The sequence below is a fragment of the Juglans microcarpa x Juglans regia genome, chromosome 4D (assembly GCF_004785595.1).
Source record: "Juglans microcarpa x Juglans regia isolate MS1-56 chromosome 4D, Jm3101_v1.0, whole genome shotgun sequence".
In the NCBI taxonomy this organism is placed as follows: Eukaryota; Viridiplantae; Streptophyta; class Magnoliopsida; order Fagales; family Juglandaceae; genus Juglans; species Juglans microcarpa x Juglans regia.
In genome coordinates, this window is record NC_054600.1 from 33377341 (window position 1) to 33435355 (window position 58015).

The following is a 58015-nucleotide window of genomic DNA, read 5'->3' on the forward strand; positions in this document are numbered from 1 at the left end:
CTAAAAAAAAATCATAATAATATTTTTATTTTATAATAATTTTATTATTATTTTTTTATTTCATAAAATATATTAACTCAAATTATTTTATTATTATTCACAAACTAAATCCTAAAAAAAAAATCATAATAATATTTTAATTTTATAATAATTTTATTATTTTTTAAAAAAATTTCATAAAATATATTAACTCAAATTATTTTACTATTATTCACAAACTATCTCACTACTATTTACTGATTTTGTATTTAATAAAATTATAAAAAAAAAAGTAATTTGTAACTTATTTCATCATCAAATACTAAATAAATAGAGAGTAGTTTTATAAAACTAAAATTCATTTTATAACGAAGTAATATAATTATAGAATAGCTGTAAATGAATTTGAGTATCAGTCAAAACAATACGATATCGTCAGAGACAGTTTGTGAAAACATTGAGTTATGACATTTTTTACAACTTAATTTTAAAGGAAGAATTTATTTTAGATGCAAATGGGAGAGGCTTATAAATTGGGAGATTTCTAGATGATGATCTGTTTTATACAATCCTTATAGGGGTTAGGTCAAATTCAACTTTGCTGTATAATAAATAATAATGTGATGGTCTCGTTCTCGAGGGGAAAATAAATATGTGATAGACTGGTAGTATCAGTTGACTTTATCAGACAGACAAGGCATAAAGTTATTGAAACATCGTTCTCTTTCAATTCTACTTGTTAAAAATATTCCAAGCAAGGAATCAAATCCAAGCGTGTATCAATACACTACTAAAATAATCTGTCGCGACCTTTTTAAGTATCATTGATCTGATCTTAAACGATAATAAAAAATTGCTAGAATACAATGATTGAACGTTCAAATTGACTTAATTGGTAATCTAATGTGCAAATTGAATAAATATAATGTCTCGTTTGTTTTCGTAGATGAGATGAGTTGAGATTAACGTTAAAAGTTTGATAAAATATTATTAAAATATATAATTTTAATATTATTTTTATTTTGAGATTTAAAAAAGTTGAATTGTTTATTTTATTTTGTGTAAAAATTTAAAAAATTGTAATGATTAGATGAGATGAATTGTGAGAAATTGTAAAAATAAACAAGCCCGAATTTTCACAATTATGATGAGATTAGTTAAAGGAAGCCGAATATAATTTATTTTCCCAATTATGGGATTTTTTAAAATCATGATTAAATAGCTTTGATGCGCACTCACATCCCACAAAACCAAACTAATGTTTTTGACATGCCTAGTGACATTTTATGATATTCTTTATTCCCTCCCAATTATAGTTTATTTTGGTGGAGTCTGACCCCCTAATGATAGCATCTTGCTCTAAGGATATCCAATTGGCTTAGACAGGGTAGTAATGAACGCACATTACTACCATGTCTCTAACATCATAGCAAGTAAAAAACACTCAACAATATTAATGGTTTGGAATGAATATGATTGGACTTCGAAGAAAAAAAAAATCACAAGTTTGCACTTTGCAGTATATTTTGTCTATGTATTTTTTTCATATACTTTGTTTATTTGATTGGCGAATTGATTTAAATAGTCAAATATTGGAAAAAAAAAATGATAAAGATAATGCACATAACGCGAACACAATTAGATAGAATATAACTTATTTAACGGGAATAACATTTTTATTTAAGATATATAGTATTTATGTAATTATAATAGATAACAAGAAAACTCTAAGGCTCTGTTTGGATTCAGAGTTGATATTCACTCATCTCATCTAATTATTATAATTTTTTTAAATTTTTGTATAAAATATAATAAACAATTCAACTTTTTCAAATCTCAAAATAATAATGATATTAAAAAATAATATTTTATTCAATTTTAAACTTTCATCTTATCTCAACTTACTATCCAATCCTCTCAAAGTCAAATAATCAAAATATACCATGTTTTACTATATATAGGTAAATGGAAGGGAGATGTATTCTTCAGTTGCTTCAAAGTTCAAACTAATTTTCACAAGTGATTAAAGGCACATTTGGATAATAAAAGTGTCATTTTATTTTATAATTTTTTAAAATTTTCACAAAAAATATTATATATAATTTAATTTTTTAAAATTTTAAAATAATAATAATATTAAAAAATAATTTTATAATAATTTTTAATTTTTATCTCAATCCACAGTCTAAAAAGTACTTAAAAATTTCGTGCCACGTGGTAGAAACAAATTGTACCGCTTCGGGGTTGTCGAGAATATTTTAATTGTGACCGTAGATTACATCGGGGGAATCAGACGGTTGAAAAACAAATAATAATAATAATAATAAACAAAGGAAAAAAAAGATTGGCCAACAGTTTACTGATTAAAGAAAACAAATAACACCACGTGATCCCCACTTTGCTCAGCTTTCTTCCTCCAAGCACAGTGTCCACTTACCTTTTTTTTTTTGGCCGTTTTGATCGGCAAATTCTCGTGCGATTATCACTTCGGTTCCCCGTGATGAATTAGGCATATGATTTTTAATTTATTATTATATGATACAAAGCACACTCTTATTTTATTTTATGTAATAAAAATTACTATTATATGATAAAAATATATGTAATAAATAATTATTTAATAATAATAATTATATCACATTATATTTAATGAAATAAAAATAAGATAATAGTATAACACATAAAATTTTATTTCTAAAATAACTCGCTCGATTCCGCCTGTCAAGTTGTAAAACTCCCAAGCGAACTTACTCTTCTTCATAATTTAGGTAACGTACCTCGTTTTACTATAAACGACAAATTAACAATAAATTAGGCTCACAGGGTAATTATTAACTAATAGTTGGATCGTGATTTTGCTGCAGCGGAGGCAAGAGTATATTATGCATATATTAATATATATAGGTGTATATAATAATATACATATAGTTCTAATTAGTTCAAAAGAGTATATTATTATTTTATATTTTTATTAAAAAATATTAATAAAATGACATTATTGTACTAATTGATTATAAAAAATCGTAAGTAGATAATTTTTCTTTTATGAGAAATTGACTTTATTTATTCATCAGATAAAAGTTACATCCATGATTGGATATATTCAGAAAAATTTATAAATCACAAGCCAACAATTGCATTTGGAGTTACACCAGTACACAAATTCATTTGTGACTAATATGATAGTAACTAATGTAGTGGCTGTTTACAGACAAATCGTATAAGAGACAACACTCTGCCTAAAACAGAGACTCATACCAATATTTTAAATACCGTACCGGAAGTTGTACCGATCAATGTACTGGAACGAAATATTTCAATACCAGTACCGTTTCGCGTACTATTTCGAGATAATCGATATATGAATAAATTATATATAAATATATATATATAAATTATAAATAGCCTAATCTGAATTTGAGATAAAAAAAAAATAAGCTTGTAGTTTGAAAAAATGAAAAAAAATAAATTTTGAAGGCCGAAATATCGGCCGGTACGAAACATATACGATACCTGTACCGGCCCAGCGGTCGGTACGATACAAAATTAAAAACACTGACGCATACCCCACCCTCTATAGGTGGAGATGACTTATAATCTCTACGAATAAAACATCTAAGGGATGATTTTTTTTTTTAAACTAAACAAAATGAAACAACAATTAAAGTAAAAATATATATGAAAATGATTTATTATAGTTTAGATCTATTCCAGTAAACTTCAAAATCAATCATAAAAGTTAGATCTGAATAATCTGATCCGGTGATTTGTCATTATCTTTCTAACAATTGGCTTAAGAAACATCTTGTGTTGCTTGTACCTCACAAGAGGTGCTAGAGAACTGTAGATCTATCTTTTCAGTCTTAAAAGAAATAAAATAAATTAAGAAAAGAAGAGAGAAATGAAAGAATAATAGGGAGAAGAAGAGGGAAGGAGCGACGGAGATAGAAGGAAGAGAGAAGGAAAAAAGAAGAGAAAAATGGGATGTAGAAGCTCTCCCCCACCTCCTCCTCCAGCAATTTGGAGGATCTAGGGAGTTTGTGCGAGAGATAATGTCGGCACTGAGATTTCTCCTAAAATCGGAAGTGTAAGGGTGTGTTTGGTTACCAAACTCACCTCAACTCATCTCAACTCATCATTACAACTTTTTCAAATCTCAATACAAAATATAATAAACAATTCAACTTTTTTAAATTTTAAAATAATAATAATATTAAAAAATAATATTCTAACAATATTTTATCATCACAACTCAACTCAACTCAACTCACTTCAATATCCAAACACACCCTAAGTAGATAATTATGGATTGACTTAAAAGGTAAAAAATAAATAAAAATATAAAAAAAAGGGTAAAAATAAAATTTCAATTTAAAGAAAGCAGTTTATTAAGCTTACAGCTTACTTCTTCTAAACGCGTCAACCTTTACTTTTTCTCTCCGCGAAAAGTTAGAAGAGCAATTTATCAACTTGTTAGACCAAAACCCAACTAGCCCTCTCTTTCTTTCTTCTTTTAATATCTATTCAAAGTTTCAAACCTAGGGACCCACCACAAAGCTCTTAAAGGGTCCAACTTCTGTTTGTTTGTTTTGTTTTTTTTTTTTTTTTTTTTTCCCTTACCTTCCATTGAAATCTTCAAACCCATCTCAGCCCTCAGATCACGTACCCACTTTGACTTCCACCTCCCACTTCTTACCCAGGTCATCCGGTCACCCCTCCCACACCATTATATAACCCACCATCTCTCTCTCTATAGCACTCTTCCTCCCAAACTTCCCGTTCGTCTTCTTCCGCTTCAGACTTCAATGACTTGTTGAGTTTCTGGTATTTTTCTCCCTGAAAAGCTTCTCCTTCTTTATCTCTTTTATTTTACTCCATATATAGAGCCTGAAAAATGGCCGTGGAGCTCTTGCACTTCCCCAAGTCAATGGACGACCAGACGGCTATTCAAGAAGCTGCGTCTCAAGGCATCAAGAGCATGGAGCAGCTGATCCGCCTCTTGTCTCACCAGCCAAATCATTCCGACTGCACCGATATCACGGACCGCACCGTTTCCAAGTTCAAAAAAGTCATTTGTCTCCTGAACCGGACCGGTCACGCCCGGTTCAGACGCGGACCCGTTCACACCTCTTCTTCTCCTTCGTCCTCATCCTCGTCTGCCTCTATCTTTGTCCCTCACTCACAGACCCTCACCCTAGCTCCCACTCCGATCACTTCTAAGCCCACCTTGCCTCCGGCGCCGATCGTAACTCCGGTGGCCTTACATCAGGCTCCGATCCTTTCTCAGCCGAACTTCGTTCCCTCTCAGCCTCAGACTGTGACACTTGACTTCACGAAACCTAATGGTTTTTCCTCAAGCTCTAAGGCTACCGAGCTCGAGTTCACGAAGGAGACCTTCAGCGTGTCGTCGAGCTCGTCGTTCATGTCTTCGGCAATCACCGGAGACGGCAGCGTGTCGAACGGGAAGCTAGGGTCCTCGATCTTAGTAGCTCCTGCACCGACAGTTTCCGGTGGTAAGCCGCCGCTCTCGATGGCTCCGTACAAAAAGAGGTGCCACGAGCACTCCGACAATGTCTCCGGCAAGTTATCCGGCTCCGGCTCCGGTAGCAAGTGCCACTGCTCTAAGAGAAGGTACGCCGTGTTCCTCACCATCTGCGCATCTTAGCATAACCTTAGTGGTTCAGCGTTTTTAGTAACACATGAGGCTGATTTAGCTGGGCGAGTGAACCGAGTTTACTCTGTAACTCTTACCGGTCGACCTTGAGTAAAACTTTTTATTGTGATACAGCATTTCTCTTTGCTTTGTTTTTACTAGGAGATAAGAATTAAAATTTAAATAAAATATTATTAAATATATTTTGTAGTATTAATATTATTTTAAATTTTTTTAAAAATTAAATTATTTATTTTATTTTATACAAGAATTTAAAAAAATGTTAATAATTAAATAAAATAAGATGCCTTGTAAAAACGACCTTAATTTTTATTAGGAAGTTATACAACTCGATTGAGATGGAGTTGAATCGCTGGAGTTGTCTGTTGTTGAAGTTGAAAGTCCTAGATCAGGGTCAACCGTCAACCAGAAGTTTCGTAAACAGTGAATCTATTCCTCCGCGCGACACTCACACTATTGTTTAGGGGCGGATATGTTTAGGAAAAAAAGAAAAAAAAAAAAAGAAACCGGTTCCGGACGTTTGAACGTCGTAAACGACACAGTTTTGTCCTTTACATCGCGATTTTAAGCAGAATTTAGCCTCTAGTTTTTATATATAATTATTTTTATTAAATACTTTCAGGAAAAATCGGGTAAAGAAAACAATCAGAGTCCCAGCAATCAGTTCAAAAATCGCCGATATTCCACCAGATGAGTACTCTTGGAGAAAATACGGTCAGAAACCGATCAAGGGATCGCCCTACCCACGGTAACTACTGTATACTCTCGTACCTGACCGTTGATTCTTCTACGAACCAATCTTTTTAACACTTTTTCTCCAATTTGTTTTGTTTCAGTGGATATTACAAGTGCAGCACGATAAGGGGCTGCCCGGCTAGGAAACACGTGGAGAGAGCTCCGGACGATCCGACGATGCTGATCGTAACCTACGAGGGGAGCACCGTCACACTGGTGCACCCGGGGTGCAGGAGAACGTGGGTGCGGGTGTAGGTGTGGGGTTGGTCTTCGAGTCAACGTGAGAAAAAATAAAATAAAAGGCAGGCAGTAAAAGCGAGGTAGACTTTCGTAATTTCGAGGTAGTGGGAGGGGGCTGGATTGTAAAGTGATTCGTTTTTTTTTTCTCTTTTTAATTTTGTCGTTGCTGTATTTTTAAACAAGATAACTTCAGTGGGTGTGGAAATGGAATCTCATCAGTCATCAATCCGTTTAATTAATTAATTAATTTATTTATTTATCAATTGATTACGAACTTAGATCGTCAATTATTAATTAATGTGGTTATGCTTATTAATGTGCCCACTATGGATTAGAAAAGATGGGGGGAACACAAATAGGAAAGAGTCAAAGAGGCGTGATGGGAGGGGAGGTGGGTTGTTGGAGAGTGGGACTAGCAATCAGATAGCTCTGTAGTTGGAGATGGGCCATGGCAGCATCGTCGTCATCCTCATCATCGCGACTTTTAAGATTGGAGAATGGATGAGGTGGACACTACTCATTGGTCAAGTCATTTTTCATCCAAGGGAAGGGGATATTATGTGCAAAATTTATATGGGTCACAATCATGTATGTAACGTGCTATGATTAGGGGAAGGCGTAGTTTGACTAAATATATTTAAAAAATAAAAAAAATACATCAATATATTTAAAATTATTTTCAAAAAAAAATTTAACTAGCGGTTAAATAAATGTGTTAAATTAGAAAAGTAAAATAGACTTTCTCTTAATTAATAATAGATACTGAAATTTTGGGAAGGGGTGAGGATTGGTTAAATAATTGATATAAAAAAGAAGTAAAAATTTAATTATAAAATTGATATAAAAAAGAAGTAAAAATTTAATTATAAATGATTATGCGTCTTGGATCTATTATATTGAATATGATTGGTTATAAAATAAATTTTATTAAAAATAATATTAATTTAAATTTAAAATATTTAAATAATAATATTAATATGTAGATTAATATGTAAATTTATTTGTACAACTCTAAAAAGAATGAGTGGTGATATCCTGAGAGCATAAATGATTATTTTTAATTTTTTTTCCTTTTTAAAGATAAGATGGATTAAAATTAAATTAAAAAGTTATATAAAATATTTAATATTATTTTTATTTTAAAATTTTAAAATATTATAATTATTAGATAAGGTAAATTGAGATAAACTTTAAAAATAAACTAGAGCTTCATTATAGACGAGTCTTCATTATTGGGTTGAAAGGCAACATTTCAACTCGAAACATGTCCCCACCAATAAAGTAGATTTTTCTGGTGGATGTCCCTGTGGACCATACAGGTTTGGGAAAAGGCGGATGGTAAAAACTATGCTTATACATTGACTTGATGGTAATTTCATAAAATTCTTGCCTGGTAAATTTTGTTTTCCCCATTGAATGCTGGTCTCTGAGCCAGCCTTGACCAGGTAGGTAGGTAGGTACTAGGTACCTACAAGTCTACAATACCCTCAATGGTTTGCAGCAGGCTTGCGTGTAGAAAAGTGGGATCGGCCTTAATTGCCAGGCCCTAGAGGCTCAAACCGTACTGGAACGTTAATAGAGAAACGTGTGGCTGTATTTTCACATTATAATATAAAAAAGAATTGTTCTAAACGACGCATGCTTCATGCTTGTCTGATGTAGCTGTTCAAACAAGGGGAAATAAGATCACATGGGCAGCTTGAAAGTTCACGTTGGATCAATTTGTCAACTCTTGTTCCTCTCTACTTTATTCCAAATAATCGCTTCAAATAAGACTTTTCTTTTTCTTGAAAAAAAAAAAAAAAAAAGTATTTGATTCAGTTATATTTAAATGAGTTTAATTTCTAAAATTTGATGATTTTAAAAATATTGACATTAAATTCACTATATACTCAAATATTAAACTTTTAATTGCAGTAAATTTATCTTCTTCTTCAAATTTGAAGATTCAAGGCATTAATTTTATTAGAAAAAATTAAAAATATTATTATTAAAAAAAATAATATTATATTATTAAAAAAATAATATTATATTATTATTTTGATGAATCTAATATAAGATTATGAATAGGAAGGTTTTATATTTATAGAAAATATATACTTTTCATTAAATTTTAAAAATAAATTTAATGAATTCAATGGTAATGCTTTTAAAGCTCTTAAAAGGCTGTGGGCTACTTCTGTATTCGGATGGCGATGTCGATGCCGAAAGATAGATGAAGATGAAGTGCTTCCGCAAGCAAAACTTTGACGAGTTACCTGACTTGGGTGACAAGTGTTATTTGGTCTAGGAGACTAGGAGGAGGTATGCGGTGTTCTTTCCAAATGGCTGCACATCTTAGCATGCGCATATATAACCTAAGCATAATGCAACACATTGATCTGGGTGTGCAAGTCTTATATATATATATATATATATATATATATATATATATATATTTTAATGGACTAGTTTACGTACTGATCAAAAGCTAATTTGCCCGCTATTGATCTTCGTCGATCGGACATATATTTTAGTGGTCGACGATCGAGGAGAAGGTTTCAATCATTAATATATATCAAGGGTTTTAATTATATACACACATATTTAGAGAGATTTGTGCTAATTTTGATTCTACGTCTAATATTTAATAGTAATGTTAGGTACAAATTTTAAATAAATAAGTTTTACGCAAGTTTTTATAAAAAATTAGTCGGACTCTACTTCTTACATTTTTTTCAATGTTTGGTTCATTTTTTTACAAAAGTTTGCATGTGTAAAATTTAATTATTTGAGACTTATATAAATCATTTCTCAATATTTAATTTAAAGAATTATAGGTATTTTGTAAATACCACGGCAAGCAGATGTAAAACATATATATATATATATATATATATTATATTTGAAAAGTTACTGAAGTTTTTATAAAAGCATTTTAGATATTATTTTAGGAGGTTTCGCAAATATATGTATATATATATTATCGTATGATACATGCACCAAAAATATTTTTGATTTAAGATATTTGTTAAAAAAATAAAGAAAAAAACAAATATTAATACTATTTGATAAAAGTGGTTGGGCCGGCCTATTGAAAGAAAGTATAAAAGGAGGATAATTTTCACGATGATAGTAAAAGTTATGAGAGCGATGTGGGGGTGGGCCGAGCAATCAGAGATGACTTTGCGGTTGGACATGGGCAATAGCATCATCACCATCACGACTCTTATATGGGAGATGTTTATTGTGGTCGATCCTGTCATTTTTCACCGAAATATAATCCGGAAATAATATTTGTAGTTATAGAATGCATAAATATTGTGTATTTTTTTTAAATAAATAAATAAATATAAAATTCATAAAAAAATTAATTTTTTAATAATATACCCTCTTTTAAAAAGAATATGCAACACTTGCAAAATTCGTGATTATATTCAACATTATTCTTGCTTTCTGATTGTTAATTCATGGGGAGAAAATAAATTTACTGAAAGGATGTGAAAAAACTTACAGAAAGCTTAAAAAATAATAATATTTTTAAAATTACCCGTGCTCAAAAATTACTTTTATTAAAAGTAAACACATGGGTCGTAGATTTTAGAACTTGGGTCAGGTATAGAAGGAGTACACTAGCCCAATTGCTCGTAATACAAATACGATCAGCTTTGAATTGAATGGTAATCCATATTGGGTTTTCTAGGCGCAGTGGGCCTGCATTGGCCTTGAACTCTAGGCCCTCAAGACTCAAGCCGTGGAATATTGGATGGCAATGATTTGTAATCATGTGATTAATTGAGACACCACGGAAAAACAATAGCAATCATACTCATAATCATACCGCTAAAAAGGTAAAAACACTGATTTTGTTTATGGAAGGTGGCTCGGAACAACCCCAACAAAATAAAAAAAGAATGATTAGGAAAAGAATAAAAAAAAGGAGGCTGCAATCTGCATCTTTGTTTTCTTCAGTCTCAAATTTCCATTTATTTTATTTATCCCTTGTAGAATTGGAGAGGGAAAATGCTTCTCTTCCTTTGCTCCTGTTGAAAGTTACTATTGTGACTTTTTTATTTATTATTATTTTTTTTAATAATTAAGTAAGTATTTTTTAATAATATATGATTTTTTTAAAAATATTTAAAAATATTAAAAAATACATGTAAAAAAAATAAAAAAATAAAAAACTTAAAAAAAACTAATGGGAGCTCTCAGCGGTTGAGAGGAGCACCACCCATTGGAGAGGAGCCAGTATGTTGCGTTTCGTGTGGAAGTGTTTGGAGGCGGAAGAGGGCAGGCAAGCAAGCGAGCTGTCCGTCGCTCAAAGCAGTGAAGAATTTGTTGTAAAGAAAAAATATAATAAATTTCGAGAGAGAAGGGGAGAGGAGGTGCGCGCGCGTGTAGGTAGGTGCCTTACTGTCGTGCACCTGGTCTGGATCGGACTGGAATGTACTGGATTTGTCACATAAAAAGTAAAAAAATTGCAAAAAAACAAAATATAAAATAAAGAAAAAAGAAAAAGAAAAAAAGAGAAGAGGGGAGTACTTGTAAAGAGCATCTCATGGCATCAGCTTTTTGTTGGGGTCTTCTCTTCTCTTGCGAATCCTCTCTGGAGATTCGATCATTCCGATTCAGAATCCATTCTCTCTCTCTCGCTTCTTTCCAGTTCAACTCCCTCCGATTCAACTAGCCGGGTCGACTCGCTCTCCCAATTCCTCACCTCACACTCTCTTCATTTCCAAGTGAGTCTCTCTCTCTCTCTCTCTCTCTCACGCGCCCGTGCATACACATTTTTTCTTGCCCTTTCCACCTGAAAAGAAGAATCATCTCGTATGCTTGGTAGTTGCCGATTAGGTAACATTTCCCGCAACCACTTCTTTGCGTTCGCTTCGGTTATGATTTGGCGAGATTTTGGTGCAGAAACACTTGCAAAACCGTTGATCTGGAACACCTTTTTCGATGATTCCCAGAGAGATTGACGAGATTACCTTTTAGGAAAACTAGCAGCTGATTGTACTAGCTGTCTTCCGAAGCTACTTGCTTTTATCTATTGCGTAAGATTTAGACGTTTAAGCTTCTGTTTTCTTAGGGTTTTGGGGTTTTTGTATTCCGATGGCGTTGTCGGATAAGATCGGTAACTTAATATCTGCTACCAAATCATTGAAACTAAGCTTAGATAAATCAAAGGCCCTGGGGTTAGCTTTAGAGAGATCTGGGCCTAGATTAGAAGAGATTAGCCTAAGATTGCCTTCCCTGGGAGCTGCCGTCCGGCCCATTCGAGCAGAAAAGGAAGCCCTTGTTGCCGTCGGGGGCCACATTAACCGTGCGGTAAGCCCTGCCGCAGCGGTGCTTAAGGTTTTTGATGCTGTTCACGGCCTTGAAAAGTCGTTGTTATCTGATCCCCGGAACGATCTTCCGGGCTACTTGTCAGTGTTGAAACGCCTGCAGGAGGCGTTGAAGTTTCTGGGTGACAATTGTGGGTTGGCAATTCAGTGGCTGGAGGATATAGTAGAGTATCTGGAGGATAATATGGTGGCCGATGATCGGTACCTTTCCAATTTAAAGAGTTCCTTGAAAAATCTCAGAGAATTGCAGAATGATGGGGAGAGGGCTCACCTTGATGGTGGAGTTTTAGATGCCGCTTTGGATAAGTTGGAAAATGAGTTCCGGCAGCTCTTGACTGAACATAGTGTGCCACTTCCGATGTCATCATCATCTGCCCCTGTTGAGCAAGCATGCATTGCACCATCACCTTTACCGGTCTCTATTATTCAGAAGTTGCAAGCAATTCTTGGGAGATTAATTGCTAATAACAGACTCGAGAAGTGCATAGTGATCTACGTTGAAGTTCGTAGTTCAAATGTTAGAGCAAGTTTACAGTCTCTTAATTTGGATTACCTCGAGATCTCAGTATCTGAATTTAATGATGTCCAAAGCATAGAGGGGTATATCTCCCAGTGGGGTAAGCATTTGGAGTTTGCAGTGAAGCATTTGTTTGAGGCGGAGTATAAGCTTTGTATTGATGTTTTTGAGAGGATGGGATTAGATGTGTGGATGGGTTGCTTTGCAAAGATAGCTGCTCAGGCTGGTATTCTCGCATTTCTTCAATTTGGGAAGACTGTTACAGAGAGCAGGAAAGACCCCAATAAGCTGCTAAAGCTGTTGGATATATTTGCATCATTGAACAAATTGAGATTGGATTTTAACCGGTTGTTTGGTGGAGCAGCATGTGTTGAAATCCAAAACTTGACAAGGGATCTCATCAGGAGGGTGATTGATGGGGCAGCAGAGGTGTTCTCGGAGCTTCTGGGTCAGGTTGAGTTGCAGCGACAGACCTCGCCTCCTTCAGATGGGAGTGTACCGAGATTGGTGATCGTCATTATTGATTACTGTAATAAACTACTTGGGGATGACTACAAGTCAATCTTAACCCAGGTTCTGGTCATTCATCGGAGTTGGAAGCATGAGAAATTTCGGGAGAGGCTCCTTATTAGTGAAGTTTTAAACATAATCAAGGCCATTGAGCTGAATTTGGTGGCATGGGAGAAGGCATATGGGGAGGATCTCATCCTATCCAATTTTTTTTCAATGAATACCCACTGTCATTTGTACAAGCACCTGAAGGGAACAAGGGTCGGGGATCTCTTAGGAGACTCTTGGTTAAAAGAACATGAACAGTCCAAGGATTATCATGCAACAGTCTTCTTGAGAGAGAGCTGGGGAAAGCTTCCCAGTCACTTGAGCAGGGAAGGTCTGCTTATGTTCTCAGGTGGACGTGCCACTGCCCGTGACCTTGTCAAGAAAAGATTGAAAGCGTTCAATGAAGCTTTCGATGACATGTACACCAAGCAGTCAAACTGGATTATATTGGACAAGGATCTGAGAGAGAGGACGTGCCAGGTTATAGTGCAGGCAGTTGTGCCTGTTTACCGAAGCTACATGCAGAATTACGGGCCCTTGGTGGAGCAAGATGCAAGTTCCGCTAAGTATGCAAAGTACACAGTGCAAACTTTGGAGAAAATGTTATTTTCTCTTTATCTGCCCAAGCCGGCGAGATATGGAAGTTTCAAAGGCAGGCAGCCAAGTGGGAAATTCAACAATGGCGTAGCAGATCTTCGTCGCACTGCCTCTGCAGTTGTGTGATTGTCTCGCCCGATTTGGCTTGCCCTGGTTAACCCCCACGGCTTACCGTGTTCCTATATTCTCCTCCCATTGTTTGATGGTTCGCCAATTACCTGTGTATATATTGTACTACCAAGAGCCTTGGAACTACTGCACAAATGTTTTCACATATTGGATTTATAGAAGGAAGTTCCTCTGAACGTTACCGTCACATTGCTTGGATTGTCTCCATTAGAAGGAATTTTTGTAGCTTGTCTGACCGTGATGAAAAATTTAGAATTGCCTTCCATCCTGAAGGGTTCAGAAAAGCCATATGAGTGCCAGACATGCCGATAAAAGTTTATACGGCCGTATTGATAAGGTTAGTAGGTAATACTCCCAGCCATAATATACCCCTCCAATTTTTCCCATCTTCACTGTTGGTTTAGTTTCCAGATAAAGGCAGCAGGAAAAAAACAAATATTGTAATCTCTAGAATTCATATACTATTTCTTGATAAAAAGTTCATCTAGAGGTCTAGCTGTGATTGGAATTCTTTAATTATCATTAGTATTTTGAAAAGGTAGTACATGTTGGGATGTTGCGGAAATGCTTGTTGCTTATGCTACTGGATGCCTGTTGTTTTTGGGAACTTGTGTATCACAGGCATGATTTTAGTGAAACATCATTGACAATAAAATGGCAATGTCTTGCATCCCTTCACTATTTTTCTTCTTCTTTGTTGGATAAGTGATATGAGAGACAGCTTTGCTTCAATATGAATATGCTAGGTTGTTGAGGTTTCCTCTCTCAACTCTTGATGCATGCATTGATGATTCCGCCATTTCTACTTGTAAAGTTGTAATTTCTTTTTAGCTTTGCTCTCTTTAGCTTCTCCCTCCCTCGAACTTGTTGCTTTCTAGGTGTTAGGCTTAGGTACCGGATTGACTCTTGATTGTCCTTGTGACGCCTCTACTAATAATAGTAATTCCTCCCCCCGGCCCCCCACTTTTTTTCTTCTCTTCTGATCTTTATTCAATCTCACAGCCCGGTGAGTAAGCCGAGTGGTAACATGTGCACCTCTCACTCAAAGCTGGGATCCACATCCCCATTAATGGTGAGTGGGAAAATCCAATCACAGAAGTTGAAAACAAGTTTTGTTGTTATTACCCATGTCAAGCAGCAAAACCGTCTGAAGTTGAAAATAAAAACCATGTATCGATAGCTATCTTGTTATTGTCGTCCATTTGGTGGTAGTTGTGCCATCGGTGGACTTGATGGGTTCTTTGTGACGTTGATGATATGATGATATGATGCGAAGAGGTTGTATCTGGACAGTAGATGGTTCTTTGATGCTGTGGCTCTGAGGAAGTAACTATTTCTCTTTTTCTTTGAAAACGTAAGTTATAGATATTGATGGTCGAACGGATAAAACTTTCAGCCATCTTGGGGTGCGTTTTCTGACTGTTCTTTGGAGATGGTCGTGCTACAATTTGCGCAACTTGACTCTTCTTTTGCAATTGCCCATGATGGTCCAGTGCAAGCGGATTTGGATTTAACGCTGTGTTTGGTTGTTGAACTAAATTAAACTCATCTCGAACTAATTATTAGTTGGATCTATTACTTTTTTAATTTTCTATAAAAAAAAAATTAAATACATATGAACCTACTTCTTATATTTTAACGTAAAAAGTTAAAATTATCTCAACTTAAAAAAGTTAAACTTAACTCAAAGGGATCAACAAAATATTATTAATTACAACTCAATTTAATTAATTTCAATACCTGAACGTAGTTAGATGTAAGTTTTTCGCATTTGGCGGCTATGATGTAACAGATTTGGGAAGCAAAAAGCAAATTCTAATACATCCAAGATTGCTAATTTGAACTACTGCGTGCCCCTTGGGGGAACTTAAAACGAACTGGGAAAAAGAAAACCTTCAATGGGAAAATGGAAAGTGAATCCATCCAATGGAGACGCATCCGTGCGTGACATGAATCATGACGTGAGAGACGTGAATTTCATTGCCCTCTCCACGAATCCGATCGAATTCCTTAAAACTGCTTTATATAATTTTCGAAGGACACCGATGGATGAATTGAAAGATTTGATTGCAAGTTGGTTTGACTTGGAACGTTATCGGAGTGTACTCGTGTTCCGATAGTTTATTACGTCTGCGATCATCACAGATTAAGATCCGATAACGAGTATATTTCATCTCATCTCATTATTATAATTTTTTTAAATTTTTATACAAAATATAACAAGCAATTCAATTTTTTTAAATTTCAAAATAATAATATTATTAAAAAATTATATTCTAATAATAATTTATTCAACTTTTATCTAAAATTATATTATTTTATCTCAATATTCAAACTCATCTAAAATGTCATGTACGTATGCATTTCCTCACCTACTTCGAAGTAAAAAGGCCTTTTGGGTTTGTTGGGTTCTACAAGTTCCGTCAGACTGGTCATTTTTATACTAGTAATTTTATTTTTACCGTGATATCTTAAATATTGAAAATAACAAAAACTTAAAACTTAAATTAAAAATATATATTGATAAAAGAAAATTATCAATCAATATGTATAATGTTATGCATAAAATTGTGCAAATACTACTATTTTTTTAACAAATATTAAAGAGTCTCGGAAGAGAATTTAATGATTCTAGAGAGGAATCATATAAAAAACAAAATGCAAAAAACGAGGAAGAAGAAAGAAATGATCAATTGAGAGGATGGAGATGGAGTCGCAACCCCATCCTTTTCATGCACCAAAATCCAAACGGGGGATTAGAAAAAAGGATGGCACTGATTGCGTGTGGGTGTCTAACTCTACTCTTCCAACCGATCGGGCTGGGAACGAACGCTAAATTGTTGATGAAGGTGTCTGAGGATGAATGTGGCTTTTGTTTTTCGCTTTCACCAACACTTTTTGACTTTCTTCAGCAAGAGAAGCCCCCCCCCCCCCCCCCTCCCAGTTGTGTAGCCCATGATCACGCCTTTGAATATTTGTGCACACTCCATGCATTAATGTTTAATAAATCTCGATAATGTTAAGGTAATCGCCCTCTTGCTTTCAGGATATTTCTTAACTCATCTTACATCATTTTATTTAATTATTATAATTTTTTTAAATTTTTATATAAAATAAAATAAATATTTCAATTTTTTCAAATTCTAAAATAAAAATAATATTAAAAAATATTTATAATAATATTTTATTCAATTTTTAATTTTAATCTCAACTCATCTTAAAAAATAAACGAGACACTTAGTTCCTAGTAATTAAGGATCCTTGAAAAAAAATTAACTGAATCATGATAATTTGGAATAAACAACGTTAAGTGATCAGAACAAAAAGGGAATTAATGCACAGGAAGTAAAGAATAATTATTTTTAATGAAAAATTATATTATCAACTCATTGTGTAGAGCACATATAATAAATTTAGATTATAAGATTTTTTGTTTTAATTTTTCCAATTTAAAAAAAAAATACGCTCACAGTACTAGATAAATTAAGGGCAAAAAGCGCGTAGAGATAGTTGATGTGGTGGTATTGTTTATAATTATATATCTACTTTGTAATTCCTAGTACTTTATTTTAAGTTTTTTAAAGATAAAATTATGAGAATTTTCTAACAAAATTGAACTCATGTGCATATATGTGAGATATTTTAAAACTGCCGTGTTGAATGAATCCTTAGAAAGGATTCTTAAAAATATGCTAAAAGTAAAAGAACTTTGAAATCTCCACCAAGGTATTGAATCAAACCGAACCATATATGAATCAATATTAGATTCTCAAATATCTGCCTATATATATATATATATATATATATATATATATACAGATTCTAATTCTGCGCGCATCATATACTTTTATATACTTTTCCAATATGCCAAAGATTATACTCTATAGATCGATCGTAGGTACTTACATGCACCCCGTATATATCCATGCCACACGCCAACGTAAGGGTTTTATATATTTATATATTCTAGCTAGCAAGTAATTTCAGTCGTTGGCGGGCCATAATAGTTTGGTGTGCAAGGAAGAAACGAAAAGCTATTGGACATTCTTGAATTTAGATCATGACCTGCGTCGTATTTTCGTTCAATTACATATCATTTCGTTGAAGTTTCTAGCACAAATATTATCAGTTTTCTAACTATATTTAATAATTACTGGAAAGGAACGACGGTTGCTAGCTAGCTAGCTTGGCTTCTCATGCATGTTACCTAAAAGGGATAAAATATCTCGAATTCAATATGATCTTCAAAACCCAGTTTAAGAATGAAGTTCTCATTAATTAAAGAAGTGAGAGAGGAGTAAAGGAGGAGACAAAAAGCTAGAAAAAAGAAAGGATATTATGAGAAAAAGATGATATATGACCTAAAGGAAGGAGAGATGTGACGTAAAGAAAAAAATAAGTACGTAGAAGAAAATGAGGGACTTCTTCCAAACTCAAGGCAGACCGCTACTTTGATTTCTTCAATTTGGCGACGAGAGCTAGCTCAAGAGAGATGAGGATCTCCTTTAGAAAATAGATCACAAACTTTTATTATACAATGAAGATGAAAGATTATGAAAAACTATAAATAATTATATTATAGTGAATTCTTCTCCTACAAATAATCTGTAGACGTAGATATTAAGTCGAATTACGTAAGTCTTTATATCTCTATCTCTTTTATTTTTTTTACCATTTATCTCTGATATATTCATTGTCATAAATGCACGGATGGATACTGTATAATTGTATCGAATTGTTGTCGAGACTTTAAACCTCGAATTGTTACAAGAAGTTAGAAACGACTTTTTCTCTCGTTGGGTTTGCGATTTTTTACATGAACATGATATCTTTACACTGATCAACGTGTTCCTTTAGAAAACGTTGATCAGTGCAGAGATTTGTTCATCTCTCCGGCCAGCTAGCCTGACAACAAATTTATAAGTACGAGATTCACAACGCCCGATTCAACGGAATTTGAGTGGTTCAACATTAATCCCTAGCTCTAGTGATTAATTATTAATATATAAATAAACCAGTGTCAATGTATTAATGTATGGAGATCAGATCAAACAATTCTGGACATTTAGAATTTTAGACTCAATTATGACCTGTTATCTAATTTAAATGAAATATTTTTTATAAGTTGAATAAAATATTATTAGAATATAATTTTTTAATATAATTTTTATTTTGATATTTAAAAAAATTAAATTATTTATTATATTTTATATAAAAATTTAAAAAAATTATATAAAATAAATTGAGAGAGTTTTCTCTATTCAACCCGGAGATATAATATATATATTGACGTGTGATCTTGATCTTCTTCTTAAAGAATCGCCGACCATGCCATGAAGTTTGTGTCACGTACGTACTACCTTAATTTCCTCCTGGCACGAAATCTTAGACATCTTAGTTTCTTGACACCTGTCCAGAAATTGATATCATTGTACCCGGCTATCTAACTGGTCAACAACCTAGCTAGCTGCAACAACGACATGATCAGAGCTACCAAAGTGATTCCATCTCACTTTGTCTCGATCAAATAGGTTGTCCGCCATCACTGCAAGTTATTAAGGTAGGAGATAGCAATAAGCTATATGTAGGGATGGAGCTTACCGGGTTAACAGCAAGAGTCAAAGCGCCCCTAGATATTCATGTACTAGTTTCTTCATGCATACATAACTATTATCTTGCTAGCTAATAGCGTCACGTACGTAGTCGTTGAAAGAAGAGTCTATATATATATATATATATATTCTTAAATGTCTAAGTACTGGTTTATGTCGTGACTTTGAAGAAACAGATCACTAGGGTAGATTTCGGGTAAACCGGGCTAAGGTTGAATTAATGCTAACTCGAGACGAGATATATGGGGCCGGGGGACTGAGTCTGTTCAAACAAGTTAATTTGACCCGCGTGGACCCACAACGATAATATATAATTAATCCTCAAAATACAACTTAATTTCAAATTGTGCGTACGTAGCCACTTGCACCAAACAACATTAATATATATGAACGGTAGATTAATATATAATAGCTTATCCAATCTCAAGAGATAAGACAGCTTTGCAAATGGCTAAGCTTAGAGAACAGCCATTGGTCGTTCACATGAGCTTCCGTTGACCTCGTTCGTACCAATCAGCTTTTTTTTTTTTTTTTGGGAATTATTAATCAGGGTTGGAATATCTGTCTGCCAATAAGACAAAGTCCACCACATGAATCAGCATGATAAGTGGCATTTATATATTCATGTCTAGGTGCTGGATCTTCCCTTAAAAAAAAAAAAAATGTTTGCTTACCTTTAACTTTAACCAAAACCCATCATCTCTTGGGTATATGCAATATCCCTAGCTTAGCTGCATGTAATGAATAATTAACCAGCTGGATGATCATCCATAATAATAGCTAAAATATTCTTTCCGTACGGTTTCATGGGTACATGGCCCCACTTATCTTCTAGTCTGTGCATTACTTTCTCATGTACCCAAAAAATATCCTAATTTGTTTTAATGGTGGGTGCTCTATCAACAATAAATTTGGTAATGGAAAAAGATAGCTCGATTTGGGGCCGGACGGGCTGATCTATTCAAGATTCGATAAGATTTTATATTAATTCTATCCTTATCTTTTTTGACTCTCAATTTCATAAATGAGACGAGATCTTTTATTTTATTAAAAATTAAATAAAATATTATTATAATATAAAATTTTAATATTATTTTAAAATTTTTAAAAATTAAATTATTTTATATAATTATATAAAATAAAATAAAATATTTAATTTTATGTCACCAAATCAACCTTATCCTTCATATAAATTTCAGTGTTTATCGAAAAACTAATCCCCCGGAAAAATAAAAACAAAAACAAATAGAAAAACCAAACAAAACGAAAAAAGAAAAAAAAAAGTTGTTTATGTGTTGTCCAGCAACGAACAAAAAAACTCAGTACGATGCAATCTGAGCTGTGGACAACTTACTTACCTGTCCTTTTAAGTTTATGTAGCTTTGCCTTTAGATATCCACCCCGACCCCCAGTACTCGATATAAATCCCTATTTGAGCGATCCACATCGATCAGTGCTCTCAACAACCCGACATTATTCGGCGATACGACTTGTTGATCATCATCAATTTATAACCACTTATATATCAACGGCCAGTTGGATTCTTTATCCAGTTCATTATTATTGGGGTTGAGTTAAATTAAAAAAAGCTACATTGTTAAAAAAAAAAAAAAAAAATTATGCAAAAGATGTCATGTCCACGGTATATAAATACGTACGTTTTTCTTATGGATTTATAAATAAAAAGATAGAATATTGAAACTGTGTTAGTTTCATTTCATGATAAATTAGTTTAATTAGTAAGACTCCATTTAGAACTTGAGTTGTGTTAAAATGAGTTGAGCTCTTTATAAATAGTTGTTAATTGAGATAATTAAGTTAATTTTATGGGATCCACCTAAGATGAATTTAAATATGTTTGAATATTATTATGATTTTATATGTATTTATGAGAAGTTGAAAAAAGTTATAGATCTCGCATGTAAATAAGTTTTGAATTGAAAAAGATTGTGAGTCTCACATGTAAAAAGGTTTTGAGTTGATATGAGTTTAGTAATTTGAGAGTTTGATATTTTGATATTAAACTCAACTTAAAATTAGATTAAACTGAGTTGATTTGAGTCTAACAACCAAACGGAGCCCAAGAATCCCACAAATATCGGTTAATATCACTTGAATTAATGGCCAAATCCAGGACTTAAACCTAGCAATTATATATATAAGTTTGTCCTCCAAGAAAAATGGTATGAAAAACATGCCAATTAAAACATGCATGCATACAAAATAGCATGTCAGTGAAATTACAAACCAAGGAATATTAAAAAATAATAACAATAATAATACATGAGGTGGGTGATTAATATTGGTGCTAATGGTCGGAAAACTAATAAAACGATGGCACGTGGCATCATTTATTCAAATAGAATTTAATCCTCGTGTAACATATATCTGATATTTTTGTTTTCTAGAAAAGCTTTTATCTTAAAGCTAGCTAATTAACTTTATCATGAAATGAGAATTTCCGGCTGGCCTATATATCTCTGTCATTCTCACTTCTCTTTATTTCTAATTCGGAAATAATATATAAAGTTAGTATATATAATCTACAAAAATTACTTTATAAATTCTCATATTTAAAAGTGATAAATGTTAATGATCATGCTAATGTAAAATCTTAATTAACAATTTGGTTTGAACATCATATGTCGTTGGAATTTAAGGAACAACACGTGATATAAATTATCCTACGACTAAGTAGTATAGGTGGCATATATATCATATCATTCGGTGTGTTTTGCAAGAAACATGTCCAATCCTTTGCACATTTGTTGCGTTGAGCATGACGATCATCGTGATCAGTCCCTTGTATTTATCAATGTTGATGCGTCAACTTTTGCGACAAAATTTGGCATGTTTAAGTTCTTTCTTTCTATACGCATGCATTCAGACTGACAACACTAGGCCAGCATGATTCATTTACGACCGCGTGTCGTTTCATTTATAGAAAGATTATATCACATTTTCTTTTCCGTGGACCGTTCAAATATTATCCTATATATATTCTACTAGAACTTTGTTTTTGCGTGTCTCTAGAACTTAATTACAAGTGACGTTTTCCGAAGATACACAGTGCAATTTGATATTTTCTTCATTAATCCAGCAACCAAGTTTGAAAAGAATCTCTCTCTTATATATGACAAATGCTACTTGTATAATCGTAGAATGTGTAAACGACATATAATCGTTTTGAAAAATAGTGTAGTTTACTTTTAAAAAATTAATTTTTTTTATATGGATTTTGTATTTACTCATATTTTTCGAAAAGATTTACGACGCTTACGCACTTCACGACTACAAATATCAATTTATATATATATAAGAATTACCATATACGTCTAAATCATTATCTCGCAATTTTATGAATTAATACAGATAATATCATGCGTGTTAATAAAGTTAATTTAATAAAATGTCCCGCACCTTGAAAGTGTTTTTTTTTTTTTTAGTAGATAAAGAAAAAAAACAATTGCACTAGGGACAAAATGGGGACATTTATGGGGAATAGAATTGTCCATAAAATAATGTATAATACTATTAATATTTAAAAAAAGAGAGATAAGCTAGGTAGGAAAAATGACTGTGACGTATGTGGTATCTGTTGCATAGATTAAACGATCAATGAATATGGAAAGTCGTAGGCTATCTAGATCATGTTATGGTTGCCAGCATGTGCTTATCGATTGGATAAACTCTCATTTAATTCTGATTAAAATAATTAATATATATATATATATATATACACACACACAAAGATGTGATATCATTCGCATTTACAACCACCTTTTCCAAGAACACATGAATATTTGACAACTAATATTAGTGAATATATATAAATATAATTTATTGCAACAGCTTGCTTAATTTAAAATTTAAATTTATCTCAATTCATCATTATAATTTTTTTAAATTTTAATATAAAATATAATAAATAATTCAACTTTTTCAAATTCTAAAATAATAGTAATATTAAAAAATAATATTCTAACAATATTTTATCATCTCAACTCAATTTAACTCAACTCAGTTCAACATCTAAATACAGCCTAATCCTACTCTACCACCCTTAACTGCTACTGTTTAATAAATCGATAAGGTCGTGTGATGCATATATATACCACGTTGTCTTGTATTTAAATCAGCATCAGCATCCACACAGAATATTCTCAAGGAGTTTTTAGCTTATTTTTAAGTTAATTTATAGGAGATTTTGATAAATTCCATAACTACAAGATAAATATTCTATCTCTAAAGTGATTATAAAAAATAATTTTATAAATTGATCTGATTTGTCAGATTGTAAATTTAACATATTAATTAAAATCTATAAGATTATTTTATGTAATTTATTTGTGAAAGTAGTACTACTCTAATTATAAATTATAACTGACATCTGTTATTGTGTACACAGAACCTCATCTCTAATTTTTTCTTTCAAACTCATGTGTGGTGTTGAGTCGCCTAGAACGGCCGCAGCTGGGGTAGGAGTTGGTCGAGAGGGGCGGGCGATGCTATGGCCGATTGGTCGTGCGGCGGAGCTTGTGCATAAGAGGTCTTCTGCGCAGTGGAGACTGGTGTTCGTGCGAGCTGGTTGCTCGTGTCGTCTAGGCTCCGGATGCCGATGCTTGCGATGGACGCGCTGTTCTAGGCTCACGTCAGTGCTCGTGGAGGGTGGCGGTAGCAGAGAAGGAGATGGCCTTGGGAGAGAGCGGCGGAGGGGGCGGTGATGGGCAACATAAATCGCAGAAGAAGAAGAAGTAGGTAGAAGAAGGCAGTAGCAGAAAAAGAAAAGAAAAAAGGAAAGTAGAAAGGGGCAGCGGGCCCACTTGTTTTTTTTTTTTTTTTTTTGTGTTTTGGTATTTTTTATTGTGTTTTTCGTGTGTAATTTTCGATTTTTAGTTTTTAATAAAAAAGAAATAGGTTATTTTGGACTTAATGTCCATAGTAACAGAGTCCTGTATTCCTCCTGTTTGGAATGATGGATGAGGCTAGTGCTTCTCTTATTTGGAAGAGGGGCCGTTTAGTTATATTTTTACAGTGTGCTCTCTGTTAGGAGAGAGTTTTATAAAAGTTAAGATAATATCCGCCATAAATGAATTTATGTGCGGGGGTGCCTCTTAGTAGATATGCGTAGTTTAACTTATAATTCGGATTTATCATGTATTTATAAGTCACAGATGTAACTTCGATTTATGAAATGAAATGACGTCTTTCAAAAAAAAAATCTCATATAATATAAAAAAACTACTAAAATAATGACATTATGATAAAATTTAGAATTAAAAGCAATATTTTAAATTTCAAATATATACATTTAAAGTATATTTCAGAGAGGCGAGTCGATAAGTTGCACAGTGAATGAGGTTTATCACGTGGGTAGAGATATGGTCGTACATTGAAGTTTGAACAAATATGGACCGTAAATACTTTGATTTTTTTATTTTCGCTTTCAAAATATGTTCACACCGACGTGGCGTTTCTGCTATGATATATTTCCTACGTAGATGTATTTTAATTATAAAAAATTATATAAAAATAAATTTATGAATTAATATAGCTTAATATTTATAAATTATTTTTATCTTAAAATACTACATCTAATATATATAATGATATCACGTAATTTGTGTGCAGTTAGAGTATCCGCATTCCAACGCCTAAAGTCCCCAATTTTTTAACAAAAATACATCCCCATCCGGTTATCTATTTTAAGGAAAGGTTTTGGAATGTGAACCATAGCTCTTCATATTTAAGGAGTTACTATTTAATCTTTAATTATTTTTTATAAATATTTTATTTTATTAAATAAAATAAATTATTCTTCTAATTCTTAGCACTTTCTCTTATGTTGATATTTATCATATTTTTAAGTAATAATCTTAAATAATTTACACTTTCTCCGAAGGATATGCATGTGAAATATACTTTTAAAATGGGGGCCACCAGTTCGAGCTTTGCTTTTTGAGTCCCCCCCCCCCCCCCCCCCCCCCCCCCCCCCCCCCCCCCCCCCCCCCCCGGGATCTCATCCAAAACAAGGAAACAGGATAAGTCTGGTCTGTGTCTCTGGTCCTTATCATTGCCACGTCATTACGAACGTGTCAAACCCCTCTTGTTCCTATTACGCCCCTGTTGGACGTTGCCTTTCCCTTCCCCTCCCCCATCTCTCCCTGCCCTCTGCAAACAAACACGACCGCCGTATCTTCCTCTCTCCCTGTCTCTCTCTCTTCTCTGTGGAAAATAATCTTGAGAATTCTCAACCTGAAACAAGATGTTTGGTAAGGGGAATGAGACATTAAATTTTTATCTTATCTTATTAATTTATTATTATAATTTTTTTAAATTTTTATATAAAATATAATAAATAATTTAATTTTTTAAAAATTTTAAAATAATAATAATATTAAAAAATAATATTTTAAACTTTCATCTAAATCTAAAACACATATTATATATTTAAAAACTATGTATATATATATATTATATATTTCTAAAATATTATTATTTATTTTTTTATAATAAAATATTATTATTTATTTATCAGTGTGTTTGTGTTGAAATGGCTTGGCTATAATTATTGAATCATTTTTTTCAAAGAAAACCTTCAGAGTGTTAATAGACACAACATAAGAGTGTAGTGGAAAGAAAATGAGAAAAAAAAAACTAATTATGTTATGTTAATGAGATGTTATATAATAATAATAATAATAATAATATATAAATAAAATGAAAATAATTATAATATATAATATTATTTGATCTGTTTCTCTAAATATAAATAAAATGAGGAAGATTATGTGTCTATCCGGACAGCAAATATAGACCATAAAATTGGGTCAATAACTCGAAAGAAATCTTGGTGGGATTATATAAGCCAAATTCCTCTTTTTCCTCTTACCCATGTTTTGCTCTCTCTCTCAATAGCACGCACGCAGTCTCTCTCTCTAATGGACAGCGAGAGACCGACCTGATCCCTTATCTTTGTTCGTCTTTTACAAACACCTAACCTGTGCCGACTCACCGCTCTTATCCTACGCCCCGCTTCTTGGCTACTCTGTATCTCTCTGCCTGTATCAACCACAGCGGCCGACGATTGATGATCAGCAGCCCTATCGTCTGGAAGCCCAAAAGGAGGAGAAGACGAAAAAGGGGCAACGGTGAAACCTTGTAATCACGATAGTTCTGGATCGTGTCTGTGTTGGAAATGGAGGTTCTCCTAGGTCCCAATTTCGGCATCGACGTAAGGGACCGGAGCGGCGTTGTTCCGGTTGCCGCCGATCAGCACACCGTGGCTTCTTGCCTATTCTTGGAGGACGATATCACCTGCACCCGAAATGGCCCCGGGTCGGTGTTCGGGATCGGTTCTAGGGGAAAGGCTCCGGAGCAAAACGAGGAATCTTCCGACAGTTCTTCATCGATCGGAGCACCGGATGATAGCGAAGACGAAGAAGATAACGACGAGGTTTCGTCAAAGGAGGTTCAAAGCCATTTCAACGGTACGGGGTTGGGCTCTTTGGGTTCAATGGAAGACTCTCTTCCCATCAAGTAATTTCTTTTTTCCCTTCCAACAGAAGCTTGTTCAGCGAAGTTATTAAATTTGTGGCTATATCTTGATTTTTATTAAGAACTCGTCCGTATCCGTCAAGTACGAATTTGAAACTATGAATTGTTTTTCTTCGCTTTCAATAGATTTTACGTCCGATACGGACTTGATCCAATACTTTACTAGAGTTCGTTTCTCTTGATGCTTTGCCATATTTCCTGTCGGAAAAATGTGTTTTTTGGTTGGTTGCATTCGACGTGGAATCTCTGTTTGATTCTTTGAGATATTCGATGGAAGAGAATCTCAAATATCTATCTTCTTTGGGTTTTAATCCAATACATAGGGGAAGAAAAAAAAGGAGAGAATCTATACCCAACAGGTTTCTGATGGAAAAAACGACTCTTGAAATTTTTCTTGGAGGTTCTGAATGATTTTTGGCATCGATATGTGCAGGAGGGGATTGTCGAATCATTTTACGGGGAAATCAAAGTCGTTTGCGAATCTATTAGAAGTGAGCGCAGTGAAGGATCTGGAGAAGACAGAGAATCCGTTCAACAAGAGGAGGAGAGTTTTGGTGTCGGCCAAGTGGTCGTCGAGGAGATCTTCATTCTACAGCTCCTCAAACCCTAAATCCATGCCTCTGTTGGCTCTGAATGAAGAGGAAGATGAAGATGAAGACGGACATCATCAGCAACAACTAGAATACACATCATCTTCATCACAATCATCGTCATCAACAGAGAACAAGGAACAAGAAAAACAAGAGAGAGTACCCAGAAAATATATTGATAAGAGACTCTTGAGTTTCAAGTCAAGGAGTTGTTTCTCTCTCTCAGATCTGCAAGAACATGATGAACAAGATGAGGATTAGCTTTAGTTTTTAATTTTTTTTGTGGGTTTATCTTTTTTTTTCCCCCTTTATCTTTAGTTGTTTTGTATGGTTGCCCACTCAAAAACCATTAAAAGGGGATAAAAATCTGTAGTATAATATATTATCCTTCGAGGATTTTCTTTCAATCTATTCAGAAGAGATTAGATTTTGGTTTTAATTAATAAATTTGGGCGCCTCAATTAATAGGTAAGGAAGACAGACTGGAGTTTTGAGTTGCCCATTGTTTAGGGATAAGCGGTTCTGGCCTTTTGGTGTTTGGTGCAATTCCAAGTGGCCCTTTGATACAGCTGAGTCGTTGACTGAAACAGCAGTTCCACCACGTGATGCCCTATCATGGATAAAATTCAATGGCTTCAAAGCTACAACCTTTGCCCAGTGCCCACGACACAAACATCAACAGGAATTCGTACGTTTTTAGAGCACACAGATCAGAAGCGGATCATGCTGCTTTATTATTTTTACAACGGTACATGCCTCGCAACGTTAAAAGATTTGAGTAATTTTACTCTTTAGTTGGTCTGTTCTCCATCACCACACACTAATGATGAGGCCAGGTTTCTTAAAAACGGCTCAAGTTTCCTCTCTCCCCCCCCCCCCCCCCCCCCCCCCCCCCCCCCCCCCAAAAAAACCACTATCTATCGACTCTGCTCTTCCTTCTTCCTCATTTTTTTGGCTCTCCTCCCTCCCTTTGCTGAATCCCTCTCCCCCTCCCAAAACCGGAGTTCAGTCACTCAAAAGGGAAAACGAGCTCCAAGTACAGTATTTGAAGTTCTTATTCTTTTGGTGCTTGATTTCTCCTTTGTGCATTTTTTTTTGGGCTGAAGCTGTAATTTCTGGTGAGATTTTATATGGGTGGTTTTTGTGGTTTTGATCTTTTGTGACCTTTTTTTCACCTAAATCATGGGCAGCGAAGGGGCGAAACTCTCAAAACCGGAGTCGACATCAACAAAAATTCCTCCCTACAAAGCTGTGCGAGAAAGATGAGCATTTTTTCACCCAATAAATTAACAGCAATTCATTAGCTCTTCTTTCTTTTATCTTTCACGACATTCGGTTTCACAAACCCATATATTTGAAGTTAAGTTATTGACAAAAAAAGTTAATGAATACATATAATAGAGGTATTTAACAAAGATATTTGTACTTTCGTTCTTCTCTACAGCCGATTGAAATGTAAGGGATTTAGGGATCTCTCAAATTTGATAATCGCTCATATTTTAGATTTTCCTTCGTTTTTCTTTTCAAATCAAAGCCTCTGTTTGGTTTAACAGAAAATAGGAGATAGCTCTGTATCTCCTGCATTCAGAAGAACATTGAGGTATAGCAAAAATCAATGGCCGAGATATCGTTCGGTTGTCATCTTTTTTTATTGGCGATTCGATTGTTGCTCGTCCACATTTGTTGCTTTCATTGTCTCGTTTACTGATAAAAAAAAAAAGGAGGAATAGAGTAACGTGTTTACTCGAAATGTGAATGGTTGAGCTTCGGTAGAGAGGGGGAAATCAAAGAAGGAAGGGAAGGGAAGAGCAGAGAGAGAAATTCAAATGAAAGATTCAGGAAGTAGTCTAATAACAAATCGTTTTAATGAATCGTTTAATAATAATAATAATTAAAAAAAAAAAACCAACTCAGCTAGTGTGGGGTGTTAGAGATTTAAGTGGCCTAAGAGTAGAATTACTCCAGAAGAGTAGTGCTACATAGCAGATGCACACACTACAGTAGTTGTTGTTGTTTTCTTTTTTTTTTTTTTTTTTTAATTTAAATTATTTCTCTCTCTCTCTCTCTCTCTCTCTCTCTCTCTCTCTGGCCCGATTATTTCCCACGCTTGATTCACTTTCAACCCAGTCTGGTGTCATCCAGCCTCACCGTCACCACCGAAAACTTCCGCTCACGCTCTCTCTCCCATGCGGTAGCCCAACCGAAATAGGTTTCACCCATTTCTCTCCACTTGCGCCGCCGCACGCGACCACCCAGGCCACCACACCTCCACCACCTCACACCGGCGACCATCTCTCGCAGACCCAACCACCACGAACCTCCCTCTCCCTCTTCGTCGCACACACGTAAACTACCCATAAAATGGGTTTCACACGAGCTCGGAGCCACCGACGGTCCTATTGTCACCGTGTGTCGGTTCTAGCCCCACCAAGCAGCTCCTTTGACCACCGTGACTCCTCTCCGAGCACCTTCGAGCCAGCCAAGCCTTCCACCTCTCTCTCGGTCTCTTTGTCTCGCCCTCCACCTCTCATCCATTAGCTCTCTCTCTCTCTCTCTCTCTCTCTCTCTCTCTCTCTCTCCGGTTTGGATGATGTGTGATTTGGATGATGTCACGTCATGTGTGCAATGGATGCAGCCAAACAATGACTTCTCCCAAGACTATTTCTATCCAAAATACTCTCTTTTTGAGAGAGACAGAGAGAGAATAAAGTCAATGATCAGTGATGGAAAAAATGAAAGTTTTCCTCCTTTTCATGGTGGGTCTCATCATCTATAACGTCATAGAAAAATTGTATGCATCAGTTACTCTACATTTCACACCTTATAAAAAATACTTCCACTCTAAAAAAAAAATTATAAATGTGGAATGTAAAAGTGAATAGAAACTAATTCATAGAATTTCTCAACACCATATTAGCATTTCGTTAATACATTGTGGGAATAAAGGACAATGACAAGAGACTAGGATTCCTAACACGAAAACCTCTCCCAAAAAAAAAAAAAAAAACCCAAAAAACTTTAACTTTGTCCTTGTTAAAACATTAGGAATGCTAATTAAGGATGTTAATATGATGACATTTACATATAGATTGTGTTTGGAAAGAAGAATTTGGATTAAAAGAGACGATGCTTTGCAGTGGTTGATGTTTCTTTTAACACATTTTTCTGATGAGAACTGTCCCATAAATATAATAGACCAAAAGGGGCCCCAATTACTGTTTTTTTTTTTTTTGGAGGCCCAACATGATGGCTGAGGAAAGCCAGACCTAATACGCTCTATCTTATCACTTTAATATAGCGCCCAATAAATAAAGCCCAATAGCTGAGCTGATCGATCATGGCATCTCTTATCTTCTCGCCATTGCGCTTCACTTGCACTGCTTCCAATTTTCACTTCCCTTTCTCAGGCCCTAGAATCAGAGTTTGCGTCTCGCCTTCCCGCCGTGTCTGGACTAGGTCTTCGAAATCAATGAGTGAATCCGCTGGACCGGAATCACTGCCTCCTCAGGACCAAGACGGCGTCAAGACAGAGAACTCCGACGTCCTCGTTCAGTACGTTGTGCTCCGGCGAGACCTAATCGACACGTGGCCGCTCGGAAGCGTCGTGACACAGGGCTGCCATGCCTCCGTTTGTGCCATTTGGTCCCACAGAGACGATCCTCACACCGTCGACTATTGTAGTGCCCAGAATATTGATTCTATGCATAAGGTTTCAATACGGTTTCCCCTTTTGTTTCTCGCTTTTCTTGTAATCAATTATTTATTCAAAATTCGGCTCAGAAGTTTCAATAATTGAGCCAAAATAGAATTACCTTTGAAGAATAGATTAGGAATGGCCCTGGATACTAACAAATTTTACTTGCTAGAGCACGTATGCATATATAAACATGATTTCCGATTTTCACTTGCTCTTTGTCGGGAACCTTTAAAATTTTGATGTGTGATCCTTGGTAATGCTTGAAGAAATGTTTAGCGTACAATTAACATCAATTTGACCAATGTGTCTTGGGCGATAGATCTTAATTGCTCTTGGGATACGCATTTTCAATGGATTTCTCGTTTCCTTAAAAATCTGTAGACATATAACCTAGAAGAAATGATGCTTATCTAAATGTTACCGTGAGATTTGGTCTCTCCGTCTTCCTTATCAAATTTCAATGCTCATATTAGTAGTTGCTCCAATGTTTATTTGGCATGTCAAGGACTAGGAGCATGGGCACTGCCATCGTCCACCTTGGAATTACCTGCTTGTAAAATTGTAATTCATTTTAGCGATATTTTTTTCATGCTGTACCAGCTTGGTCGGCCAATCTGCAAAATTCTGAAACTCGTGGGAAATGAAGGTGTTGAGTCCCTTTTTCTTGTTGGATTATGCAGGTTACTCTCGAAGTGAAGGGTGAACCTCAGATATTGAACTTGTCAGAAAAGCTAACAACTGCTGGCATAACTCACAAGCTGTGGTTAGAACAACCCGAGAACATTCCGACATGCCTTGCTACGAAGCCCTACCCCAAATCTGTAGTTTCATCATTTTTCAAGAAGTTGAAACTCTGTAAGTGATGTAACCTTAAAATTTTGACCATCCCAATTATATTTGATGTGGGTGTTGTTAGGAAATGACTTGAACTAGTGGCTGACATGCTTAGATTTGAATTCAATTTTATCTCAACAACTGAAGTAAAGCTTGAAATCTGATTAGCAGCCCACACGCAGGGTAGTATATGTTGTTCATGCCTGTCTGAATGATTGGGACTGTAGAGAAGATAAAATGATAGTGCAAGGCATGATCATCGAGGGGAATGATCTCCTTGAAAACTCACATTCAAGCAGAACAAGTCGGCCACGCTTTACTAATGTCCTGTCCTGAAAACGGGATCATAGACTGGCCTGGATCTAATGAAACCTTAGACTAACAAGAAAAAACCTCTTTCTACTTCTCAACTACTTATAAAAAAGTTCAAAAATAGTATGATACAGAAACTTTTATGGACCAACGGATATCAGTACATGGTAAAGAAAGGGGAAAAAAATATAGAGATCAGAGAACTGTCGATTTGTATATGTTACTGAATAACCAAACGTCTGGCACAGATGGTGCAGTAGAATTTGCGCTTGGTTTTGAAGTAGAGAGGCACGAAGCAGAACCTCCACTGGCTCTGGACGTCCATAGCTTGAATCATCCCTCCGCAGTACGGACACGCCCCCTGTGCTGTCTGCCTCGACATAACCCTCTCATCCTCGTCGCAAACAAACACCAGACACATCCTTGTTCTTTTTCTTCTTCTTTCTTTAAATTATCCTCTCTGTATTACGTTGAGAATTCACAAACCTGAAATAATAGTTGATTGCTGGTTCGAGTTTGACGATGTAGTGTGGACAGATGATGCGAGTGGGGTGGTTTGATTTTTAAAGAAGGGTCTCGAGTTCTGGATGGATTGAGCTGGGTCTGGCTTCTTCGTGGAAGGTGGAATTCCCTCTGTAAGAAGCGCGTGTCTAGAAGATTCCACCGACCCGATATTTTTTCAACATTCTTATCTCTTAAGAATCTTATGTCATGCCATAAAGAAAAAGAATCTTATGTCATAAGCGCGTCCTGATGCAAATTTCTACTGTGATAATGATCGACTTACTATTTACTCTTATTCTTTTAGAGAAATGCTTTTTGTTTCGAAAATTATCCCGAATGATTTTTTTTTTATTTAGTAATTAAAAAAGTATTTTTTAATGATGTTGTAAATTTTTTATTTTATTAAATATTTATAATGACTACAAAAATACATGAAAAAAAGGAAAAGAAAAAGAAAAAAATAAAATAGCCTATCCGGAATGTTTTTTAGGTCAATGTAGCAGTTCTCATTCTTTTACTCCTCTATATTGTATTTAAAATTTTTATTTTTTTATTTTTAGTATTTTTTTAACATCCGTAATAATTAAGAAAAAATTTAAAAAATATACAATTTTATTAATAGTCACTCATTTAACCATTAAGTAAAAAATAATAATAAGAAATTTAAAAAGAAAAAAGAGAATAATAAAGGAGTAGTAGAAAGTAGTTAACCTATCATAATACATTATGAATATAGACTCGTGCATTAGTCTTCTAAAAAAAAAAAATTCCTATGAAGACATGTCTATTATCCACCTCATCAACAAAAACAGGATGACATAATAGGAGAAAAGATAATGATAGGCATACTACTTTCTATTCATAACTGAATTTTTCTCATCCGATCGGCAATATTTACTTTACTTTTTAGTTGGAGCTTCGTATGTACGTTAGAACATCACCATCTAGTTCCCCATATGCTTTCCTATAATTTGGTTAAAAATCACATTTTTTAAAATTTTATCTTAATTTTTACTCATCTTTTAAAAATTTCTTATATCACATTTTCTATCATTTCTCTATTCTATTAAAATAATATTTTTCTATTTTTTTTATTACTTTTTTTTCTCTCACTTTCATTTCTAAACTTAACTATGAACTTTTTTGTATTTTTTCTTATGTTTTCAATTATCACCTTGAACCTAATTTTGTAAAAAGAAATCCGAATCTTTTTTTTTAGTACAATAATAGTTTGTTATTAAAAATAATATTTTTTTAAGTATATGCATTTTCTAACGTGATGGTATTTGTGACTGATAAATAAAAATAAAAATTATGATTTTGTTTGAGACATAATGGTAATGTTTTTTATCTTTGATCTATCGGTAACATATTGTTTCACATATAACGGCAATATAGTAACAAAATTACAGATCCAAATGTAAAGTCCTAAACATGTACATTATCCAATGCTGCAAAAATGACAAGTTCAAGAGAGCTATCATAACATGTAATCAGAGCACACATGTAAGAAAATATAAATCGCAAGCTGCAAATTCAAAAATATAGTAACAAAATCACAAAAAAATGTAACAAAATCACAGAAACTGTAAGAAAATGTAAATCACATCCTGCAAAATCATAAATAGAAATACAAAATCACATACCCAAATGACAATTCCTAAACAGATTGTCCGACACCAATACTATAAATCAAAACCCCAATTTTGCAGACTATAGAGGTTCGACTCGGTGTTACAAGTTCGACTTGCAGAATAAAAAATTTGAGTAAAGAACAAGAGAAGACAATGTGTAAATCAGACCCAAGAAAATCAAGTAAGGCGGCATCAATATCGAGTTAAATCAGAGAGTAAAGCATGACTAGGCACATAACATTCCATTGAGAGAGAGAGTGTGAATGGGTGTGCGTGAGCGTTACTGGAGACGACGACTGGGGAAAGAGAGATGTTGAGTATGATGAGAAACCGAAAAAGAGGATTAAAGATGTACAATAATCTTCATACATGAAGAGCCACTGTAGCATCCCAAACCAAGTCCTAAAAGTTGAATGAATTATCTTTTGTTTTAGATTGTCTTGCAGATAAAGTTTAATGAATTAATGACGGGCTTGACCGCTTAGCAAAATCCAAAAGAATCCTTAAATTTGTAAAGCGTAGAAAGATAAGGTGCCTAACATAGACAAAAGGAAAAGAAAAATGAAACAAGTCTTGCACACATCCAATCAATTTGGTAGAGCTGTATCATTTTTATATACAACACCAGGACCTCGTCATCTTCATTGAATATACGTCTAAAGACTGGAACATCCGAGTTGGCGTCAAAATTCATATTCAGTGAAAGAAACTTGAAAGTTGATCATCAATGGTGATTATGATGAATCGAATCCGATGATGTTTATCATCCATAGAGTACCTGACAATTAAGAGGAGAAAAGCCGTTAAACGTTTCAGGAGCCGCCATTACCTCCCACTCCACCCTGAATTCCCATTTCTTATTATTTCCTTCAAACACCTTCCCCACCGCCACGTGTAATCCACGCGACACCACGTATATCCTCCCCTCCACCCCATTCACTGCGAACGGCCTCTTCATTGCCTCTCGCGGTAGCTTCTCGCCACCCACATACCTCCACGTGTCATCATCCGGAACGTACACCTTCATCGGACAATCTCCGTACTCTGATATCACAAACAGCCTCCCACCCAGTACTACACTCAGCCCTGACCACCCCTCCCTCATCCCTTTACTCATCATCCGCCACCTGTTCTCATCTGGATCGTAAACTCCACCTCTGGGCGAGTATCTGAATGGCCACGTCCACCCCTCTGTCACGTACATCCTGTTCTCCACCACAGCGGAGTCGTACCTCACTAACCGCATGCCTAACGTGGCAACCTCAGTCCACGTGTCGCTTTCTGGATCATAGCCCTCTGCGGCTGTGATTTGATCTGTGGTGCTGGGCTCACTTTCTCCAACGGCTATGATCTTTCCTTTAATACTCCCAGCCGCGAAATATGATCGCTTGAATGGCATAGGCGACGTCACCGACCATTGATTCGTTGATGTAGCGTAGACAAACGTCGTATGCGTGGCAGTCTCTGAGCCTGACCGCAGACTATTACCACCCAAAACGAAGAGTTTCCCCTGACGTGGCAGTGAGGCACACGCAATCCCAGATTGACACGCGGCGATGGTACATGGTATGGGAGGTAAGACAAACCAACGTCTGGATCGCGGGTCGAGAGACTGCCATTGAATACTGGCCGTCGATTCTTGAAACGCCAATACGAAAATGTAAGGCAGAGAAAGCGATAGGGCTGTCTTGTAGATCAGAAAGCTAGCGTCTGTAATGGCTCGTTTCCACGAAGATGAAACCGATCGTGCCAAAGCTTGGTACGGGTAAGGAAGGAAAAGAAGGCACAGTTCGGCGATCTCGTCCGGTAACCCAGGAATCAAGGGCTCGGAATTCTTGTCACTTTCTTCGGGACCTTCAGTTCCCAGCGTCGTGGATGAAGATCCCGGAATCGGCATTCTTGAAATCTAATACTGGTACAAAAAAAACCTAAGAAGAAGATTTGTTGATGTACAATTGCTGATACCTTTAGAATTCGAGAAATTGAGGAACTTTCGATGATTATGTAGACAATTGTTGAAGTGGGTGGAAACTGTTAAAAGTGGATCGACAACATGGAATGGTTATTTGCAGTTTGCAGAGCGTTTTCTCCAGAAATATATAGGAAAAGAAAGGCCAGCAGACAGAGAGAGAGAGAGAGAGAGAGAGAGAGGCCAGATGACGATGGAAGATCTACTTTACAGATATAGTTAGAGAGAGGTATTGGGCTGTACATTGTGAAAAGCATTTTATGAGGTGTTCTTAATATGTATTGGTTTGGGTCATACTATGTGGCTCCTTCTAGAAACCGGAATATAAGGACATGTACACACACATATATAATATTAAAAAATGGCCTTAAAATAATTGCAGGGATGACGGAACCAAACTCCGGCAAATCCGAAGAACAAAGACTTGTCTGTGTCGGATCAAAGGAGCCGGTAAGAAAATGAATCAAATTTTGACAGAGAATCGGGAGGGGTGACGTTCCTCTATCTACGACACGTCACACCGGCGGTGGCCAGAGTTGGTGACCCGAGTTAAAGCCGTCCACACTAGTTTGGACCATCATTATTAATCAATAAAAGCTTGACTGTGAATCAATGTTTATGTTTCCAGTCTTTCCTTTTTCTAATTAGTTTTACTTATCTTCGGAAGTGGTGGAGATGATGCGATTAGGCTTTTTACTTGAAAAACTGGGACCAAGATTTTATAGCTTTTCTATACGAATTATGGAATCTACTTGAGAGAGTATATATCATTTTCATGTGGATTGCCAAATCTTATAGTATTGTATTTTCATTAGAAACATATTATTTTCTGGAGAGAGAGAGAGAGAGAGAGAGGGATGAGAGCGCATGATGGGTAGTCCAAGACAGTGAGGTGCATTTGAAGTTTCGGGAGTTTGATGATTAATTAAGAGTGGGGTCTGATAGTGGTAGGGGGTGGTTGCAAAATATGAAGACCTATTGGCAATGCTAATCAACACTCACATAAGTCCTTTCTCAATGACTTTTCTTTAGTTAATTGTTTGGGTTCATTATTGGGCTTCAGCTGCCCCAAAGATATTTGGGCTTTTGATGGGAGTTTAGGCCCAAAATATGGATATCTTGGAAAAATTAAACAAGAGTGTCAAGGGATAATGAAAATTTTATGAATAATAATAAGATAATTTATAAATATTAGTAAGATATAGAAAGTTGAATAGAAAATACTTTTGGAATATAATTTTTTAATATAATTTTTATTTGAGTATTTGAAAATTTTGATTTTTTTATTAGAAAGTTTAAGAAAGTTGTAATAATTAGTTTGAACAAGTTGTAATAATTAATTTAAAATTATTTTCATTTAGAAAAATGTTACTCTTACCACTTATTCTTATTGTTTGGAGTTATCGTTGTGATTTTTTATTTTTTTACTTAGTGATTAAAAAAATATTTTCTTATTTTTTAAAAAAGTATTTAAAAGAGTTAAAAAAATATTTAAAAGTATTAAAAAATACATATAAAAATAAGAAAAAAATGTAATTAACGGTAGCTCCGACCGTAGAGCCGGCTTTTGTTTTAGTGATATTTGGAGATGAGAATTTTAAAGAAAAAATATTGGCAGCAGCCACTTTTGCACACCTTATATGCAAACCACACCTCTCAAATTTAAAATTACTATCGTCATGAGAGAGAGAGATGATGAGAGAGTGAGAGTAGAGATGAGAGAGAGACAATGAGGGATGAGAGAGAGACGAGAGGAGAAAGAGAGTCGGCGAGAGAGAGTTGATGAGAGAGAGATGATGAGAGAGACGCTGGAGAGAGAAATAATGAGAGAGAGAAAGAGGGGTTACAAGCCATCTATGCATTTTGAACAAAAAAAAAAATGAACTAAAAATAATCACGTAATGTGTGCAATGTGTACTTGCATAACAATACGCAATTTTAAAACCCTAACTTCTTTTTCAAGCAAGCCCGTAAAGCCCATTCCGATTCCCAATGCTCACCACCAAAATTATTTTATTTTATTATGAGAAATCTCGAAAACGCTAATTTTAACAGCACATGATATGATGACCAAATAAAATTATAAATAATATATTTCCGTTATCGGGGACTAGCGAGCCGCTGATATATGGCAAAAATGAAGGCAGATAAACGAACTAAACGTATAGATGCCGATTGCAGAGGCGAGCCCAAACCCCAGCCATTGAAGGCTTGAAGCCAAACCTTTCTCCTCCTCCTAAACTTAATACTAGAGCAGTTTCGGAGTCCAGAAAATGGAGCCCCCTTCTCATACGAATCCAGTAGCCTCTACTTGAGTCCTTTGTCTCAACTTTTCTCTATTGACTTTTCTCTCCCAACCAAACGAACCTCAGCCAAGACGACACGCACAGAAAGAGATATGGCGTTTAGAGGGAAGGAGATGATGAAGAAAGTGCTTAAGAACGGGAGGGGAGAAGAACTTGGCACCGGGACTCTTTGAAGAAGGGCATACCGGACAGCAAGGTGGTGATGGGCAGGGCCAATCGCGGCCTCTACACTGGCCGCCACATCCAGTTCGTCAATGGCGTCAGCGAAGACGGCGGTAACAAGTTTGTACTCTTACTCCTCTTCCCCACCGCCCCGGTCTCTCTTATTTGCTCAATTTGCCCCTTTTTTCTGTTCTCAATTTTATTAATGGTATTTTTCAATGAAAGAATTAGAAATATTGGGTATGCGTTCTGTTTTTGCTAGTGGGTCTTTGTATTTATAACTGCTTTGCTGTACCGTTATTTAGTACTGGGATTTCGTTCTGCTTTGCGGTACCGTCATTTGGAAGTTTTGCGTACCGTTATATAGCTCTGTACAGGTTCTGAAATTAGTGATAATAGCAATAGGATTGAGATGCGAAGTTTTATCATGGCGAAAAGGCTTGCAATAATTGAGCTTTCTCTTTGTTTGCTTCTGCAATAATATTTTCAATACAATACGCTGAGCAGGGCTGTTTACAGTATCATATTTATCTGTGATTGTTTTGTTTTTTATAAATAAGAAATTTGTCTGTATTGTTTTGATAACATGATGCTCTGATACTTGTTGATTTGATTTTAAAGGTTTGTTTTTGGGAAGAGCTGTAAAGAAAGATGTGTCTCTGAGGGTTTTGTTTATACTGGGGATTGGGTGGTGTGCTAGTTGGTTTTTCTTTTATAGCTGGTTTTTCACTAAGGACTGATCTGTATTCTATTAGCGCTTTTTTTTCATATAACCAGTTGTGCCTCAGATGATTCCTGATCTATAGCAAGAATGCCTAGCATGCTCTAATTCCCTGCTGTAAAATGCATGTAATACTAGTGGTAGTAGCAAGTGAACTGAAGGAGGTGTTAATTGAAATTACAAGACCAACGGCCCTTATGAATCTGATTTTTCTTTAGTAATATTGGACACATGTTCAATGTTGTATTTCCTTTCAAGAATTCGTAATTTTTGCTTCACACTGGTGAATATCGCCCTGATTGAAAGTTTCAAACTGAGCCCAACGTCCTTGGTCCTAGCACCATTAGAGTTATTGTATATGGCTCTCTCTCTCTCTCTCTCTCTATATATATATATATATATATTCTTTTAATTATTAAAAGAGAGAAAGCGTAAAATGGTGATATCTTACGCCCACTGAACTAGGAATAATGCATTATGAAGGACGCTTTTAATCCACTCTACATGATTAAATGAAGTATTGAAGCATTTGCATAAGCTGCTGATTCCTTGGAGTCTCCTTTGTGATTAAGCTGATTCAAGGGGAATATATAACCATCATTGCTCATTGGTGCAGATTTCTTCTAGTCACACCATTGGATCCTCGCTAGACTTGACTTGATAATGGAAAAGGCTATATCGTGCTTGGATAAAACGTGAATACACCCACTTCTATTTTTTCTGAGTGAATACATCCACTTGAATATTTCTGATGAAGGTATATGATCTCGACAACTTCTATTCAAGTATTAGAGGTGCTTATTGATATGGTATATTTGTTTGTTTTGTCTAGGTTTGGATTGGGATTTTACAAAGTGGCATGTAGTGATTGGTTTGTCCGGACATCCATACTATATGGTATATATTGTTGTGTTGGTGCCATTACAACTCATAGGATAAAGCTGTATTATTTTGCTACATAGACTGAGTCTAGTGTTTGCTACTTCTTAGCATGATGTTTTGTTGCCTTTTATCAACTTTGAAGAACTATATTATTGAGATCTTTCTCTGCAATTTTGGTGATAGATCTGGGTGAACTTGGAAGCCAAATGTCCAGGAGAAGCGGCTCTTCAGTAACATTTTAGACCACCATATTTGAGTTAAAGTCGCCACTATGCCCTGAGCCGCATAGACAAAGGCAGGTGGGATTGATGAATACCTGCTGAAAACTCCTTGCCAAAAGATGGACACAGAAATGGGCCAATTCTGAAAGAAAAGCTAAGATTGAGAAGCTGTATGAAGAGCTTGGGAAGATGGAAGTTGTTTTGTTTTCACCAGAGGATGAAGCCAAGTTCGAACAAGGTTTTAAAGATCTGAAACTAGCTGACAGGGCAGCTTGTAGGGAAGCAAGGAGACGGATCTACAGTTGGTCAGACAAACAGAGGCAGATCGAGGAAGGACAAATTAATAGAAGGCCGCCAAGTGACTGATAGGGAAGCTGAAAGAATAGGGGATGGAAGCTCACATGGTGATTTTCCTGAGCCGTTGGTTGCAAACTCCTAAGTTCGGCCTGTTCAGCTTCAAAATTTTCCTGGCCAACGTCTACTCGAAATTTTGATTCTCTTTTAAGTTTGTTTCTGGAAGTAGTACTGCATGCTTGCATTATCAGGACTGAGGGACCAAAACCGTTTTGGTATGGAAACTAGCAAAGCAATTAGAATGGGTTTGAATTTTCGGAAATCTTGAATACTGCCTTCTCCCTATACACCTGAAACTATGTGATGGAGAATATATTGGTTTTCCATTCAATCGCAATGGTTGATGAATGAATAGAATAAAAAAGTAGCAAGGATTTTGTTATTACCAGAGTAATTTCTCATCAATATACAACCATATATTTTAGAAAGAGAATTGCTTTCTTTCCAAGTTGGGTGACGTGGACGTACGTGCTATATGTGGTATTCATTATGTTCACACAATGAACTTAACTACGAGTTTACTTTTTCTCGAGTGAGGAAATATTGGAAAAGCCCGGTGACGCAATCCTAGTGAACGATGCACCCGAAGATGAAGGTGTGGGCGAGATCAAAGATCCAGTAGTACTTCAGATGGTATTTTCAGATCAAAACCCTGATGGATGCATCCATATAATATATATATATATATATACATTCTCTCTCTCTCTCTCTCTATATATATATATATATACACATACATATATATAATTATATCCATTTCGAAGCTAGCTAGCTATACAATTCATGTAATTGTGACTTCAATTTACATACAGTTCGGGAACAAATTAACGACAGTCAATACGCCTTGCGACCTCCAAGTCATCCGCTAGTCCCCTACCATGTTCTTCCATGAAACCCCAACGTAAAAATATATAGCCTTATTAATTAAGCTAATTCACTCGCTGATCATCCTTTCAAACACGCTTTCTAGTCTGTTACTTCTAACGAAACATACTTATATAGTATCTTGTCCAAGAATCCACGATCACTTTGCCTATAAAAACCTTAATATGCACATATTGTTGCATAAAAGTTTCACTTCAGCCAAAAAAAAAAAAAAAAGGAAAGAAAACAAAAATGGGTAGAGATCAGAGCTGGCTAGTACTGCCGTGCGGCCGCCTGAATAAGGCAGTGAGAAAATTAACATTTTTTATTAGGTTAAACCTGAGGCGACTGCGTTTAGATTCCATTTTAGGTTGTACTTCTGATAGACGAAGGTTGAGCTTTAATGATCGATGGGGCTTGCTGCATGGACGACGTTGCATCGAAGTGATCGACGAAGACGAAAAGTCCGATGGAAATTGTTCGGTGATAGGGGTTCAACGAGCTACATCATGTTTTGCAGCTTCCGATATTGATGATGATATCGATGGCAGAGCGGAGATTTTTATTGCAAATTTTCGTCGCCACCTTCGTTTAGAAAGACAGGTTTCTTTGGAGTAAACGTCTTACGTCCTCATGGAATCAATTGGTCGATCATCGTTTTGAAGGAAGTTTGTCAATTTTAGAATCAAGAACAAGCATGTTGTTTTTTTTTTTCTTTTGCATGAGTGTGAACATGATCTTTTTTATAATTAAGCTGCGAGAAGGACGAATATATATTGAAAATATTATTTACTACATTCTCATTTCACTTTTATTAATACAGTACGATGATGTAATATTAATCTTATTATTTTAAAAATAAAGATTGATTTAAATATGGTTGATGATCACGAGTAGTACTACATCTATACTGGGTGATAGGCCGAATGGGATGGATATGTTATAATGTGCCAATGTAATGATATATATATACACACACACACATATATATAGTATATATTATGAAATCTTTTTGTCTTTGTTTAATTAGTAAATCAAATTCATTGCGAGCAAAGATTTTTAGAAGCACGATTTTACTCTTTATATATATTTTTTTAATTTCTAAAATTGAAAATCCTTATAACCCATCATGTTAGTCCTTAATATTGGGAGTAATTAGCCAGAGAATTTAGACAAAGAAAAGTACTGTTAGGAGCCCAGGAAGAAAAATTAAACACCAAGAAAGATAAGTGTTCATTACAACAAATACTAGTTTTTGGGTCAGAATTGTTTCCCACAACTTTTATTTTGTTGCAAATAATGATCTTTTGCGATGAATTCTTTTGCCGCGATAGAAATTTCATCGCAAAAAGTTAATTTTTACATTCTCATCATTTTATTTTTGACTAGTTAGAAATTGGAGCGAATTCTTAATTTTTAACGGCGAGATTAAGTTGTATGTTGCTACATGTAACTACAAGAAAAATGACTTTTTGCGGCCAATTATTTTGCTAACAGAAAATCACTGCAAATAGGCTTCTTTGAACTAAACTCTTAACATTATAACTTACTTTTTTCCGACAACAAAAAAATAGCTGATAAAAAAGTTTACTTCTTCCGACCCAGTTAACCATGGATGTCGTATTTTTTTGTGATGAAATTTCACACTTTTTGCAATGACAAAAATTGCCAGAAATAAGAGTACATATTTCTGGCATATATTTCGCTTGCAAGTGTAAGTACTATATGTTGCCACTCATTTCAAGTGGTAAAAAGTCATTTATGATAAAAATATGGATTAATTGTGACAAAATCACTTGCAAGAAAAAGGCTAATTTGTTGTAGCGAGTGATCAGCTTCTTAGCTATAAAGCAAGACATACATATAGAAATGGAGTACACCCAAAAAGAATACACCTTATTAAAGGCATCATCATTTCAATATAACATAAATTATTATATGGTAAGTCTATGCCATTCAATATGCTTAATTTGCAACTGCTGATCGATGACATGATTCATATAAATAATCATGGAAAAAAGTATAGGTAAAAGCACTTGATTCGTACTCTAATTAAAATGCAGTATTATACAACAATTTACCAGTACTGGGGAAAGGAATAAACATAGGCCAGCAACCTTGATCCCCCCGTCCATACGATGTGGTTAATTTATTAGATAGTTTCATGTCCATATCTAAGAACTTCTGATCTTCACTCCATTTTTTCCCTTAATTTTTCTGTCACATTGCATGTGTTTGTGTTTGTGTTTGTCAAATCTCATAGTATACGTAGGTATTGTAGTTTAATTATGTCAAACCGACCGAAGAGAATTCATATTTATTGAATATCGGTTTCATTTTGATGAGGCTTCTTTATCTATGACCGTCTCAAATGCCCCAACCAGTGCTCTCACTTTGTTCTTCCTCTCCTCCAACAGCTTGCTTGCAGTCTCCTCAATCACATCATTATATGCCTGAGATTCTTTCTTACCCCGTCCGACTTGGCGATTCGATGATGCCGTACTAGCTGCTACCACTGGCTTTGTTTCTTCTGCTCCACCCTCAAGTACATCTTCTCCTTCCTTGGAATTAAGCCCTTCACTTTCTCCGTCCATCCCTTCCTTCTCGTCCACCGAGTTGTCCTCAATATTCTTGTTTTCATCGCCAGAATCTCTGTCTTCCGCATCCTGATCTTCTCCTTTAATATCTTCTTTGACCTCAACTCTTGCCTCGCTTGCCACAGTACTCTCTTCTTGGTGACTCTCATTTCTTTCATCTTTGCTTCCATTATCCACTTCTCCTTCGGGTGGATTCTCAGCCTCTTCTTCTGGTATTTTATCTCCATCTTCTTCAATCTGAGCATCCAAATTTGTACTCATTTCTTCTGAAACTTCTGGGATGTTACAAGACTCGTGTTTCTCATCATCTTCTCCATTATTGACTTCAGAGTCTGCAACATCAGTTTGCTGATCATTTTCGTATTTTAGCACTTCACCTGCACCCTCACCTTCCACCTTTGCCACTTCCTCAACCTCACAAACCAAAAAATCTCCACCGTCTTCCACACTTTGATGACTCAACGAGTCCGTTGTATCGACATTAATCTTGGGAGCTTCTGTCGAAACAGAAGCAGCACTAATTTCCTTCTTAGCGACAGGGTTCGTGCTCTTCTTCATGGTCTTCGCATGGGAAGCCTGTGGTCTTCCAGCCTTGATTAATGTCTTTTTTGGAGTCCTCTCCCCAGAGGGTTCCAGAGAAGTGGCAGTGCTTCTAGGTGAAAAAGAGGTAGAACGAACAGTTAGTGTTCTGACTCGAGGGCCGGGGGAGACAAGTGCACTACGCAGTCTGGAATCCGATTGTGGCTTGTCAAAGGATCTTCTTCTGATGTAAGTGGGAGTGGCCTTCTGTTGGGTGTCTTCAGGGCCAGATTTCTTGATCACGTATTTGAAAGACTCAGTGCGTGAGCTTATTGTAGGCTTGAGGTAGCTTGGGCCATGTTTTTTATCAGTTGTAGACGAAGAAGAAGCTTTATGATGTGTAGAGCTTGTAGTAGTGGCTGTATTGGCACGACTTTTGGTGGTGGTGGCGGCTGCGGCGGCAGAGGCGGTTCGAGAATTTGAAGGGACTGCAGTCCTCTTCTCCTTCCCAAGAGTACTGCTACTAACTTTTCCTTTCGTAGTTGCCATATATTTTAGGTTGTATATATCACCAAATAAAATGCTGCATTTTCAAATTAAAGAGTAATGGGTAAGCGCAATTGATTCTACATCACGATCTTGTTTTGTTATCAATTAATTAACTCATCGCCAATCCCAAAAACTTGTGCTGATGTGGAAATAAAATCATTTGAACATGTTGATGATCAAGCAATGGATCATTGCTAACAATTCACAACTTTGCATTAATTTCTTATCCCTCCAACGGCCTCTTTCTTAAAATTGAGAGATCTCATTACTATTTATTATTATTCACAAATTTTAACTCATAAATTTTTTTATTATTTACAAATCATCTCATTTCTTCTCTCAATCCAAACGGGCATTAATTCCCCTCCCCAGCTAATATAAATCGATTTGGTAACGATTTGAAAATTAAAGTAAAGTTACTTTTTCTGCAGTAAACTTTACCAGCCGAAAGATACGAATTTGACTGGAAAAAATGAACAACAATATTCATGATTTAAATGCAAAAAGAAATACCAAGAGCTAGAGGTCAGATACTATATATATATATATATATATATATAATTTGTGGCATCAAAAGTATATATATATATATATATATATATATATATAATTTGTGGCATCAAAAGCAAAGCCATGGAAGAGTAAATTCACGGGAACAGAGAGAGAGGGTGCTTGTAGACGCGGTAAGCGTACCTTGATCAAATTAGAAGATTCATGCATGCATGGAAGAAAGAGTAAAAGATTAATGGGAACAAACTAAAAGAAAATGCTTTGAAAGACGGATTTATGAAGGAAAAGAAACGAATGGACGATGAGAGAGAGAACGAAGGTGTTGGGATTGATAAAAGAAGCGCGAATTGCGTTGATATAACTCAAGGAGTGGTGCTACGGTACTACTGGCCAATTAGGTGTCCGCGGCCACGAAATCAAAACCACATTCTGTTCGCAAAACCAGTGGTCTATAATTGACTTTTTCTAAAGTTAAAAAATAATTTTTTATTTTTTCTTTAATTTCTTTGCATGGGACCAACTTTTCTTAACAGCTCTATCGGGCAATAGATGATCATGAAGTGCTGTCCAATTAATATAAAAACAAATGAATTAAGAATAATATTCCATTTGGCTGAGCTGGTTATAAGAAAAAATAAATATTTATAACGGATTATTATGACGAATGACGATAATAATTATTTATGATAAAAATATATTTATTTTAAAAAAAATAATTATTTTATTAAAAATAATTAATTAAGTTTCATCGATATTGCAAGGTGGGTCCAAATTATTAGATAGATCATCATGTAAGGCCGGAGGCCATTCCATTTATTGCTTTAATTTATTTATTTCGTGGATAGGTGAGTTTGGCTGTAATTAAGCTGATCAAAGACGAGAGAGGGTGGCATGCATGAGTACTACTACTACTACTTCATGATCAATTCATCTGATTTTATTATCATGAGAACAATTTTTTTATTATTATAATTAAGTAAAATAAAAGGCTAACTTTATCAAACTATGATCAGTACAATTGATCTTAGCACTTTAGTCTTTAATAATTAGAATGAAAGGATGCTGTCTCCCAATGTAATAATTTAATTAGAATAGTACTGGACAGCATGTTGCTGGCTGCAGATGTTAGTAATTCTAAGGTCAGGCTTTGCATAAACGACACGTCATTTTTAGAAACAAGTTAGCTGCAGCCTGCCTTCATAAAGAGTACTTGCGGCGCACATTGCCTAAACGACACGTCATGATCTTGAAATATGACCTGCACACACATTCTTTTCTTCTATAATTAACTTGCGAATAATGTCGAGTAGTTTACGTCACACCATTATATATATATATATATATATATATATATATTTATTTATTTATTTTTCGTGAGCCACACCATTATATATATAATATGCTTTCTTGCCTATCTTTTCTTTTATTTCCGTTCCTTTTTGGTGACTTGCTGGTCCTTCGTTACTTCATAACATATAATAAAAATAGTTTCAAGCTTATCTGTTTATGGCTTGCAAGCGACAAAGTGAATTCCAACCTCACACCTGCCAATTACATGCCCTTTCTCAAATTAGATTTCGTTTGAAGTTAAAAATTATCTCAACTCATTTTAATTCATCAATATAATTTTTTTCAAATTTTAATATAAAATATAATAAACAATTCAATTTTTTCAAATCTTAAAATAATAACAATATTAAAAAATAATATTCTAATAATATTTTATCATCTCAACTCAACTCAGTTCAACATTCAAACGCAGAAGTTTTTGATTTTTTTTGCTTAATTTTTTTTTTTTTTAAATATACTTGCAGATGTGTCACTTTCCGGCACTCTTATTAAATAAATAATAAATCTGATATTTATAGAAAAAAATTATTTTTTAATAATAAAACTTATTTTTTAAGAAAAAAAAAACCCTAAAATTATATATAACATTCCTCTATAAAAATATTTATCCCCTTAGTTTTTATTTTTAAACGGGTCAAATTCTACGGACATAACCTTTAGGTGCTGTTTAGATAATGAGATGAGATGAGATGAAAATTAAAAATTAAATAAAATACTGTTATAATATTATTTTTTAATATTATTATTATTTTGAAATTTAAAAAAATTGAATTATTTATTATATTTTGTGTAAAAATTTAAAAAAATTATAATGATAAAAATGTGATTAATTGACATCACTTCTCAACCCAGACGGACTTTAATATTCCATCTTCGGTTAATTTCGTGGGTCACAATGACCATATTCTACGTGCTTTCGGTATTTGTTATTATCATTAGAAAGGATAAAAAGGACCCACGCACACAAATACATGGATTAAATTAAATTATTATTAATATAGGGCTATAGGGTTTCAATTATTTTAGTCATTAACTTTATTATACTATCATTATAACATTTTTTTTTTCTAGTAGATCGCTTCTTATTATCAACAAAAAATCACTTTAGTCTCAAGTAACCATACAAACCAACTACCTTTCCCTTTGAAACATATTTGTACTATTTTTTTTTTTAGAAATATTTTAGTCACAAAAATGATTAATTCATAAATTGATGTGATTTAATATAATACATTAAATTATAAAATTATTTTTATTATAAATTAAATAATCTAATGTATCATATGAAATTAAATTTATATATAAGTTTATTTTTATGGGATTTATTTATATCGGTAACACTTCTCCAATTTTTTTATAGAATTGTTTTTAAAATTTATTAAAATTTATAGTTTTTTTTAGGCAGTACAGATACATTTTCATTTGATTTTAGCTTGCCAGTACGTGTACGCCTTGCTCTTAATAATTAAGAAGAGAATAAAATTCATCAAATTATCACTGATCACAGACAGACATGGACCAAGTTGGTAGGGAAAAGACTTGTTTTCGAGCTTTAATTCCTTTCCTTGGGAAGATAGTCAAGCCCTTTGTTTGCCATGGGAGCAAGCAAGCAAGTTCCTGATCTTTACCCTCTTTCTTAAAGAAAGGAATCCCCTCAATATCTTGCACGTACGATTGTGTTTCCTTTTCAAAAAATCTCAATGCCTTAAATGGAAGCAATAGCTTGTAGTTCAACATGAAGGTTTAGAATTCAGAACCCTTTTACAATTTGCCATGCTTCGCTAATTGCCAACTACTGATCTTCGGATTAGATCAGAACCAAATCATTCATAATAATCTTGTATTCCCATCAAAGATACTGCCTCCCTTGAACTACAACAGGAGGGAGGATGAAGAATCCCCTTCCACCTTGGATGGTATATACAGATTTTTCTTGACTGAGAATCCATGTTTGGTTTCTAAAATATGATTCATCTTTGATTTGTTAGTTAATATATTATTATTATTATAGAATATTATCATAATTGTTATAGAATATATTCATAATATTCTAGTATGCATATATAGTAATATAACTTATTCTTTAGTCCATATTTAGTTTATTGTATAAATTAATCAATCAATATCAATAAATATCGTTCATTTAGGCATTGTTTGGATATAAAAACGGTTTCATCTCATCTCATAATTACAAATTTTTCAAATCTCAAAACAATAATAATATTCTAATAATATTTTATTCAACTTTCATCTAAAACTATCTGAACATTTCATCTCCCTATCAAAACGGGGCCTATTGTATTTAAATTATTTCTCTAGAATACACTATCAACCTACTTTTCTATTTTAATTTATTTTCTGCAATATTCAATATGGGAAATGAAGCAATATGATATCATGCCATGCCATAAAGTCCAGCTTACTAAAACAATAGAAAAATATAACATGAAAGAGATGGGAGGCATGCAAGGAAAATGTTCTAATCAACATCAGAAATGATTCAGAGGAGCTGTTTTCTATATCTTAATAATTATGTGATAGTTCTGGTGTCTTCAATTGTTCATTGAAAACTCATCTCTCAGGTCAATAATACATGATTGAGCATTCTATGATCTGGGTTTTGTTTTTTTGTTTTTTCATCTTAAAATTCTATGAAGTAGTACTGTTCTGGACAGATTGTGTTTAAGATTAGACCTACAAGGAGCCACCTGTATTGCTTGTTGCAACCTTAAAATTAACAATAAATGGGAGTGAGTGAATAAGGGTAATAAATCTAATTAAGTTGAAGATAGAAAACCAAATTAATTGTCACCAGTGCGGCTGATTTTAATAATTAAAGTTAAAACCATAAGAAGATAGCAAGGAGATCATGAGATTGAGAGGCATTGCATTGCAAGGAAAACGTCCCAATCAAAATCAGAAATGACACTGATTGGTTGGTTGGTTGTTATCTTAATTTTATGATGCCTTCGGTGACCTCACCGAGAAATTTTAGATTTTAAATATAAAAATACTCCTTTTTTTTTAACAGATATTATATATAAAAAATTCTATACGCCATACTATTATCTCACTTTCATTCTATTAAGTATGATATGACATATTTATTACTATTAAATGATTATTTATTACATACGTCTTTATCATCTAATAGTGATGAATGTGTCACATACCATTTAGTATGATCAAAATAGGATAAGAATATGGTGTATAACATTATTTATTATATATAGAGAAATGATATTTGCAGTCATTGTACGCATATGTTAACTATTATAATAACCATTTTGAATTAAATTTTTGAGTTTTTAATATTTATAATTTCCAATAGTAAAGAGTTTAATATTAACTGAAAAATCAAAAGAATGCTAATCTTCCTTTCTGTCTATTTATATGTATCTCAATCCTTTATTTATTAGCATGTATATTATGTTTTGTTTTCTTAAAAAAAAAAAAAAATTGATGCCCTAAAGAAAAAAAAGAGCAAATCCCCACCTAATTATTTGACTCACATTTTAATTTGAGGAACTAAATTAGGGGAAAAATAATGTTAGGCAACTGGGGCTTTGGGCGGCTTTAGGCTGAGGTTGAATTCCTGATGTGGGGGCAGAGGAGAAGTGATACAGTCCGTCCACAAAAAGTGTTAAAAGAGGTTGAATATGACGTCAGAAAGGCCAACGGCCGTGGATGTTTGACCCTTCCGGAACCTCCCTACAATCGGACGGCTGATATCTCACCGAACACATTGAACGGCACAACCAGTCCACTACTCCTTGTTTGGTTGTTTTTGTATTAGTTTTAAATTTAATTGTTACAGGGTTCTAATGAGGGCCCCTACCTGAAAGCACTCCTTAATAACATTAAACTTTGCTTAGCCTCGGATCTTTCACACACGTTTTTGCCTCCTTTTCCCTTCTCGCTCTAAGAAAAGCTGTGACTCCTCCTCCCTCTCTCTCTCTTTCCTTCTTTCTGGTATTCAAAGCAGAAGGAGAAGCAGGAGAATAGAATAAGAAAAGGTGACACGAGAATTCAACCCTTTCTACGACCTTTGAATTCTATCAATAATCGATCAACTGTTTTGGTTTTCTCTTTGTGTTTTTGTCAATATTTCTCTGGGTATTTTTCAATGAACTGTAATCAAGGTACTTTTGCTTTTTTTCTTGGACATGGGCTCTTTATTTTCTCTTACTTTACTTAAGAATATGATTTTTTTTTTTTTTGGGAGAGTGGATTTTATTGGTTTTGTTCCCGTTCGCGTATGATGGTATTGGATTAATTGGTTTTGGTTTCTTGGGAAATATTGAAAGAGTTGTCTTTCTTTCTTCCTTTATTTTCCCGTTAATTGGACTCTATTATGATTTTAATTAGCAACTTCTTCGTGGGTGTTTTTTTTTTTTTTTTTTTTTAATTTAGATATTAGTCTTGTATCAAATAACTCTCTCCATGGTTATTGGGGGAGCTAAAACCATAATTAATTTCCTCTTCAATTTCTATTGGAATTTGTTTTTGTGGGCTTATTCAGCTTTAGGAGCCCTGAAATCACGGAGAAAGAATCGTTTATAAAAATAGAAAACGCAAGGATTGTGTGGAGAAGAGTTCAAGCAAAGTTGATGTCGTTAAAAAAAAGTTGAAAGAGAGCCTCTTTTTAGGGGGTGATAATATGGCCATGTGGCCATCTGGGTCCGATCTTTCCTCCTTTATCTGAACCTTTTAATGTTCAGAGAGTTGTCGATATGTTTGGTTCTCTCTTGATCACTCGATGACAGAAGGTCTTCTTATATGCTGCTCCTTTGTTTCCTTCTCGGTTTCTTTCTGTTGTAAATTTGTATTTTCATTTTTGCAAGTGTAATAATGATCGCGTTTAACTTGTTAGGAAGTGGGTTTCTTACTTGATTTGTTTGATGATGTTTGTGAGGCCTTTATCTCGCAATTAACATCTAACTTTCTTTAATCGTGATTCGTTGTTTTTTAAATTTTTATTAAATTTACAGCCAAAAAAGAGGTACTTGATCTTTTTGGTCTGACTGAATCAGCAGAAGAGTGAGGATTATGCAGGTTGAACATATTATGCTTATTTATCCTTGTACTAGTGTAGAATATTCCCGTTACACTTTTTTTTATGCATCCGATTTTTGTGCTTGTTGGCCTGTTGGTTTTGCTTGGCAGTTTCAATTAATTTAATTAAATTATAATTAACATATGATGCTCGCCTTGATTTCCAGTGGAAAAACAACTTTATTTACAATCTCAATAGTCAATATTTTGTTTGATAACTTTTCAGAATACTATGTCTACCTTAGAGATTCTTGAAGCCAAATTTCTGCAAAGAAATTTATATTAGGGTGGTCAAGTGGCCGTGGATCTTCAGCTATAGGTTGGTATGGGAAATAAGTCTTATAGGCACAGAGATAGGGATATGTTTGCAAAAGTTGCAGAAAATAAATCCCTTGTTTCACTTCCTGCTGATTGGTTGAATCAATAATTTCAAGTTGGATTCTTGTTGGAAGGGTCGGGTTAAATCTCATCATGTATGAAATTAGTATTATTTTTTAGGCATCATTTTATTGACTTCCATTAATGACAAAACTACCATGGCACCTCTTTTGCATATGATTGCTGTTTTTTTTTTTTTTTTTATCTGTACAAACCTTTTTGTGCCAGTTTAAAGAACATCAAAACTAATTCTGTTATTCACACTAATACCCAACCTGGTGGAGGTTTCAGTGATTGAAAACCTTTCATTTATGTTACATAGCAGATTTGAAGGGTGCAGATCTCTATAGATGGATGAATATTCTGGTAAAAGAGCTGTTGATGGGATTGTGGTCTCTAGAAAGGGATCTGGTCTTGTGCTGAGAGATAATGCCAACAATAGAGACCCTAATGCACAATTTTGCAACAGACTTGGTTGCAGTGGCAGACTGAACTCAAGAGGTTCTCAAAATGGCTGTTCAGAAAAGGCCAAATCTTCAAGGCCTTCTTTACGCTCTTCTTCAAGTGGCAAGGAAATAATTGGAAGTTCCTCTAGGACTTGCTTGACGATTGGTAATGGGAGAAAATCTACCATGGAGCCTCGAAGAAAGATATCTTCTCAGTTAGATACTGATTCATCTGAAACTAGTAGCGTCCAGGATGAACCAGAAGTAGCAGAACCCACTCCCTCACCTGGAAAGATTCACAGAGGGGCTGAAAACGCGGATTCTGAGAGTGACACATCAATGGAAGTGGGAAGTTCTAGTGTAGCATCAGGTATAAGACCACAGAAGAATCCTCATCAAGGATCTGGATTTCGCAACCGGGACACTCTAGTCTCTTCCTCCATATCTATGGGATCTAAGAGCTCTGGCCAGGCAACAGGTGCTGGTGCAAGCAGGCGTGGTGTAAGAAATCTCAGAAGCAATTCAATACCTGATGCCCTCCCATCTGGTTGTTCAGCTTTGGATTCAATACTCAGTAAGAGGAAAGATATTGTGAAAAGGAGAAACTCTGAAGGAGAAAGTAGCTCCAATGTTGGAGGGAAGAAGAAGAGTGGGTCATCATTGGAAGGACGGAACTCCAGTTCTAGCCATGGCATTTCCATTTCTGATTCAAGACGAGCCAGAAATATGCCTCCTAACAGGGATACTTGTGTTGCGTCAGTTAGGACAAGGGGATCAGTTGATGGTCACACCAGGACCAGGCTCTCCAATCAAGGAAATGGAAACAGTTTGTCACCAAATCATCCCTCTGTTACCATCCCACAAATGCTTCAATCTGACATACCTATAGAATTGAATGATCCTAGTTCGTCACATCAGCTCTCTGCAGAAACTCCCTCGAGTCGTGCAATATCTTTCAGTCGACCAGGCAGTAGCAGCGAAAGCTTACAGGGTGTTTTGTCGGCAAGTCCTACAGAAGTTGGTATTAGCCGCTCTTTGATGAATCAGAGTAGTATCAGGCGCTACAACATAGATGGTATTGCAGAGGTACTAGGAATACATAGTTTCTTTTAAATAAATCAGCTTACTATGGTCTTGAAAGAAAGCCTCGTTATGTGGAGCTTTTTCTTTAAAATATTTGTGCAGATTTTAATGGCTCTTGAGAGGATTGAACAAGATGAAGAGTTAACATACGAGGTAATTTTCTATGGGTTTTTGCTTAACATGATTCACTGTTCGTTATTGACTCAACTTGCTTCTTAATGGCATATATGTCCATGATCAGCTTCTATGGATTTTTGCTTAACATGATTCACTGTTCGTTATTGACTCTTCTTTCTTGTCTTTGCAGCAAATACTTGTTCTGGAGACTAACTTGCTTCTTAATGGCATATATGTCCATGATCAGCATAGAGACATGAGACTGGATATTGATAACATGTCATATGAGGTTTGTTGGTATCTTACATTGGTGCTAAACTTCACTTCTCTTCCGTTCTATCTTTGTGGAATAGTTGTGTTCAGAAGTTTGGAACCATTTTGTCTAAGCTGTTCTGGAAACCATTTTACTTCTATATGACAGGAATTATTAGCTCTAGAAGAGAGGATGGGAACTGTGAGCACTGCACTACCAGAAGAAGCAATGTCGGAATGCCTGAAAAAAAGCATTTATGAGTCTATAGTTCCAAAGGATGAATATATGGGCTGCAGTGGGGATAAAGATGATGTCAAATGCAGTATCTGTCAGGTTTTTTCCCCCTTACTTTCTACTACATTACAGATTTTCATGGGCGCTGAATTAGTCTTGAAATAGAAATTATAAAGCCAAGTCAAATTATTTGAGGGATTTGGTTTAAGCTGGGATTGGATTAGGTTTCAATCACTTAGAACGAGTGTTAAGGGGAAGCTATATATTGGATTCATCTAAAGTTTTAAAGTGCATTGCTTTGCAAACAATTGCAATCTCTAGATAGTTCCTGTGGTCAACTGAGAACAAGCCATTATCTTAATGCAGGTTGTCAGGTTCTTCAGTATGTATTTAACTGTATTTGCACGTAGTTACAAATGAAAAATAATCTAGTCAGATTTTCGATTTCACCGACCTATACTGCCTTGGTTTTGAGTATTAACTTGCTTTCGTCATTGTCTAGCCTCTCTTTCTTTCTCATAAAAAAAATTTGTTATTTTTTTCCCCCTCAACAACAGGAGGAGTATGTGGTTGGAGATGAAATGGGTAGACTGCAATGCCAGCACTTATATCATTTGGGCTGCATACAACAGTGGCTTCGGTTGAAAAATTGGTGCCCCATATGCAAAGCATCGGCGGCACCCTCACTATCGCTTTTGACTTCCTCTTAGTTCAATTTAAAAGATCAGGTTGGAGGAGACCTGCTTTTTCCTTTGGTACAGATTAAGTTTGTTTCTTCGTTTTCATTCTTTTTATTTTTCCTTCTTTAATGTCCATGTACATATCAAATTTCTTTCATCTGAATCAACTAATAAACACAGGCTATTGGCTTGATTGGTTTATCTTCACGTTGAAATTGTGAATCAAATCTCTCTCTCTCTCTCTCTGTGTTTTAAGGAATATAATCTACGATTTTCATGATTTTAATTTATCTCTGTGTAACACACCTCACAAATTAAAATAGTGAAACACTGATTTGCTCTCTTCCAGGGGAGCTCCTCCAAGAAAATGAGACGGAAAATTAGGACTGTAACACTCTGGCCAACGGTACTCGCTTAGGCTTATGGTATCGTTGCTAAAACCTGTTATGAACAAGAAAAATATTTATCATCTGAAAAGAGGAAAAACGGGGTCCGTCTAAAGAAGTGGCTTAATAGGTATTATTTCATTCATGGCGTTCATCTATATTTCTTTCCTTCTTACTAAGAAGAAACTGATAGCAGGTAAGGGATTGTGTATAAATATGAAAAGCATGCCATGTACTGGAAAAAGGACAGAGCAAAGATTTATTCCCAGTTCAACAAAACTCGAGGAATCGTAGAGTCTACAACTCATGGATTATTTGAACTTTGTCCACTTGAAAACAGTCATAAGAACAAAGCAACCTGGGTCCAAAAGAAAAGAACAGACCAACATGGTATTAGAATCAGGGGCGTCCATAAGCACTCTTCCCCTCTAAATGGGGAGGTCGATGAATCAATCAAAGAAAGGATGATTTGGGAAAGCTCCACATCATCAAATACATTATCCAAGTACTCATCTCTCTCACACCACAAATAATCAGAAAAATTGCTGGATGAATGGATGAGTCAACTGACTTTTTGTTTATTTCGGATACCCGTCACAGACTACAGTCTATTTAAGCCTCCTTTGCATTCCCAATAGATTCTGATTTGAATGGAATAATTCTTTTGAGAGTCTTTCTCTCTCTTCTTCATGTTTCTTTTGTCTTTTCCCCAGCTTCTTCTGTCTTCTCTCTTTATCGTCTTCTTCCTTCTTCTGTCTTACTTTTATCTCATTTTCGCTTCTTACTCCTCTCATTTTCCTCTCTTCTTGGCTTCTTTTGATCTTAGAAATTTCTCCTAGTGCCTATTATCCTGCAACAGCACCACCCCACTAAGTCCCGGTTTGGATTGACAACTCATCTCAACTCATTTTATCTCATTATTACAATTTTTTTAAATTTTCACACAAAATATAATAAAAAATTCAATCTTTTCAAATCTCAAAATAATAAGATTATTAAAAAAATAATATTCTAATAATATTTTATTCAATTTATCTAAAACCATCTCAACTCATCTCTAAATTCAAACGGGACCTTAGATGTGTTTCCTGTCAATATGGAATCTACATCTTTAGTGGATATCCCAATCCATTGGGCAAAGTTGAAATGGCTGTGGGAAGAACTTTTGATGGCTAATGACAGTAGTTTAGTCTTAACACTACTTCTCCTCCCCAATGTTCCCCCACTTATTCTACTGTCAATTACTGATTAGTCGAGTCGTTCCAACAAAATTGTAAGCTTTAAGCTCTGATAGGTAAATTTGTATTGTAGTTGCAAATTAAAATATAAACTTCAGCACGATTTCTAAATTATTGTTTAGTAGGGAAGTTAAATACAAATTATCACGGAATATTCAGTGGATGTTAATGTTTTGTGTGTACGATTATCAACTCGCAGATTTCCGAGCAACAGAGCATACTGTTCTTATGACAGTTTATTTTACCTTCCAGAATTTCCCCAGGTTTCCTACTATTGGCTGTATATTGTACGCAAAACTCAAGATCTATGTATCTGGTGATGAGAAAATTCAGGCCTATACGAACTGCATCCGCCGTGAGGCAAGCAGACATGGAAATTCTGTTAGTAAGTTCCACTGCATCAGTGGGACACAGAGATTGAGCTTAATACAAGGACCCAGAAACCAATCCATGCTCGGACCTCATTTATCTTAAAGATTAGCTCGACCTGGAGCGGTTCTGATTTCTCATCGCCACAGAAAAAACGAATACTTCAGCAGTGTCTGAAAACAGACAGATGTAAGCCCTTCAAACTAGGAGGAAAAAACCAGCTTCATGTGTCAATTGACGGCCACGGGGCTTTATCCAAGTCACTGCCGTCCCTCGCAA

General features: G+C 35.0%; 8 protein-coding genes, 1 long non-coding RNA gene and 1 other non-coding gene across 17 annotated transcripts; 7 read left to right on the plus strand and 3 right to left on the minus strand.

Moving 5' to 3' along the window:
* Positions 1-4721: 4721 nt before the first annotated feature.
* LOC121261232 (probable WRKY transcription factor 17) lies at positions 4722-6867 on the plus strand. The gene is given in 4 exon segments (XM_041163488.1): positions 4722-5610; positions 6276-6401; positions 6490-6581; positions 6584-6867. Coding segments are annotated over 4 exon segments (1044 nt in total). The 5' UTR covers positions 4722-4873; the 3' UTR covers positions 6673-6867.
* A 4509-nt stretch (positions 6868-11376) lies between these two features.
* Positions 11377-14434, plus strand: LOC121261233 (exocyst complex component EXO70A1-like). Its single transcript, XM_041163489.1, has one exon. It carries the CDS (start codon positions 11720-11722, stop codon positions 13748-13750), a length of 2031 nt encoding a protein of 676 aa, XP_041019423.1. The 5' UTR covers positions 11377-11719; the 3' UTR covers positions 13751-14434.
* Positions 14435-26299: 11865 nt separating this feature from the next.
* LOC121261235 (uncharacterized G-patch domain protein DDB_G0278987-like) lies at positions 26300-27902 on the plus strand. The gene is made up of 2 exons (XM_041163492.1): positions 26300-26904; positions 27356-27902. Exons 1-2 carry the CDS (start codon positions 26564-26566, stop codon positions 27771-27773), a joined length of 759 nt encoding a protein of 252 aa, XP_041019426.1. The 5' UTR covers positions 26300-26563; the 3' UTR covers positions 27774-27902.
* A 1157-nt stretch (positions 27903-29059) lies between these two features.
* Positions 29060-29192, plus strand: LOC121261732. Its single transcript, XR_005939960.1, has one exon. It is a non-coding gene; the product is annotated as a small nucleolar RNA snoR111 (small nucleolar RNA).
* Positions 29193-30693: 1501 nt separating this feature from the next.
* Positions 30694-32534, plus strand: LOC121261236 (putative peptidyl-tRNA hydrolase PTRHD1). Its single transcript, XM_041163493.1, has 2 exons — positions 30694-31221; positions 31890-32534. Exons 1-2 carry the CDS (start codon positions 30850-30852, stop codon positions 32070-32072), a joined length of 555 nt encoding a protein of 184 aa, XP_041019427.1. The 5' UTR covers positions 30694-30849; the 3' UTR covers positions 32073-32534.
* Positions 32423-32992, minus strand: LOC121261237. Its single transcript, XM_041163494.1, has one exon. The coding sequence runs from the start codon at positions 32774-32776 to the stop codon at positions 32576-32578; it is 201 nt and encodes a 66-aa protein (XP_041019428.1). The 5' UTR covers positions 32777-32992; the 3' UTR covers positions 32423-32575.
* Positions 32993-34998: 2006 nt separating this feature from the next.
* LOC121261234 (F-box protein AFR) lies at positions 34999-37067 on the minus strand. The gene has a single exon (XM_041163490.1). It carries the CDS (start codon positions 36388-36390, stop codon positions 35257-35259), a length of 1134 nt encoding a protein of 377 aa, XP_041019424.1. The 5' UTR covers positions 36391-37067; the 3' UTR covers positions 34999-35256.
* Positions 37068-38571: 1504 nt separating this feature from the next.
* Positions 38572-41745, plus strand: LOC121261238. The gene is made up of 4 exons (XR_005939855.1): positions 38572-39050; positions 40268-40408; positions 40484-40548; positions 40717-41745. It is a non-coding gene; the product is annotated as an uncharacterized LOC121261238 (long non-coding RNA).
* Positions 41746-44008: 2263 nt separating this feature from the next.
* On the minus strand, positions 44009-46453 carry LOC121261239 (suppressor protein SRP40-like). Its single transcript, XM_041163495.1, has 2 exons — positions 46331-46453; positions 44009-45671 (listed from the first exon to the last, which is right to left on the minus strand). Exon 2 carries the CDS (start codon positions 45635-45637, stop codon positions 44306-44308), a length of 1332 nt encoding a protein of 443 aa, XP_041019429.1. The 5' UTR covers positions 45638-45671; positions 46331-46453; the 3' UTR covers positions 44009-44305.
* A 4915-nt stretch (positions 46454-51368) lies between these two features.
* LOC121261240 (probable E3 ubiquitin-protein ligase RHG1A) lies at positions 51369-55950 on the plus strand. 8 transcript variants are annotated; one of them, XM_041163496.1, is made up of 6 exons: positions 51370-51513; positions 53256-54462; positions 54562-54612; positions 54767-54865; positions 54998-55162; positions 55621-55950. In XM_041163496.1, exons 2-6 carry the CDS (start codon positions 53281-53283, stop codon positions 55771-55773), a joined length of 1650 nt encoding a protein of 549 aa, XP_041019430.1. In that variant the 5' UTR covers positions 51370-51513; positions 53256-53280; the 3' UTR covers positions 55774-55950. The 8 variants fall into 8 exon arrangements, with proteins under 8 accessions (XP_041019438.1, XP_041019430.1, XP_041019435.1 ...); XM_041163501.1 differs by having other exon boundaries at positions 54824-54865; XM_041163502.1 differs by having other exon boundaries at positions 51373-51513; positions 53253-54462; positions 54824-54865.
* The last annotated feature ends 2065 nt before the right edge of the window (positions 55951-58015 follow it).

What these genes read in the sequence shown, in the direction of transcription:
- LOC121261240 (XM_041163496.1), top strand. Translation starts at nt 53,281, where the DNA reads ATGGATGAATATTCTGGTAAAAGAGCTGTTGATGGGATTGTGGTCTCT. An exon ending in ACATAGATGGTATTGCAGAG is followed by an intron (nt 54,463 to 54,561) that starts GTACTAGGAATA and finishes ATATTTGTGCAG; the next exon opens with ATTTTAATGGCTCTTGAGAG. An exon ending in TTGATAACATGTCATATGAG is followed by an intron (nt 54,866 to 54,997) that starts GTTTGTTGGTAT and finishes TCTATATGACAG; the next exon opens with GAATTATTAGCTCTAGAAGA.
- LOC121261239 (XM_041163495.1), bottom strand. Translation starts at nt 45,637, where the DNA reads ATGGCAACTACGAAAGGAAAAGTTAGTAGCAGTACTCTTGGGAAGGAG.
- LOC121261234 (XM_041163490.1), bottom strand. Translation starts at nt 36,390, where the DNA reads ATGCCGATTCCGGGATCTTCATCCACGACGCTGGGAACTGAAGGTCCC.
- LOC121261235 (XM_041163492.1), top strand. Translation starts at nt 26,564, where the DNA reads ATGGAGGTTCTCCTAGGTCCCAATTTCGGCATCGACGTAAGGGACCGG. An exon ending in GAAGACTCTCTTCCCATCAA is followed by an intron (nt 26,905 to 27,355) that starts GTAATTTCTTTT and finishes CGATATGTGCAG; the next exon opens with GAGGGGATTGTCGAATCATT.
- LOC121261236 (XM_041163493.1), top strand. Translation starts at nt 30,850, where the DNA reads ATGGCATCTCTTATCTTCTCGCCATTGCGCTTCACTTGCACTGCTTCC. An exon ending in ATATTGATTCTATGCATAAG is followed by an intron (nt 31,222 to 31,889) that starts GTTTCAATACGG and finishes TGGATTATGCAG; the next exon opens with GTTACTCTCGAAGTGAAGGG.
- LOC121261233 (XM_041163489.1), top strand. Translation starts at nt 11,720, where the DNA reads ATGGCGTTGTCGGATAAGATCGGTAACTTAATATCTGCTACCAAATCA.
- LOC121261237 (XM_041163494.1), bottom strand. Translation starts at nt 32,776, where the DNA reads ATGTGTCTGGTGTTTGTTTGCGACGAGGATGAGAGGGTTATGTCGAGG.